We start from the raw sequence: 72089 nt of genomic DNA, 5'->3' as shown, positions 1-72089 counted from the left end.
TCACAACTTTTATTATTTCTATCACTATACTATGTTTATTTGTAAAAACAATAAATGCTCATTAAAATCTACTTCATCATAACACATTTAAGTCTTTTAACACATTTAAGTAATTTAAGATATATGGTAGCACCTTTTCATCACATATGTATCGTCATTATATTATCATCATCCCTATGATAGCTTTTGTAACAAAACACAATCTAAATGCATGGAACATCTAGTATATCTATTACTGTTTATCCGAATACTATACATGTCCGAAATATGTACACTTTAGAATGCCTAACCTGTAGTAGTTTAAATTTAATAATCCAAATTTTCATTCTTGTTTTCTGGTTTAACAAACCTTATCAAATGTTTGTTAAATCTAGTTTATGCTTTCTCCATTATTGAATCACCATTACTTGTAATTTGGATTGCCAGCTTTGAATTAAATGCGAGTTATAATTTAATTTACAATACGTCAGCGATTTACAATGTCGAAATTCATGACGTAGAAATTTAATTCTACTCGGATAATTTATATATAATCGAAGTAATGTGTTTTCTCAATGTTTATGTGTAGTATTATGACTTGTTAGTAAAAAAAAAAATAACTGGTATTCCAGTTTATATAAGATCTATGGGTGTTACTCGTAATTGATTTCGTTGGACTTAAGGGAGGTGTATGTGTCCCTTTACTTTGAGGGAAAACACGGTTAACCTATGGCGTATTTCTAAGGTTAGGAGTTTTGTGAATATGACTTAAGGCATTTCCTCAAATTTAAGGGGAAAACATGAACAAACTTAGGCAAAATTAAAACCTTAGGTTATTTTTCTCCCTTAGGTGGTTGGTGAATACGGGCCCTGGTGTTAAAATTATAAGACATAGTGCATACACCAATTCGAGAAATAACGGAAGCACTCATGTTAATAAAACATTTGGGCACAACGGATAAACGGTTAATGACAAATAGACATTTCAGGCTAGAGATGTTGGGCGTCACGCCATGCGCCCTCGAACGCCATGACTCAACAGGACAGTGACGGAGCCTTTATATAGTAATTTGGGGATTTACTCATATAAAAGTGAGTAAAACATACTCCTTTAACTTCAAAGTGGATCATACCTTTAATTGGTTAAGTCATCATGCGGTGTTTACAATCAAACATTTCATTAAAGAAAATGCCGACAACTACCGCGCGTGTCATTTTAGATGCACGACAAACAAATTGTTTAACAAATCGCCGACGGTCCTGTTGTCATAAAGGTGTTATTAGTCAACATTTTATCAAACAAACCGCCGAAAAACACGTCCTTTATAATTATACACGTGTGAAAAATAATGAACTTGTCAACTTTTGAAAAAAACAGCATTTTGTTTTAAATCTTTATCTATATTCATATAAAAAACATATATAAAAACATATTTCATGTCTTTGATATATATAAATAATTTTTAGGAGGGTACGTGTTGACCAATTCGGGTACGAATTGACATGTGGGGGTTGACCAAAAATCGGGTACGAGTTGACCAAATCGGGTACGAGTTGACCGAAGGTACGAGTTGACTTAGGTACGAGTTGACTAGCTTCGTCACAAAGCCCTATTAAAAGCGAAGTTCATGACGGTATTTACATGTAATTTTAATTTGGATGGGTGTTGTTCAGAGAATGACTTGAAGAATATTACCATACAACTGAAAAACACAACCTCACATGATGCAAATTGAACTGTGTATTCATGTACATTGTAAACTCGTCACTAGTGATCGAGTATGAGTGACAACTATCTAACATTTAACACACACACACAAACACACACAAACACACACAAACACACACACAACATAATATATATACATATGCTATTTGGTTATTTTTTGTTCTTAAAAGAATATTAAGATGACATTATCATGTATATACTCAAGTTTATGTTTCGAATTGCTTTAATAGCACAGTTATGGAGTAGAACCCTCAACTAGGCATTCCATCCCTAGACCCCACCAGGGCTTGCAGTCCCAGGACCCTGGCTAATTTTTAGGATCTGTATCATCTGTTCCATTACTTCCCTGTGTTAAGTGACATGACCAAAAAAGACCAAATGTATGCAAATATAATCTTTGGATTCCGAATAATCACTGGCCTTTTGGCTATTTTCGTTTATTCTGCATTTCTTTATTTTAGATGAGACAACCATTGAAATGTCATCAAGTGGAACATTTCAATTTTACAAAAGAGGCAGTACTCTAGCAAGCCTACCAAGAAAATGTGCAAAACCTAAACATGCATACAAGGTGAGTTTATAATTGTGTTTTAAGCCCATCATATTTATAATTGGACAGTGTATAATATTGGCAACTTAAGCATGCCGCTGAGAAAATCTTGAAATGTATTGATTAAAGCTGCAGTGCAGAAATATTTATGAGAAATCATATTGACATTTTGCAGTAAATTGCAATCAATTGCACAAAACTTGTATGACCAAATGCAGACTATGAACTTTAATGCTTAACATTTTCAGATGCTTCACATGATATGATAAAATGTTTTACTATAGTAGTAAGTACCCGATATACATGTATAACTTGGAGCTTCTTGCTGAATCATGTTGAGTTGCTTGATATAGATTTCAAGCAGTGATCATTTATTGAAGCTTTTTTTATCACATGCTTAGCTATACCCCATTTCCAATGTATTATAACCATTACAAATAAAAAAAATTACCGGCTACTTTTTTTTTTCCTTTTTGTTAATTTTATTCTTGACTTTTTACTGGATCTTTAAGATCCAATGTTTACATGTATCAATATAAAGCATTTAATGACAAACTTCAAAATATGCCAAAAACTGTGAAAAGGCCACTTTAATTTGCTCATTTCATAGCATGTGATAAGAAAGATGATTAGATCTTAGACTCGTCATTTCATACTATATTTTATTAAACTCGTCCAGGAAACTCATAAGTAAGCTTGATTTATGGTTTCTTTCTACCAGAATTCTTGAACCCTTTCATCTAATTAAGTGTGTAATGAAATGACAACTCCTGCTTTATGAACCTCCCTGTAAACTTCTGAATTTTCTTTTTTTTTATTACATTTATTACTAGCAAATAACTACAAGAACAACATGTATGTACTTCTAAGTAAGAACACGGAAAAAATAAATGTACACACCCTAATAAATTATAGGAGAATACAATATTTCCAATTGAACTGTTTCAGGTCCATATGTGGGGTGGAATTAGCTACCAGGGTCCGACAAGATGCTGCTTCTTCACCGGACCCATGGATTCCATATCATATCAGCAGATTTTGAAAGACTGTCTATTACCCTTTACCGCTAGAAGATATCCAAACGGCTTCCGTCTGTACCAGGTAAATAATGAGGATTCTTATGAAAAATGCAAGTTTTGGTGTTACACCACAGGCCTTTTCCCAGAAATTTGCAAAGACACACGGGCAAATATGCCTGATTTGCTTCAAACATGGGTACCCTTTTGTATTTATTTAATTTATAGGAACTAAATTAAATCTGACAGTATTAAGAAAAGTGAATTATTGAATAAATAAACTAGAATTCAACGGCCTTTGATCAGCTACAGAACATTTTAATTTTTGCTATGCCTTTACATGATTTAACATACACGCAAATGCTAAAGCAGCACACACTGGTGAGCAAATTTAATAAACAAAACAATAAAGATGCAGGGGTGACCCAGTTCTTAAAGCTCTTGGAGAAGGCCCGCACCACTAGACATATTTTACATGTTTAATTGAGAATCTTCAGTGTGTTTTAATCAGGTTTTCCGAAGAGAACAACTGGTTATTAGATTGGCGAATGTTGGCGGTCGGGCTGGATGGCGGGCACAACAAGCTTGTCCAGGCCATAATTTTGTCGTTAATTGTGAGATTTTAAAATCATTGGCACATTTGTTCACCATCATGGGACGGTGTGTCGTACAAAAGAAGTATGTCAATATCTCCAAGGTCAAGGTTGTCACGACTAAACACAGTTTATTTTGAAACAAAGGAGGTTATTTTTAAACAACCAGTTCAGTTTGAGTTGTCTCCCTTTATCAGACTTTTTAATGCCCCCGGATCGAATGATCGGGGGTATATTGTTTTTGGCCTGCCTGTCTTTCTTTCTCTTCGTCATTCTGTCCCAAAACTTTAACCTTACATTAAAGTTTTGCAATAACTTTTGAAATATTGAACATAGCGACTTGATATTTGGCATGCATGTGTTTCTCATGGAGCTGCTCATTTTGAGTGGTGAAAGGTCAAGGTCATCATTCATGGTCAAAGGTAATAAAAAAATGTAACCTTACATTAAAGTTTTGCAATAACTTTTTAAATATTGAACATAGCAACTTGATATTTGGCATGCATGAGTATATGATGGAGCTGCACATTTTGAGTGGTGAAAGGTCAAGGTCCTCCTTCAAGGTCAAAGGTAGAAAAAAGCGGCGCATTAGGAGGCATTGTGTTTCTGACAAACACATCTCTTGTTTCAAATTGAAATCCTGGTTTTGTGACAATTTTTGTCCTTTTTTAGCTCGACTATTATATATGAAATATATATAGTGGTACTATCCTACTCATCCCGGCGTCTGCGTTTCCCTACCGTTTCGTTAGCGTGCAAATGTTAGTTTTCGTAATACCCCAATTATTTTCATTGTCCCTTGACATATTGCTTTCATATTTTGCATACTTGTTTACCAACATGACCCCAAACTTTAAACAAAAGCAGACAACTCTATCAAGAATTTTTTTTATAATTATGGCCCCTTTTATACTTAGAATATGCATATTATTGATTAATCTATGTTAAAGTTTGCGTACTACCCCAAATATTTCTTATATTCTTTGACATATTGCTTTTATATGTTGCATACTTGTAACCAACATCACCCCAACCTATAAACAAGAGCAGAAATCTTTATCAGGCATTTTGTTGTATTGTACACGCAGGTGGACTTTGGTACAAATATCATTTGCGTGTAACGGTATCTAGCATTTCACGAAAGCGAGTTTCACAGTGCTTAGTTATGCAATTTAACAACCTAAATTGGATCGTTGCAAAACATTTCTTCAGTTCCTTATATAATCAGCATACTGTTTATTACGACAGTGTACATTTTTGCGATAATGTCCTTTATAACATTAAAATACATGGGTCATAAAGAAAAACATATTAACCCATTTATGCCTAGCTTATAGAAAAAAGGCCTTGGTAAATAGCGTAGACCCAAATGAGACGCCGTATGATGATAAATATACTAGACATCCCTAATTTTGGAAATAAATTGATCCAATTTAGAAGGATGAGAGAGTCCACTAGGCATAATGGGTTGCACCTCTGTCCTACGTCAGTAGTAGTAGTCAGTTTAATCCTTTAAATCTGTATTAAAAACAGTCACCAGATAAGTATTAACGCTGCGCTGCCTCCGTCTCCTTGCTCTATTTTGAGCAAGACGATGCATGGCCGGATTAGCATCCAAAAGGCCAATCTGCGCCTGCACGAGGGTGGCTTGACACTATAATTGAATGCGAGCACGACACTCCATTGCACAGGTCCTTCTCACAAGGCGTACCAAAATGAAATAATACTTCAACCCACAGGCTAATTACTGTTAAATGTATGTGAACAGGTTTGTTCCGCCACACTTCTCGCACTTTTGTATACGTTAGCTGTCCGTTATTATCCGTTGAACATGCGTTAGGGGTCCGGAACGGTGCGGTTAATCCGTTGCAAGTCTGGTATTAGTCCGGTAGTTGTCCGGTGGTGGACCAGGACAACCTGACATTAACGGACATAAACCGGATACGTACAGGAGGTGTAATGCACGAGTTCCGAACAAACAGTAAACTAACGTATGAAGACCGCACATAAAACGGAGGTCTCTGTCCGTTTTATCCGTTGGACAATTTTGAACATGCTCAAAACGTCCCAACGGACGGAACGGATGTCACCGGACATCGCCGAACAAGAGCGGATTCACCGGATATGAAATTGACATTAAACGTATAAGAACGGACACGAACGAATAAAATGATTTTATGTACGTTTCTCATCCGTTACCTCGGTGTGACCGGGCCTTAAAACCTGCACTAGCATGCTTTTTTGCAGTTCTTACATTAAAATGTAAATTAATAAAAGGCGTTCGATATGGAAAATAGTGTGTGCACTTTACGCTGTTTAAATTTAGAATTTACAAGGATACATTGTGGGGTATCATACACGCCAATGTGCTGTATTATGCGTGGTTTACACTTGCCAATATTTAAGTGATCATAGAGAAAACTGGTAAATATATAATCAATTACCAGAATAAGACGAAAGTGTGTTGGGATTATTAATAAAAGTTACTGTATCGCTAAATACACAATAAAGAACAAACGTTCTTTAAATTCATATAATTGTAGTTGCTCACTGAGGACAGTGGCGGATAAAGGCACAGTGCGACAACATCCAATTGAAAAACATCATTAAAATAAAAATTTGTTTTAAAAATGTAAAAACGTTTTAAGATCGGTATTACAGTTTAAATATAATATATCAGTTAAAGGGGCCGTCCAACAGATTTTGGCATGTATTGAAGCTTGTCATTAAATGCTTTATATTGATAAACTTAAGCATTTAAACTAAAAATCTCCAATAAAAAAACAACAAGAATACAATTTAAAAAAAGGAAATAAAGTAACCCTCAACAGGGCTCGAACCACTGACCCCTGGAGTCCTGGAGTCTTCCGCCTAGACCACTCGACCATCCATGCTCATGCTTAGAGCGGATGTATTTTTTCGGCGTAGCTGTCTAAGCCAGCTTTTCACCTTACCTTACATTTGTAAGTGTCCAATAAAATTTAAATAAAATTTCCGGCGGCTAGACACGAATGAATACACTTCATTTATTCCATTGGCTGATTTGAGCATAATCCCCCAGAACATTGGAAACATGACCGCGTCTTTGTAGTATAGCACGTAACATTGTTTTACTGCGTGTTCAGCATGAAACAATTTTATCTCGAATGAAAAGGCTTGATGGATAGAACAGTTTTACACCCAACTCTTGACATCAATACAGTTTGTGTGTGCCCCTTTATATTCAGATGATTGTCAGCGCCAGAGCGTTTGTACTTAAAGGCTATGTTCTCATATTTAGTAATTTAATACTTCCATTTTGCTGTCTGTGTACTAGTATATTTAAGTTCATAAAATTATCGTTTTTCCCTATCCTGATATTCGTTTTGGCCAAACCATTTTAATTGTTTTCAAAATTGAACATTACACATGTAAAAGTATAAAGTTTTAAACAAGCCGTCGTTCCAGCAGTGGAAGCGTGACCTTACTTTAATGCATTGCATTCCAACCCGCAAGGTATCAGGGTCAGTTCTCGGCCTGTAAAGTAATCGTTGTATAATATAGACGCTATCGCGTGAACTAGGTGAACTGGAATTTTCTTTAGACCAGACATATGTTAAAAGTAGATATTCGGCGATATAATTACGGCATGTAAATAATAGATTCTTAATGTGTTTTCAACAATACCATGATAAATATTTTTTTGATTAATTTAACAAGAATTATTCCACCATATTGACCAATCTATTAAGCATGAGCGCGATGATTTTCGATACTGTTAATAATCGGATCAAATAGCAATGCCCGACAAACCACTAAAACAGGTTTGTTCGAAGAACGCGCGTATAACTATTTTAAATATGTCCGGATAATTCGCGTGTGGATGGTTGACTTATATGTTTTAATTTTACTTCCATTCTTCTTTTAGTTTCCTGTATTGTATCTATAGATTTATGATCAGCAATATGTAATAATGTAAATAAGCCGCGACAACTCCGCGTAACATCCCGAACTGCACAGAAAAAGACATTCGCTATATTGATCTCATTCATGGAACGCTTTACCTCTCACCAACTCCAACCACAATCAACGCCGTATTTCTTTTTTAAAGATATTTCTTGTTACCTATATAAGCAACCCTCATAGTATCCCAAAATAAAACGACAACAACAGAACTTTCCAATTTATTCAATCGTTTCGCGTCGCACGACGATTGATAATTTTCAGGTTTTCAAATCATCAAAAGATGCATATAATAGATATTAAAGAGCATGGTAAATAGTCAGTATTACTATTTCCACAAAAATATCATAACTAAAACGAAAATTTGCGAATCTGAAACAATTTTTTTTTTAAATTTTGTCAATTTACAAAAACGTGAAATCTGTTGGACTGCCCCTTTAAGGCCAGCCAAACTAGACGTTCTTTGCATTCTGTTTTCAGTCAAATTTGATTACTTTTGTGAACCCGCCATAAACCAAGTTTACACTCGTACACACTGCCTAATAAACGCTTATTTTTTATATAATCAAAACGGTGCCAGGTGTAAAGTTACAACGCCGACGCTGTGTTAACATATTTAGCAATGTTATTATTAAACTTTGCTAAACTTAAACTAAGCTCTTTTTATCCATGAAATAAGCAGGGTCTTGAAATAACTCAATTAAGGGAAGATTTGGTATGATACAAAAGTTATTCCTTACTCAAACTTCAGTATAATTCGTTTGTCTGTATACCAACAAATGCGATATGGCGTATATGTACTGTAAGTAGGTAAATTTATTACAAAATGCGATAACTTGATCACAGTTTATATAAGTACCATTTAAATTGAAGTAAATACTGTTTTCCGAGTAAATATAGTTTATTCTAATAAAACATGAATTTCTACATGACAATTCATTTTGCTTTACTTAATAATGAAGTCGGGTCAGATGTTTGCGTATTGTATGATAGAATGAGTTGTTTGAATATTTATGCCCCCCTTCGAAGAAGAGGGGGTATACTGTTTTCAACATGTTGGTCCGTCGGTCGGTCCGTCCACCAAATGGTTTCCGGATAATAACTCAAGAACGCTTAGGCCTAGGATCATGAAACTTCATAGGTACATTGGTCAAGACTGGCAGATGACCTCTATAGATTTTCAGGTCACTAGGTCAACGGTCAAGGTCACAGTGACTCGAAACAGTAAAATGGTTTCCGGATGATAACTCAACAATGCTTAGGCCTAGGATCATAAAACTTCATAGGTACATTAAACATGACTGGCAGATGACCCTTTTGATTTTCAGGTCACTAGGTTAAAGTTCAATGTCACAGTGAATCGAAACAGTTAAATGGTTTCCGGATGATAACTCAACAATGCTTAAGCCTAGGATCTTTAAACTTCATAGGTACATTGATCATGACTGGCAGATGACCCATATTTATTTTCAGGTCACTTGGTCAAAGGTCAAGGTCACAGTGACTTGAAAAAGTAAAATGGTTTCCGGATGATAACTCAACAATGCTTTGGCCTAATATCATGAAACTTCATGAAACTTCATAGGTACATTGATCATGACTGGAAGATGACCCCTATTGATTTTCAGGTTACTAGGTCAAAGTTCAATGTCACAGTGACTCAAAACAGTAAAATGGTTTCCGGCTGATAACTCAAGAACGCTTAGGCATAGGATAATGAAACTTCATAGGTACATTGATCATGACTTGCACTAGGTCACTAGGTTAAATGTCAAGATCACAGTGACGCGAAACAGTAAAATGGTTTACGGTTGATAACTCAAGAACGCTTAGGCCTAGTATCATGAAACTTCATAGGTACATCGATTATGACTGGCAGATGACCCCTATTGATTTTCATGTCACTTGATCAAAAGCGAGGGTCACAGTGACTCGAAACAGTAAAATGGTTTCCGGATGATAACTCAATAACCCCTATTGATTTTCAAGTCACTAGGTCAAAGGTCAAGGTTACTGTGACTCCTCAAAACAATGAAATGCTTTCTGGATGATAACTCAACAATGTTAGGCCTAGGATCATGAAACTTCATAGGTACATTGATCATGAATGGCAGATGACCCCTATTAATTTTCAGGTGACTAGGTCAAAGGTCAAGGTCACAGTGGTTATTACCGCAATAATCAACGGTTACCCGTGGATTATTTCGATTCTAACACGATTTCATTAATAAGTTATTGGTAATAACCAACGGTATGTCGTTCCGATGCTTGTTATCAAACCACTCGCCCTCGTGGTTTAATTCCTACGCATCGGAACTCCAGGGCCTAGTATCACGAACGTTCTCAGGTTTTAAACTCAACTCAGCAGATGAGATTTGAGTTTCCACTCAGCTGAGAACTGAGTATAAAGGGGATCTCACAAACAAACTCAAAACTCATCTTAGTTGAGATTGACTCAACTTTCCTCAACTCAAATATTTATTATTTATTAAAGATGTAAGCGACGTTCTTCAAAAGGAGATTGATTTATAACATTTTTACGGGAAATAGTGTCAGTTTCCTTTTCGTCAACGAGAGTGAAAATGCCTTGGTCAGATATTTTTTTCTGAAAGCGAAATGCTTCTGTCTGAAAAATAATAAACCATTACGATGATCTGTACGGTCAACTAGACGGGCTCACACAGCATATATTGATTTGATATTTCAATATTTCTATTTGAAAAACATGGTCTATAAAAAGTGTTAGTAAAAATAACAGTTTCAAAATTAATATTTTTTTATTTTTTTAAATATTTTTTTTAACAAACTGTATTTTCTTCACATATAATAATGTAATATTCACATAACATGATGTAATATTCATATCATATTACGAAAACATAAGTACAATAATTCTAATGTGACGAGACTTGAACATTCATATCATATTACGAAAAACATAAGTACAATAATTCTAATGTGACGAGGCTTCAATAGACATATATTAATGTAATATTCACATAACATGATGTAATATTCATATTATATTACGAAAACATAAGTACAGTAATTCTAAGGTGATGAGACTTGAGTAAACTATTTCATCAATGACCCCGTTATCATCTAAATATGGTGATTATTAGAAAAACGAGTGCAGAAAGGAAAGCTAACTCTTCCAATCATTCTCACAAGGAACAGAAGAGTTTTTTCCCTTTACCAAATGATCTATTCAGTATACCTAAAATTGCTAGTCTTAGTTGATATGGTTTAAGATTCAAGATTCAAAATAAAATATTGAAAATATTAATCACCGATTGTATCCTTTTGTTGCAATATACAATATACTTTACTGAAATAATTGATCTTGTTTCATCCAATAATGGATCTGTCTTTTACATGCATATGATCCTACCCCACTATTATTATACAACATGTATACATCACCATGGGTAAAAAACGATTCTTATTTTATAAGTCCCTGTGTGCAAAGTTTAAAATTTATATGTAGTCATGTAATACACGTATGACGCTTAATACTTTGGCTTTATGATGTCTGATAAGTATTTCTGCATATATTTGCAATGCAGAGACCCCAGTTACACCCACAACGATTGCAATTTTTGATATACGGGCAAGTGAATCAGGACACTGATGGTGAATTATAGTGTATATTATACAATAAACGATATAAATATTACTGCATTGTATTATGTGCTTTTCTCAGTTCGAAGGCTTTGCTTACATATACAGCTAGGTTTCGTAATATTTCACACTTATCATTTGTAATCAGCTCGACAGTTTTAAACATATTTAGTCTATGACAGTAGTAATAATGCTTAAGATATTTTCCTCGTACACTATCATATAACTTACACTCAAAAAGAAAATGAAATTCGTCCTCTAATTCATTACATTTGTTACATAGCCTTTGTTCCCTTGGCGTTCTATTCCATCTACCTGTTTCAATATTTAATATATGTGATGACATTCGTAGCTTTGTAAAAGCATCCCTATAGCATTTAACATTTACAAGTTTAAGATATGGTTTTGTTTGTTTGTTTGTTTTATTTGTGCATATTTGTGTCAAGCAATTTACAATTCAATGCAATCAAGGCAATAAATAACGTTTAGATTGCATTATTATCATATTCAGAAACATGCATTACATGGATGGTGCCATTTATCACAGATCCAAATAAGATTACGACATGATGTATACACAGGATAACCCGTAAAGCTTAGACATGTAAACATGAAAAAGCTTATTTCCAACGGGGTCCCTGGATTTAGTCGAACGGATCTTATAAGTGACTATAAATATATTGTTTTTTTCAGTTCTTAATATAGAATCGACATGATCCTACACATGATTTCTTCTACAAATTAAGTGAATCTTTCAAAAGTTGACATGATAATACACTGACACGAATAAATAACATAAAAAAATAATGAATTACATAAAATAAAACAAATCTAAAAGTAAAAATACATTGAATTCTCGTCTACCTTCATATCATTTAATAGATGTGTCTTAACAAGTTTCTTAAAAGTAAATTTCGATTCGATGGACTTTATATTATCGGGTAATGCATTCCAATCCGTAATACCATTGTAGTAAAATGAAGAACTAGTAAAGCCATCAACTTGAGGTACATAAAAATTTAATCGGGATCTATTCCCATACTGATGGACATCTGTACATTTGACAAAATTGTCTTTCATATAGCTTGGACATTTATTGTAGAAAATCTTATGGATGTGGTTAAGCCGAAGTTGCTTGCATCTTTGCTCAACGTTCAATAAACCAAGTTCTTCAAAATGCGATACAACAAGTGATGTCCTACAATGGGAATTGTTAATAAAACGAACCATTTTATTTTGGACTATTTGTAACTTGTGCTTAAGCTGTTTCGTGAGTCCACAATACCACGAAGAGGATACATAATCTAAATGACATTGTATTAAAGAATTACATAAGCTTTTTTTAAGACTTTTATTTAAAAAATCACGTTGTCTATATAAAAATTTAAGTCGAGAGTTAACCTTCTTGACGATATTATTTACAATTATAGAAGTACCGGACATGTTGACATTGGAAATTGCAGAAAGTGTTATAGAATATCGCTCGAGATGAATGTTCCAATCTACTATGCCAATCCTGTACAAATATGTCCTTAACACGTTGTTTAAAAGCAATAATAAACTGGTTATTATTTCCAACACTCTGTTGCAGCCATACATGATAGAAACCTAAGCTACACAATGTATCTTTAACAAGTGAAGCCCAGTTTTGCTTACGTGGATTATAATCAATATCATTTAACACAGTATTGTAAATACATGACACATATTTTCTATCACTATAACCAGTGATCTTCAACCAATATTTAACAATACAAACAAGCCTCTGGGAATGTAAATCCATTCGGCCAAGATCACCATAAATAAAATCGTTTTGAGTGTTACATTTAACACCTAATAAAGACTTGCAAAACTGTGTATGCACTCTTTCAATCGGCGTTGCTCGAGCAAATCCCCAAACCTCAGCACTATAAAACAGTATTGGTTTAACTATCTTTTCAAAGAGATATAACATATGTTCGACAGTGATATTAACGCAACTGTACAAATATTTTCTGAGTTTAAATATCGCTTTAACAGCCTGACCAGACAATGTCCCATGTGCTTCCGTGAATGAACCTCCTGATGTTAATATTATACCGAGATACGAATACTTATTCACAATTTCTATGTGGTTTCCATCATAATAAAAGTTTAGATTATTTGGAAAAAATAACTAGTTCAATTAAGTTTAATATCGATGGGCGATCGCCGATTTCAATGTTCGCTACTTTAAAAGACATAAATTATACATGGTAAAGACATACATTAAGTATAAAATAGTCTATAAGAAAAACGAGGCATCCTCGGTTTGGGCGTCGGGACGGTACCATAGTAAGGTTCACACTGTGCCACCAATTTTGCCAATCAAGTACAAGCGATCGGGCAGGACAAGAACGATAAGATCTGAAATCACACTATCATAAATGTTTATTAATGAGTCAAACTTCATATAGTAAATAATTTCAATAATAAATGATTATCTAATAAGATTGACAATACATTTAAATTTCACAATACCTTAAGGTTATATGCGAGTAAAAGCAATGTAACATGTTTATAAAATTTCAAGGCGTTTCATTTCGCAAGAATTTTAGTTTAGAAAATCGATGATTTACAATTCCAAACCCAACAAGTTTATTTCTTTTAATGACGTGATCACACTTCAGAGCGACAATGGAATTGCAATATTGCCATTAAGTGCATGTTTTACAATTCAGATGTATCACATAATCTTAGTTTGTCAGCGATCTTATTACCTTTTTTTCAAATATACATTTTATTTGATATACAATTGAAATCAACAAACAAGTTTATTACATTTCAGGGCGTTATTACACTTTAGGGGGTGGGAGGGGGGAGTGAATGTAATAATTAAATACGTTCATACAAACCAGGTTGTTAAACATCATGTGTATTAATTTTTTATCGGTCACATTATCTTATTTATATATATTTTTACATTGTACTTCGCAAAGGTATTTGTTTAGAATTCGATAATATTCAATTTCATAAATCATCGTACGACTTAATTTACGACTTAAATTTAAAAAAAAATTCAAGCTGTTGATAGATAGCTCCGAAAGATATAAGCCATGGGTAAGACAGTGATGAAATAAATTATTTGGCTGAAAATAAGTAATAATATGCTTCTGTCTAAAAAAAATAACGTTTCTTTGAAATTCGTATCAATATTTTAAATTTGTCGTACGATGATTGATGAAACGGCCCCCAGGGCACTTAAAGGGCGACACGCGATTTTAATAATTAAAGAAAGACTATTACATTTCAGATCGCAAGAATTTGTGTAAAAAAGTCGATAAGATATGATTTAAACTAAGAAATAAGTTGATTACATTTTTTAAATTGTATTCTTGTTTTATACTGTCGGGCGGTATAACAATTCAGGGCGACATGCGATAGTAATAAAGTAATGAAATGTATTACAATTCGGGTAAAATCACGGCATGTCGGATAATATTTCATCGGTCAATCTATTAAAGTTATATAAATATATATATTTATAATGTATAGATATTGTATCACAAAATCTGTGTTCGTCATTTATCACGAAAAAATTGTATGCGCATGTAAAGGGGTTGTCTGGATACACATGCATACCAAATATGAAAGCAATATCTGAAGGGACACAGTAGTTATGAGCCTTTTTCGAATCGCGGTCGAAGGAAAATTTCTGACCCGGCTCCACCCAAACCCCATAACTTTTGACCCAGGTGTCAGATCAAAATTCCGTCGCCGTCACCGTCGCACATATGCTCATAGCTACCATGTTTGTAAGTTTCAAGGTCTTAGTGCTAATAGTGTAAGAGGATATAGTGGCCAGGACGGACGGACGGACGTACGGACAGACGGCGGATATAACCACATAATCCCCACTTTTTCTCCGAAAAGCGTTGGGATAATACAACGACGAATGCTTCGGTTATTGTAGGAAATTATGTACGAAAAATCTTCGTCACAAGCCCCGGCTCGGGGCGAAAATTTGTCTTTGCTACATTTTATGAAATTCGTCTTCAATGTGTAATTGTTCTTGCCTACTTTGTGTTAGTGTAACATATTTTTATCAATATATTACAATTTAACACATATCACAATCGTATAATCTCCCTTTAAGATGTATTTTTATATACACGTATGCATTATATTATGCAATCATTTGTATTCGAAAAAAAACGTTCAGATAAAATTTTAAACTAACAAATGAGTTTATTACACTTTCGGGTGTTATCAAAATTCATGGCGACAAGCGATTGTAATAATGTAATAACTTTATTACAATTGAGTTTGTATGAGAACACTTTTTTGTCATTCATAGGTCGTATTACCTTTTATATACATGTATGCGTTATATTTTTCAATAATCTGTGTTTGAAAATGCGATCAGATGCCATGTTTAACCAAGTAATAAGTTTATTACACTTGCGGGCGTTATTACCATTCAGGTTGTTAAGCAATTGTAATAATGTAATAAAGTTTATTACAATTCAGGTCGTCATTGCAATTCAGGTTGTCAGTCAATTGTAATAATGTAATAACTTTATTACAATTGAGTTTGTATGAGAACTCCTTTTATGGCATTCAAAGGTCATATTGCCCTATAAATTAAAATTTTATATACATGTATGCATTATATTTTGCAATTATCTGTGTTTGAAAATGCGATCAGATGCAATTTTAAACCAAGAGATACGTTTATTACACTTTCGGACGTTATTACAATTCAGGTTGTCAAGCAATTGTAATAATGTAATAACTTCATTACAATTTAGGTTGCATGAGAACAGCTTTTTTGTCATGCATAGGTCATATTGCCCTATTAATATAAATTTTATATACATGTATGAATTATATTTTGCAATAATCTGTGTTTGAAAATGCGATCAGATGCAATTTTAAACCAAGTAATAAGTTAATTACACTTTCGGGCGTTATTACAATGCAGGTTGTCACGCAATCGTAATAATGTAATAAAGTTTATTACAATGCAGGTCGTTATTACAATTCACGTTGTAACAGCGCTCTGCAATTCATTACCAACACAACTTATATACATATGCTTATTATACAGCTTCTGTGGGAAGTATGTATAAATAAATTAATAATGCAGACGTATATGATAAAATACTATGTGATAAACACTATCTTCATACATCTTTGTCCTACCTCAGTAGGTCCCGCTGATTTATCCTTAATAACGTATTAAAAACAGTCACCTGATAATTTAATACAGAACAATCGTACTCAATGATACTTTTGTTTATACTAATGCCGGAATGATTGTTTCGCTGTAATTCCCCGTTGTTTTCAGCTCTTTAAAAGTGGTGTCCTAATGTTATACACTGAAGTGTGCCCCGGACGTGACGCTTGTTAACGGAAGCGTTGTTAATCCTTTTATGCCTAGTGGACTCTCCCATCCTTCTAAATTGGATCAATTTATTTCCAAAATAAGGCAAAATAAGGGATGTCTAGTATATGAATTTCCATATTTAGAATATTTCTTACAGAAATTCCTTTAAGCAAACGGCACAGACCCTGATGAGACGCCGCATCATGTGGCGTCTCATCTGGGTCTACGCTGTTTGCCAAGGCCCTTTTTTAGACGCTAGGCATACATGGGTTAAGAGCAGCAAGTAATGACACATATAAGTGGATTGTCATGAAACTGATGACAACATAACTTGTCAGGATTTATGAAATGGACTGTCTGTTTCCATTGATTTTACATACATCAAGTGTCAATATTAAACAACTACACTGTTCACTGCCCCGCACTTAGTTAATCATAATAAAGGCATGTTAGGCTTTTCATAGCATCCTTATAGAACGATCATTTGAAGTATTGTTCCTATGCAACATTACGAAAATACATCGTTCACCGCTGAAGATTTGCACTGTTTATGCCGAGTACTTGTTTATTCAAAATAATGAATTTTATTTCATTGTTTTATTTGCTCATTTAGACCTACACAATTTATTTAGTTTTAACTGTTAAAATGGCCGTCCAACAGATTTCACGTTTTCGTCAATTGACAAAAATTAAAAAAAGTTGTTTCAGATTTGCAAACTTTGTTTTAGTTATTATATTTTTGAGGAAATAGTTATACTGACCATTTACCATGCTCTTAAATATCTATTTAATGCATCGTTTGGTGATTGAAAACCTGAAAATTATAAAGCGTCGTGCGATGCGAAACGATTGAATAATTTGGAAAGTCCTGCAATCGGGAACCCTCGGCCAATTCCGCCATAACGGAGACGGTGTGGTGTAGCCCACTGTCCGAAGCGTTCAGATTGGAAAGTTCTGTTGTGGTCGTATTATTTTGGGAAACTACGAGGATTGCTTATATAGGTAAAAATACATCCGCTCTAACCATGAGCATGGATGGTCGAGTGGTCAAGGCGGGAGACAGTTTTATACTCCAGGACTCCAGGGGTCAGTGGTACGAGCCTTATTGAGGGTTACTTTTTTTCCTTTTTTTAAATTGTATTCTTGTTTTATACTGGAGAGTTTTAGTTCAATTGTTTAAATTTATCCATATAAAGCATTTAATGACAAGCTTCAATACATGCCAAAATCTGTTGGACGGCGCCTTTAATGTGCATATGGTGGCTCAGGTTTCGAATTCATAGTTTATATATTTTAACGCGATTCAAACATAAATACATTTAGTTTAAAACTCTGTTTAGGTGCACAATTTTGACCACATATGCATATCATGATACGATTGTTTTAAAATGTTTGAGAGTCCGTACGAAATAACTGTCAAGAATATTCATTTTATTACAAAACTATTTGCCCTGAACGGTTGTGTCCGAAATTTTACTTAAATAAATCGAACAACAAACGGATATTTGGTATACATAAAAGGACGCTCTCCTCAGTTTGAAATAGGTAACACAGCGCATCAATGCATATTAAGAATAATTCACACTTTTCTTCTGTCTTAAGATCTAGAGCATTGTTCAAATCTTAACAACCGTTTCAGCTGTGATGATGAATACAAACTGTGTAAATGTATTTGATTCACTAATGTATAATTATTAACTTCATATCTGGCACACTCCAGTAAACGTATTTGTACTTTATATGTGATGATTTGATATGTATATATGCTTCAGGAGCGTCATGCCCTGAACATGTGTTTGTGAATCACATGACTTGTCTGGATACAAGTGCATTTGTTTCCTCATATAATCAAAACAGCTTAACCCATGTTTGCCTAGCGTCTAGAAAAAAGGCTTTGGTAAACAGCGTAGACCCAGATGAGACGCCGCATGATGCGGTGTCTCATCTGGGCCTGCGCTGTTTGCTTCAAGAAATTTCTGTAAGACATAATCTAAATATAGAAATCAATATGCTTGACATCCCTAATTTTAGAAATAAATTGATCCAATTTAGAAGGATGGGAGAGTCCACTAGGCATAAATGGGTTAATTTCTCTGAAGGTTTGTCTGAATAACTTTATTGAGCCATGGTTGGTATGTGACATTATGTAGCAAACACTTGTTACACATTTGACGGCAAAAAGTGTTAAAGCGTCTTAATGTGTGTGAATCACGCGGTACGATATATCAAAGTTAACTACTAATATCTTAGCTTTGTGAAGGTCTATTTGTCAAAGATAAACCTTCATTCTGAGATGTCTCGCTATCAGTAAATCAAGAAAGTGGTCACATAAATCGTCATCTGTTCAATTTCGGAATGCGTTTTCTTAGAAAATGTGCATTACAAGAGACTTGTTCGCATTTGGGCAAAATTCATTCCTAAAACAATTGCAAAAATTACTTATACAAATGTAAACATTATATTCAAACAAGCTAATAAACACGCCTAATATAAAAAACATGATACATTTCGGTCTGTTTATGGATATTCCTCAATCAAAATGTGTAAAATAAAACAAAAACGTGTATGATAAAAATAAAGTTTAAAATGAGCGCTGACAAATAAAAGCCTGAATGCTGAAGTGGTAACGAGTAGCATTTTCTCCCATATGTATCTGGTTCGAAACCCGGGAAATGCTCTATAGTTTATTACTTTCGTTATTTAAAAATATTCCTATTAACGACATTTTCAAACATTATATCTTTAATGACATCTTTAAAACAATGTGTTCCTGCCCCGTTAAAAGTTTGTATCATATTATTGCATATAATGTGTTGCTTGCGATAACTGAGCCATTTTAGTCTTGACAATCAGCATTGTTGGCCAACAAAACCGGCTATTACATGAATTGAATACGTAATTGTTTCACAGCTGCCGTTGCGTGTTTCCATCGACAAATTTCGTCTAATGGTCCATTGTAACGTGACCATTATTGCTTCGCGTCAAAATACATTGCATCAGCTGCAATCATTTTGCGGCAAAACAGATGTCGCAAGAGAGATATCGTGCAATATCATTATTTAGTATAAACTGTATCACATAACTAGTGCATGTACATAAATACACGTATAAATAAATTAAGGTATGCAACGATATGCGAATTTTACAGGATACATCATACTTGTACGTACTCGCAACCTATATTAAAATGATAACACGTAAACCCCCTACGTGCTTATCTCGCTATTTGTTCGTCGTTTTTGTCGCTCCACTATGCTAATTCGCTTTCCAACGAAATATGTCAAGGCACTGTGCCGTAGAAATTAATGAGCGTTTCTGGTTCTCGTTCATAAGCGTGCATTATTGAAACCATCGCCAGCGCGAAGATTAGAATAAAACTGTTCCGCCAATGGGATATCACACCCCTTTCTTTCACTCAAAGGTAAACGGCATCTAGAGTGTGCGGAATTAGAAACAGCGACAGCTCCCGAGGTCTGTTGGTTCTCTCAAAAAGCACACCCAGACCGGCGACTATCCCGGCTGCGGCAGGGATCAAGCCCGAAAGTTGCGGCGGCGTATGCCGGAAGTTGCGCATTAGGCAGATGCCATACTTTGCTAGCATGACCATGGTTGCGAGGAAGGCGGTGGAGAAGACGATGTTCTTGAGAAATGCTTTTAGAAGTCGCATTGGTCTGAGAATTATATCGAACAATAATAGACAGAAGAGAGAGAGAGAGAGAGAGAGAGAGAGAGAGAGAGAAGAGAGGCAGATAGAGGGAGAGAGAGAGAGAGAGAGAGAGAGAGAGAGAGAGAGAGAGAGAGAGGAGAGAGAGAGAGAGAGAGAGAGAGAGAGAGAGAGAGAGAGAGAGGAGGAGAGAGAGAGAGAAGAGATAGAGAGAGAGAGAGAGAAAAATAATACAAGGTGAGCGTTGAATAGAGAGAAGTTTATGATGCGAGGCTTAGAACACCGGGATCGCAACCTTTGCTTTCGGTGTTTGAGCAGAGCAACATAAACTTCTCTCAATTCAAAGCTAATCCTAGTATTCTATTTATCGCATTGAATTTTTTCTGAACGTGACATTTAACATAAAAAGATCTTATAACCGTAACAATAATTTTAATTCATTCTTACAAGAGCTTAAAATCTAACGAATGTAACCATGCGTAGTGATATAGAATGTATTTGTTCTGGTACTCAAAATAGTCTTCTTTTTTTTACCAAAACTGTAAAACGAGAAAAATATCACCATATGCCTCGATTGGGCGGCGAACTGACAAAATGATATGTCGATGTCAACATACATGTACATGTAGATTTGCACAAATAGTCGTTCTAAACATAAATTATATAAAAAAAACTATACTCGCCTAATTTGTTCATGGACGCTGTAGATTTTGATGGCATCTAGATCCAACCTTCACATCCTGTAGTTTGTGACCCAAACACAAGATAATCCATAATAATTCTGTAAAGCTTTGAAGCACTTTTTCACCGTCTATCATCACCACCGGATATAGATGACCAGCGAGGCGAAAATAAACATCACGCAAGAGGTAGTGCTTGTGAAAAGAATAATGTGTACCATTTGTATCGCGAACGGTTTCCAAAAACTGTGTGAAAAAATAACAGTGGACATATCAGACTTCTATCGTAAGTAGTTGGAGTTCTTTATAAATACATTCGAGTGTTGAAATATATCAATCATCAGCCACCTGGTACCGAAAGTTAAGTTCATTAGGACAGCTGTTTTCCTTTTGTGCGAGGAAAGTATACTAATTTTGCCGAATTCTTCAATGGTTTGCAAATAGAATTATAAAAACTATCGTTTTGTTGTCAAGCTTCGGCCCACAAATCTAGTTTGTATGCAAATGTTTGGCTAAAATATAAACTTCGTTGTGTACGGCGAATAGAACACGATGTGTACGGCGTATAGCGAAACTAGATTCTTATATTAATTGAATATTCGTAAACAAAATTTTATAATTATCGATACTGTTCCTTTCAAGTGCAATGGTACATGATTTTATTCAGTTGTATTAACTCGAATTAAATAGAATATGCGAGACTATATTCCTAGAGAGCCATAGAGCTGCCAAGCGAATGTTAGCAATTACCAACTCTCCCATTCCTACAATTTGTACAAATTTGTTATTCGGATTACGATTCATTAAACATCATTTGTTGATCTGATAAGGACTGTAGTCAATAATTTAGAAAAATTGTGTTTTTATTTTATTTATTTAGTGTTAAAATGCCAATACGCTGCAATTATTTGCCTTACATGACTTTAACTATTCACAGTACACGACTTTTGCCATAAACAACTATTCGCCGTACACTACAGTTATTTTATTTAAATAGATGTTCACGAACAATAATCAAACCAAGACCAGAAATAGCGTAAAGATGGAATATATTGCCATGATAATAAGAAATCAACTTCATACCTCGATGTCAAACCATGTAATCATAATAGAAAAGCAGTTTCTTCGAGAAGTACAAATTTCAAACCCGTACCAAGCAGTCATAAATTTGTGTAAATAACGCTTCATCAATACGAATTGCAATATAGATACACATTTTCAAACATATTAATCTTTCTGTAAGATAAAGACAAAGTTTATTCATCATAGAAAATACGCTTACGTTTACGTTCATCCACAAGCAAAACAATTCGAATAGACTATTGAACCAAAATACACACCCATCAGTATGTTCTACACACACAAAATTTCACATCCAAATAGGCACGCACAATGGCACATTCTGAAAATAAATAACACGAATAAGCTAGATCTACATGTAGATCTAAATCCTTCGTCTCACCGAATCCATCCGAGGTAGATCTAAGTAGTCCATAGAATATGCACTTTTTCATAATTACATCCATGATACATTAACACGAAACAAATGCGCGTCTTCAATGTTTTATTTTTAGACATCGCATACAAATTTCGTGTACACCAAAAGATGACATCACATATTTTTGGAAAATGACGCAATAAGTATTTCATTTTATGACGCCATCAATCAGCTGATTCATTATACGAATGGCGAAAAATTATGTCCCTTGACTAGATCTAAAGATCTAAAAATTTGCCTATGCAGTCCGCAAGGTCTAATCAGGTACGACACTTTCCGCGTTTATGTTTATGGTATTTTGCGTTCACAGAAAGTCTCTTCTTAGCAAAAATCCAGTTTAGGCGGAAAGTGTCGTCCGTGATAAAACTGTGCGGACTGCACAGGCTAATCTGGGACGACATTTTTTCGAACACACACACAGTGATGATGTTATACTCTTATCTGGAGTGTTTATGAAAACCTTTTTGTTTTCCAGATAATGTCGTATTACATTAAAGAGTTTAGACAAATGCAATGGACAATCATCATTAATTTTTCGGTAAGTTTCTTTGATGAATTTAATTGGTATTAGCTCTTGAGAGTAATACTCCTTTTGAGTAACAAGTTATTGCCAGTGAAATTCAACAGCACACTTAAAAAATGGCAATTAATTTGTTTGTTTTTTTACCTAAGAATTATCTAAGTGATCATTTCTGAGAAAGTACAAATATCATAACAATAGTTGAATAGTTGTAAGAACGTACATCTGCATAGATTTTCTTGTATGGTTTTTGTTACAAAATGGCATAGCATTTGATAGAACTTGAAATAAAGAGTGTTGCTTAAAATATTATTTTTATAATTTGTAAAAAGGTTTATCAAAGACTTTGCCTTACTTGACAGTTTTTGAACCAGAAGACTCAACAAGGTATACATGATATGATTACAACCAAGTTTGATAAGTATCCACCCATCCAACAGGGTGACCTAGTAGGATATCCAACAAGATTAAATAGGTGGTCCACCAATCTAACACTGTAAAAAAAAATCTTGATAAAGATTATGTGTCCAACCACTTTAGTGGTTTGACAGACATTTTATTTACCCCTGTTTGTCTGTCTGCCTGTGTGTCTGTCACACTTGATGTCTGAACACAAGTTCTTGTTTGTTTTACATGCATTTTAATAAAGGAAATGCTGATAAGATAGCAGGAAATTGCATCATTTCAAGGTGCCATTTCAACAAATTTTCGACACCCCTCCATAACCCTCCCCATTTGAGCCCCCCCCCCCCCCCCACACTCTAATAAATTTTTGGATACGCATCTGTACATGTTCAATTTAACGTGATTGCTGTCGAGTTTCGTTTGTTTATTGAAATGCGCCTGTAATTGCATTGTTCCATATGGACTGACCAGACACTTGTTCTTCACGTTGACATACCACTTCATTATCATCGCATTAATTTATATATGCAACCGCATGATCAAGCTCAAATATAAAATTGTTATTTATATCATCCAGCAGACGGTTGCTGCATACAATTTGTGTGCCGGGTTCGTCAGGTCCAACCGCGACATGTATCTGTGCGTTTTCACACTATATCCGTATATAGTAACATTCTGCAATATGCTCATTAATGTATTTCTTGCTGCCGCTTTGGCTGCTTAAGGCAATGAAGTGATGTGCACTTGCATACAAGTCGACCATAGATCCTTTGGCTACCTCTGTAAGACAAAACCGGTATTGTCATGTAAATGAGAACCAAAGAGCTGAACACCGGGTATAGCTCGATAATCCACACGGTGTGTTCGTAAATATTAGGCTTGCGATAGAAAAAGTCGTATTCGTCGTAACAAAACACACAGCACATATATGTGTAAATGACAAGAAATTATATAAAATCGCTGACAGGAATGTTTATTTCGTATAATTAGATTTACGATTTTAACCGTATTTAATAAGAATAGTTGACTTATATAATGCGCGTCAACTTATACTTCATGATTTAATTGCTTCAAACAGGTTAATATTTGTATCAGCTATACCAATTATCTCAGATCATTAAGAATAAAACGCCAATCCAATAATGTACATTGCGTTGAATTCTACTTGTTTGTTTCTAAAGCGAGTTGCAAAGTGTGCTGTCATACTTTATTACGAATGACAGTCGTCGTTGCATACTACATTTTCTTATTCAAAAGATTAAAACGATAATGTCGAATAAAAATATAATTTTATAACCATTGCTTACAACAGAAATGATTAGGGCCCCGTATGTAAGTTCTGCATTATACAACTACTTGATAGCAGCTTCTTTTTATTAACTTTATTTCCGACAAGAATTCCTCTCACAAATAATCATATTAAGTCATATTAGGAATGTGGAACCCATGGACAGATAGCTTCCTTAACTAAATGAAAGTAATATATTCTCTGACGCTTGTAGATGATCTAAAATAGAACATGCTTTAATTTGGCAACTGTTAAAGAAGTTTGCAGTGCATTTCCCAAATGACAATGAAAAGGCAATATCGTAACAAGGACGTAACATTTTATTATAAACGTGGCTTACTCTGCTTTGCCATGGTCAGTTGTCTGTTTGTCAATTTATTCTTATATACTTCTGTTCGTATGTGGGTCTTATTGCAAATACTTATATCACTAGAAAAGTATATAAGGTATTTTCACTTGATATTCATATCGAAATTGATGATAATTTTATATACGAAATCAGTCCAGGGTTCATATGCGATTATGTTACTTTAATACATGATAACGTTTAAACTGGCAATAACACTTCAATAACGTATGATATTTTCATGCAACTATGTATACAAAAGAAAGAAAGTTTTTGTTAACATCACGAAAAGGAATTTAAATTAAATACATAGCTTATGTAATATTATGTTCATGATACATATTACAAACTTCCATTGTTTATGTGACATACGACCTAAATGCACTGCGACACTATATTAAAACTAACTACCGTCTATTACTAAGTTGAAATAAAAACAAAAGTCAACATCAAGTGCACTAAGATTTATACGGTTTTTAATCTGCGATATTACAACGTCGCCCATTAAATTTAACTTGAAAATAAAATCCGTATAAACAATTATGTTGTTTTTGTTTTAAAATAAATGGGAGATGCTTAGAAAAAAGGATTACATGTGAATTAATAATTCCAAACAAGTTCAATATTTTTATAGGGATGGTGGATTAAAATACGTTTACAGTCATTATTTACCCAATGCTGGACTAGTATCATGTTGTATGTGTTAAGCTCTTACACTGATGCAATTGATAGGTGAACGAACGCGTTTGGAACGAATAAATACACATTTTAGTTAAACATTCACCATGAGCTGTCTTGTTTAATTTGCATTTTTTAATTTTCTTTTTAACATGCAAAGTGTGTAATAACAATATAGAGATATGCACATAGCATGCTTGCTCAATGGGAAAATGGACACTCGACGGGTTTTAAAATTGTGCAAGCTAATTATTATACCACAATGTCCACACCCCGTGTCATGAATTTGTATTTACAGGGTTCCTGCACAAAAATGATCAAGACTAACGCATCAGTTATCACCATTAGAAGTGTTAATGCTGGGTGGATGGCTGATTTAGGACAGTGTTGGAAAAGGGAACTGCACCCGTACCTTTACTTTCTCGATCATTTTAAGTTTGATTCATTTAACAAAATACCATCTCCAATAGAGAAAAAATATGTTTATATAGACTCGTTTTGATTTTCAAAAGCAAGTATTATCTTGTATTTTTGTTGGATTCATGATGTTTTCGTTTAAATACATTAGTTTCTTTTAATTGAAGATCTAGGATCACGCATTCCAAAAGGGGACAATACAATATACTGTTAAAAAGGGGCCGTGTACACAGTTAAACCATTCACGTGATGGTAATAATTAATTGGGATGGGAGGAGGCGAATAGACAAGGGAGAAAACATCGGTTACAAAAACATTCAGGTCATGTGCGATCTTGTGAAACACGTTTTTAATAATTTGCAAAAACTTTAGTCTAATGATTGCACGAACAATTATTTGTTTGTAAAATTTGAATATAAAACAGACATATTTACGGCGCATTTTGTTTCTGCCGTTTTCGCTCCGGGACATAAAACAGTGACGTCTCGGTTTATGTTTCCAATTGTTTCCGCAGTAATTAGATCTCCAATGAATGTGAAAGGAAGACATTGATTAATTAAAAGCTGCACCAAACATCCAATGAATTGTCATTTGCTGGAGCTTAAAATAAACAATATCATCCCGATACGCGATTTTTATTTTCCAATCTGAATAGGCGTTTGCTTCTGTCAACAGCATACAAAGGCGCTTTCAGAGAACAGCATCAATTAAAATTACATAGTGTACACATTACGACTTTCTTGTAGAAGTATCGATAAATAATTATTTCAAGTAGTTATTTCTCCGCAGAATAGCGAGTTTTTGTGTAAAACAAAAAAAAAGCTTTTAAATTATAAAAACAATCCAAAACAAAAAGGTTCCCTTAAAATAATAACAATAACAAAATGACAACGGTTACACATTTTATAAAACTGTATTTGTCACCCATAAAACCATATATAATCATTCTAAATTCATGTGCGCCTAAAAAGATATGCATGTAGAAACTACTCAGGGAACAGTTACAGCGTACATGTATTTGAATCAATGTCAGCTAAGCGACTAAGTAACAAATTCACGAAAATAGATTTAAGAATTCGTCTCTCTCTTTGAATGCACCTTACAGATAATAAGCTACAAATTTCACTACAGTTGGATGTTTCAATGAAATAAGAGTAATTAGATCATTGTGTTTAACACAAGTGTTTAACAGTACACACATGTTCTTAATTTTCTTTGAATACTGTAATAGCTTGAGTTGTCAACATTTTGTTTTTGCACAAATATAACCAAACACATGAGAATATAGTGACCCATTGACCATATAGCCCAATTTGTCTGTTCAGTACTATCATTCTATACAACCATTTCATAGCACTCTCGTATGTACCGAGTATGACCTGTTTTAATTAATCGTAACCAATATTTAATTGCGCGCCTAGCAGCTAGTTAAGTTAAATAGAACGGACCGATGTCGCCAAAACCTGCATCGTGACAAGCTTTTTGCTCGACTGTCAAGAATCGTTTGTATGCATATATGTGTGATATCAAATTATATGATCTAAATCCCAAATATCAATATAATAATAAAAAGGACACAATTGAGTCAAAGACTTTGGAGAACTTTTTACAACTGACAGACGATATATTATTGAATGCTTACATCAAGTAAACAATAACTCTTTTACACTTAACAATAACACTAACACTATATTTTCCATATTGTGCACACACGAACCAATTGATAATTGTTATTGTATAACATGTCTACTTTTGCATAAACATTATTTCGCATTGTTTTCTTCTAATTTTATGTTCACATCACTGAAATTGTTGATGTCAACATTTAGATATATAAATACAACTTTCTGTTTCAGTTAAATCACTGAGCTCTCCAATCAGACTAGTAAGTATTTGAAGACCAATATAACACATTAGGTACAGTAGTTTTAATTCACACAGGTTAATTCTTCTGCATATGCTTCGCAGCCGAACTGGCCATATAAAAGTAAAAACATAAAGCTCGCCTAATAAGATGTCGGTAAATTTTGTCTAGCTTTATTTATTACTGTGTCAAGCAATTTGCGTTCTTTATCGATATCAGCATTTAATAGGTCGCCTAAGTCTTAAATACTATCAGACTTAATAATATTTCACCCGTTTCACCACAACGAGTATTAACATCGCCAATAAGTAGCAGTTGATTGTTTCCACTCATATACTGGACAAAAGTCATCTAGAGAATCTATGAAATTAATCACCTTAGTCAGTTTCCAAAGTTTCGTGTAGCCTTTTACTGACATGGTTTATACGTTAAATTAAGACATATGAAATGTTATTCGGTAACCCTTTAATATTCCAAGAAATTCAGTTTATATTAACATCGGAATGTGATGGACCTTGACCGCAATCCTAATCGGCGCTGGTTTGGTTGTATGGTGGACTAATCGGCGGTGGGTATATCACCCATACGAACCTAATTCATAGGACCATGACCAATTAATTTACGAGGCATTTTAATATAATGACTGATATTGATTTGCTGTTTAGGTGCTTAAATATGTTTCCCGCATGTAAATAGCTTATATAAATTTTTATTGAGCTCTTGTACTTGCTGACGTGTTATGTAAAATCATCTAATATGCTGTTTCAGTATCGCCTCAAGCCGTCACGGTATTCGTCGTCAATGGGCATATATTTTACAAGTATCATCTGCCTTTGGTCGATATTAATTTTCATAAGACTTCACTGATTGTTTTGTCGAAATTCCAATTTCCCTTAACAAAATACATTTGCTTGTGAACAACATCTTTACGCGGGTTTTATTTTAGATTTTAATTCAATGAGACCAAGAACTTGCAAGATGCTAGATTTTAAGTAATGTACTTGATGTTCAATGTGTTTATATCAAATATAATATGATTGAAACAATATAGCAAATAATAAAACACATGCCAAATAACAAAACACACAATAAATCAATCTTTCATCAGCTATTTCGCACTCGTCTAATGACTCTGTATATCAAAATGCATAAAAAATTACTCTTAATAGAATGTGTTCATGACAGCTGTGGCTAACGTAACGTTTTCGTTTTTAAGAAATTTACTTTCAAATTCTTGACGTAATGATTTAAACGTACGTAGATCATGAGTATTAACGCTTTTAAGACACAATAAGAATTGTTAAATACTTTACACATACTTAAATTCACACTAATATAAATACTGTTTATGTAACACTAAATGCTTAAATGAAATACACATTGAAAAAGCAATAAATATATTGCAAATACACATCCAAAAATTACGTATTCAGCTAAAATGGAATAAATAAACCACTAAATTGATATCTTTTTCATAAATAGTAATAGCACATAGATTAATACACGTACCTCATTTAAAGCATTCATCTTATACAAATATATACATGCTTTAACTTCTAAATGTAAACATGTGCAATAATTTGACCATATTTTTAAAAAATCGAGAAACACATAAAAAGGCAAACCATCTTCTCAAATATGTATCCACACTTTGCTATTTTTTGTTTTTGTTTATTGGTAAAATAAGCAAACACTTACTGAATTGTTCCTATATTTCTCCAATTTAGTTTTATGAAGCTTTTATAAACACAATATCGGGTAACTAAATAACAATAATTCATATTGCGCCATGCTGTAAAGGCGGTCCATAAATTATTAACTCTACATAGATATATACTACAAATTAAAATATACAAGTATGAAGGGAAATAACAAATATTTGTTAAAATTTAGTCGATAACCATACTTCACTACCCGCTATTAAACTAGAATCAATCTAAAATAGGTATTACAATTTAGTCGATAACCATACTTCACTACCCGATATTAAATTAGAATCAATCTAAAATACGTATTACAATTAAGTCGATAACCATACTTCACTACCCAGTATTAAATTAGAATCAATCTAAAATAGGTAATAAAATTTAGTCGATAATCTTACTTCACTCCCCCCTATTATATTAGAATCATTCTAAAAAACGTATTACAATTTAGTCGATAACCTTACTTCACTACCCGCTATTAAATTAGAATCAATCTAAAATAGGTATTACAATTGAGTCGATAACCATACTTCACTACCCGCTATTAAATTAGAATCAATCTAAAATAGGTATTACAATTGAGTCGATGATCATACTTCACTACCCGCTATTAAATTAGAATCAATCTAAACTATTTCAAAAATGCGCATATAACGTATGTTTACTATTCTGACGATTTTGCGAGCGACGTAAGTTGAGTTCCCGAGGATTTTTGTTTACTGGACAACGCACTTGATATCACCTCAAACTTCTCGTGCACAAGCCTACTAACCTTTCTGGTGCACAGGAAACTAATTGCAATAAACAAGCCTTGCAGAGTGTTGAACAAGATAAAGAGATACCACATTACTGAATTGTTGCTAATATTGGCCAGAAATGCGAACACCCATGTGAGACCCATCACCATGGACAGTTTCAGATTAATCAGTAGGGAACATGCATTTTTCTTAGTCCTTGCTCTGGCACCCTGCCTGTTTGCACGTGCAATATGTACAGCTGTGAATACAAACGATACAATATCAAATAATTTGAAAACTGCAAGTGGCCCAGCGAAAAACACAATTAAACTCACTCGAGAATTAAACCAGCATAAGCCTTTGCCGTATCTTGGTTTAAAATCCGGGTTAATATCCAAATCAGCTTGATCAATAATCAAAGCGATTCCAAGTAAAATCATGGGTATACCCCAAGCGTAAATGCTATACAAACGAAAACGCTTGCCAGCTTTATCTACAGACCCGGATGTAACAAAGCTTTTAGAAAATGTCTTCCAGAGGTCGAAAGCTATAACATTCATCCAGCCGAATGCTGCTAAGAAGAAATAATGTATTAACACCGCAATGGCCGTACACATAAATGACACAGAGTTCATTTTCGATGCAATAATGAAAGTTATCTGCGCAAATAACAATGAAAGAACGAGACATAACATGATCTTTCCAGGGGTGTTCAGTAATCGGGGACATGATATATATACAAGTAATGTCAGAAATAACGCTGCTGTCGAAATGATGACTCCTATCAAAGAAATGTACCCCTCGATTTCTCCTGAAATCATTTTAACTTCGGGCACGCTACAATCAACTGAACAGACCGGTAGCAGATGTTGGCATATAAACACTTCTGAGTCATTCTGTAAATATTCAGTGTGAGTGATTGTTCTACCGATTGGTATAATAAACAATCGTGAATCGTTTGAATGTGTGTATTCCTCCTTGTCTAGTTGAACTAACGTACAGTTCATGTCAATTCCAGATGTATTCACACGAATCCCCGCATGTATGTCATCGCTGTCATTTTTCGAGCGAATAATGCATCGTCCCTGCATTGGCAATCTTCCGCGCGGACAGACTATCGTTCTACATTTTCCATACACTACGTCGAATAAAGCATTATCCTCGCATTTTGATGTATTAGTAAAAACTTGAGTATTGTCAGATATTTTATTGTTATTTATATCAACCAACAAACGATAGCTGTATACAGGATTTGGATCAGGATCGAAGTACATGTATTCATATTCATATGATTGAACCTTTTCACAGTAAATGTTATCGACCTGTATGCCATTACATTGTGCACAATACTCATTCCGATATGTCTGTGTGGCCCATGCATCATCATAGACGACATAATAGGGTTTTCGTGCACACATTTCAACCAGAGACCTATTTGATTCCTCTGGACATGTCGATAGTGGTTGAGTCAAAAGACACAGACGGTATTTGACGTGGTGCTCCGGTCGCGAAAATGACAAACGACAGAGCGGATTACCAGGTATAGCTCGGACTTCTAAAGGTTCTTTGCATTCATATTGGGCTTTCCAATACAAAAAGTCGTATTCCTCGTTGCAAAACGCGCAGTACATATTCCTGTACATCACCTGAAATTCTGTTTGGTCACTGACAGGAATTTTACAATTCAAATCGTCTGTAAAATGGTTGTTTTCTTCACATAATTTTCTTATTTCCTGGTCAGCCCATATATCTGGACATTTTGTGACAAATAAAACTCCATATGTTTTTGCGGATTCAATCATCCCAGAAATTCGTTCACATGAAAACAGTGCAGGTCGTGGAACAGAGACAATGTTTTCAGCTGAAAAATTATGGTTAATGTGTCTGCAACAATCCCCCATCGCACGACACATTGCATCACAATGGCAACTTTTGTCCGGGAAGGTAAGTTCCAGCCCACATACTTGTCTCGATAAACACTCAGGGGAGTCGTACCAAAGAACACTTTTGATCCGAATCGTAATTTTGATCGTAATCCGAAGACTGGGCCCTTACGGGGATGACATACAGGAGAAAGAGCATGACTTGCATCTGCGCGTACTTCGGAGATGTAGCCATACTCTGGAATGCGGAAAGAGAACAATGTTCAGGGATTAATTTGACGTATTTACTCGGACGATAAAGTCACAATAAATAACCTGTAAGCATGGAATTCATATTGCGACAACATATTTTGTAATTAAAACCTAAGTTCTAGCTGCATATTGCATCACTTATTGTATTGAAATATGAACATTTAAGGTGGTATTCCGTTCAAAATGCATTAATTTCATGTTGTTAAGTCCAAATATTGGCACGTATACATAACTATGTACCTTTGACATGGGTTAAATAAATATTTTCCAATTAATACTTGTAAACTCTTGGGAATTTAAAAACAACAACTTGTTTTACACTCGAATCACATTTTTCATTCGTAATTGAAATCTAACTTGAACATGCGCCTAAACGCCACAAGTGGTCGTATGCCAACTGAATAGCGCTTCATATACCACAGCCAGATATCTTATTTCCCATCCTATCGGAAATGCGTAACAACTGTTCGGTATTAAATAGACCATTTGCATGTTGGGAAATTTGTCGTCTGCTAAAATATATTCTGCTGAATTTCTAAAATAAGCATTTTCTTCATTTTTTTTACAAAGAATACTATCAGAATAGCAAACAGTTTGGATCCTGATGAGACGCCACGTGGATCAAAACTGTTTGCAAAGGCCTTCAAAATTCGGTTCCATCACTGAAAGAGTTAACGGGCATCAGTTGTATTGTACACGCAGGTGGACTTTGGTACAAATATCATTTGCGTGTAACGGTATCTAGCATTTCACGAAAGCGAGTTGCACAGTGCTTAGTCATGCAATTTAACAACCTAAATTGGATCGTTGCAAAACATGTCTTCAGTTCCTTATTAAATCAGCATATTGTGTATTACGACAGTGTACATTTTGCGAGTTTGTCCTTCATAACATTAAAATACATGGGTCGTAAAGAAAAACATATTAACCCATTTATGCATAGCTTCTAGAAAAAAGGCCTTGGCAAACAGCGTAGACACAAATGAGACGCCGTATGATGATAAATATACTAGACATCCCTAATTTTGGAAATAAATTCATCCAATTTCGAAGGATGAGAGAGTCCACTAGGCATAATGGGTTGCACCTCTGTCCTACGTCAGTAGTAGTAGTCAGTTTAATCCTTTAAATCTGTATTAAAAACAGTCACCAGAGAAGTATTAACGCTGCGCTGCCTCCGTCTCCTTGCTCTCTTTTGAGCAAGACGATGCATGGCCAGATTAGCATCCAAAAGGCCAATCTGCGCCTGCACGAGGGTGACTTGACATTATAATTGAATGCGAGCACGACACTCCATTGCACATGTCCTTCTCACAAGGCGTACCAAAATGAGATAATACTTCGACCCACAGGCTAATTACGGTTAAATGTATGTCAACATATTTGTTCCGCCACACTTCTCGCACTTTTGTATACGTTAGCTGTCCGTTATCAAATGTTGAACATGTATTTGGTGTCCGGAACGGTGCGGTTTATCCGTTGCAAGTCTGGTATTAGTCAGGTAGTTGTCCGGTGGTGGACCAGGACAACCGGACATTAACAGACATAAACCGGATACGTACAGGAGATGTAATGCACGAGTTCCGAACAAACAGTAAACTAACGTATGAAGACTGCACACACAACGGAGGTCTCTGTCCGTTTTATCCTTTGGAAAATTTTGAACATGCTCAAAACGTCCCAACGGAACGGAACGGATATCACCGGACATCGCCGAACAAGGAGCGGATTCACCGGATATGAAATTGACATTAAACGGATAAGGACGGACACGAACGAATAAAATGATTTTATGTACGTTTCTCATCCGATACTTTGGCGTGACCGGGCCTTAAAACCTGCACTAGCATGCTTTTTTGCAGTTCTTACATTGAAATGTCAATTAATAAAAGGCGTTCGATATGGAAAATAGTGTCTGCTCTTTACGCTGTTGAAATTTAAAATTTACAAGGATACATTGTGGGGTATCATACATGCCAATGTGCTGTATTATGCGTGGTTTACACTTGTCAATATTTAAGTGATCATAGAGAAAACTGGTAAATATATAATCAATTACCAGAATAAGACGAAAGTGTGTTGGGATTATTAATAAAAGTTACTGTATCGCTTAATACACAATAAAGAACAAACGTCCTTTAAATTCATATAATTGTAGTTGCTCACTGAGGACAGTGGCGGATAAAGGCACAGTGCGACAACATCCAATTTAAAACATCATTAAAATAAAAATTTGTTTTAAAAAATGTAAAAACGTTTTTAGATCGGTATTACAGTTTAAACATAATATATCAGTTAAAGGGGCCGTCCAAAAGATTTGGCATGTATTGAAGCTTGTCATTAAATGCTTTATATTGATAAATTTAAACATTTAAACTAAACATCTCCAGTAAAAAAAAAACAAGAATACAATTTAAAAAAAGGAAATAAAGTAACCCTCAACAGGGCTCGAACCACTGACCCCTTGAGTCCTGGAGTAAAAGTCTCCCGCCTAGACCACTCGACCATCCATGCTCATGCTTAGAGCGGATGTATTTTTCGGCGTAGCTGTCTAAGCCAGCTTTTCACCTTACCTTACATTTGTAAGTGTCCAATACAATTTAAATAAAATTTCCCGCGGCTAGACACGAATGAATACACTTCATTTATTCCATTGGCTGATTTGAGCATAATCCCCCAGAACATTGGAAACATGACCGCGTCTTTGAAGTAAAGCATGTAACATTGTTTTACTTCGTGTTCAGCATGAAACAATTTTATCTCGAATGAAAAGGCTTGATGGATAGAACAGTTTTACACCCAACTCTTGACATCAATACAGTTTGTATATGCCCCTTTATATTCAGAGGATTGTCAGCGCCAGAGCGTTTGTACTTAAAGGCTATGTTCTCATATTTAGTAATTTAATACTTCCATATTGCTGTCTGTGTACTAGTATATTTAAGTTCATAAAATTATCGTTTTTCCCTATCCTGATATTCGTTTTGGCCAAACCATTTTAATTGTTTTCGAAATTGAACATTAAACATGTAAAAGTATAAAGTTTTAAACAAGCCGTCGTACCAGCAGTGGAAGCGTGACCTCACTTTAATGCATTGCATTCCAACCCGCAAGGTATCAGGGTCAGTTCTCGGCCAGTAAAATAATCGTTGTATAATAAAGACGCTATCGCGTTAACTATTTTCTTTAGACAAGACATATGTTAAAAGTAGATATTCGGCGATATAATTACGGCATGTAAATAAAATATTCTTAATGTGTTTTCAAAAATACCATGATAAATATTATTTTTGATTAATTTAACAAGAATTATTCCACCATATTGACCAATTAATTAAGCATGAGCGCGATAATTTTAGATACTGTTAATTATCGGATCAAATAGCAATGCCCGACAAACCACTAAAACAGGTTTGTTCGAAGAACGCGCGTATAACTATTTTAAATATGTCCGGATACTTCGCGTGTGGACGGTTGACTTATATGTTTTATATGTTTTATATGTTTTAATTTCACTTCCATTCTTCTTTTGGTTTCCTGTATTGTATCCATATATTTATGCATATTTAATAATCGGATCAAATAGCAATGCCCGACAAACCACTAAAACAGGTTTGTTCGAAGAACGCGCGTATAACTATTTTAAATATGTCCGGATAATTCGCGTGTGGATGGTTGACTTATATGTTTTAATTTTACTTCCATTCTTCTTTTAGTTTCCTGTATTGTATCTATAGATTTATGATCAGCAATATGTAATAATGTAAATAAGCCGCGACAACTCCGCGTAACATCCCGAACTGCACAGAAAAAGACATTCGCTATATTTGATCTCATTCATGGAACGCTTTACCTCTCACCAACTCCAACAACAATCAACGCCGTTTTTCTTTTTAAAAGATATTTCTTGTTACCTATATAAGCAACCCTCGTAGTACCCCAAAATAAAACGACAACAACAGAACTTTCCAAATTATTCAATCGTTTCGCGTCGCACGACGATTGTTAATTTTCAGGTTTTCAAATCATCAAAAGATGCATATAATAGATATTAAAGAGCATGCTAAATGGTCAGTATTACTATTTCCTAAAAAATATCATAACTAAAACGAAAATTTGCGAATCTGAAACAATTTTTTTTATATTTTGTCAATTTACAAAAACGTGAAATCTGTTGGACTGCCCCTTTAAGGCCAGCCGAACTAGACGTTCTTTGCATTCTGTTTTCAGTCAAATTTGATTACTTTTGTGAACCCGCTATAAACCAAGTTTACACTCGTACACACTTCTAAAAAACGCTTATTTTTTATATTATCAAAACGGTACCAGGTGTAAAGTTTCAACGCCGACGCTGGGTTAACATATTAAGCAATGTAATTATTAAACTTTGCTTAACTTAAACTAAGCTCTTTTTATCCATGAAATAAGCATGTGCTTGAAATAACTCAACCGAGGGAAGATTTGGTATGATACAAAAGTTATTCCTTGCTCAAACTTCTGTATAATTAGTTTTTCTGTATACCAACATATGCGATATGCGTATATGTACTGTAAGTAGGTAAATTTATTACAAAATGCGATAACTTGATCACAGTTTATATAAGTACCATTTAAATTGAAGTCAATACTGTTTTCCGAGTAAATATAGTTTATTCTAATAAAACATGAATTTCTACATGACAATTCATTTTGCTTTACTTAATAATGAAGTCGGGTCAGATGTTTGCGTATTGTATGATAGAATGAGTTGTTTGAATATTTATGCCCCCCTTCGAAGAAGAGGGGGTATACTGTTTTGAAAATGTTGGTCCGTCGGTCGGTCCGTCCACCAAATGGTTTCCGGATAATAACTCAAGAACGCTTAGGCCTAGGATCATGAAACTTCATAGGTACATTGGTCAAGACTGGCAGATGACCCCTATTGATTTTCAGGTCACTAGATCAACGGTCAAGGTCACAGTGACTCGAAACAGTAAAATGGTTTCCGGATGATAACTCGACAATGCTTAGGCCTAGGATCATAAAACTTCATAGGTACATTGATCATGACTGGCAGATGACCCATATTTATTTTCAGGTCACTAGGTCAAAGGTCAAGGTCACAGTGACTTAAAAAAGTAAAATGGTTTCCGGATGATAACTCAACAATGCTTTGGCCTAATATCATGAAACTTCATGAAACTTCATAGGTACATTGATCATGACTGGCAGATGACCCCTATTGATTTTCAGGTTACTAGGTCAAAGTTCAATGTCACAGTGACTCAAAACAGTAAAATGGTTTCCGGCTGATAACTCAAGAACGCTTAGGCATAGGATAATGAAACTTCATAGGTACATTGATCATGCCTTGAACTAGGTCACTAGGTTAAATGTCAAGATCACAGTGACTCGAAACAGTAAAATGGTTTACGGTTGATAACTCAAGAACGCTTAGGCCTAGTATCATGAAACTTCATAGGTACATCGATTATGACTGGCAGATGACCCCTATTGATTGTCTGGTCACTTGATCAAAGGTCAGGGTCACAGTGTCTCGAAACAGTAAAATGGTTTCCGGATGATAACTCAATAACCCCTATTGATTTTCAAGTCACTAGGTCAAAGGTCAAGGTCACTTTTACTCAAAACAATGAAATGCTTTCTGGATGATAACTCAACAATGTTAGGCCTAGGATCATGAAACTTCATAGGTACATTGATCATGAATGGCAGATGACCCCTATTTATTTTCAGGTCACTAGGTCAAAGGTCAAGGTCACAGTGACCTGAAGCACTTAAATGGTTTCTAACGTATTCACACAATGGCTGCCACTACAACTGACAGTCCATTTGGGGGGCATGCGTGTTTTACAAACAGCCTTTGTTGAGAAGTAGTCTCCCTAAACGTTTGGATTTTCAAATACATAACCGAATCCATAATTATTTAACATGTTCAAAAAAATTGAAACCCAATTTTTATTACCTTTATTACAAATAGCTAAAGCTTGTTGTAGACAATCTGTATTATAATATTTTCATTTTTTAGTATTTTAAACCAATACTTCAGAATTGTATCATACCTGTTTACATACAATGGATATCTACCTAACTCACCATAAACAGCAACATTACATGTATTTATTTTAACCTGTAACAATCGTTTACAAAATTGTAAATGTATACGTTCAATATCATCAGACTTTGTGAAACCCCAAACTTCTGAAGCATAATTCAATATACAACCCACAAATGAGTCAAACAACTGACAAAGTCTTTTTGGTTTTATGTCAATGTTATTGCATTTAAACAATAATGTATTCATAGCCTTAAGGGCTTTACCAATATCAGTTCCATTGTATTTCCATTTTGTGTTGTCTTTTAGTAACCCCCCCTCTTCCGAAATACAATTATTTTTGTTTTTGCAGTGTTTACATTAAGCCCCCAAGAATTACAATATAAATATAAGTTATCTAGATGTGATTGAACTTCAGCAGCTGACTTGCCTAAATAGCCATGTCTGCAAATAATAATAGCATCAAAACAATATCATCTATATTCAAACCAGAGTTAATATTATCTTGTAAGTAAAGTTCAAGTTCTTCAACAAATAGCGAAAATAAAATCGGCGACATTACCTCCCCTTGCCTCAGTCAAACCGCATAACTAAAATAATCTGAATAAGATTAGCACGATTTAACACGTGACTTAACATTTGCATACATATCTTTCACTATTCTGAGCAATTTACCTTTTATACCAGACTTAAAATTTTTCAACCATAATGCATTACGGTATATACCATCAAACATTTTAACATATCGACGTAAATAACATACAAACGTTTATTTTAATTTAACTAATTTTGCACAATAAACATCAATGCATATTTAGCATCTACAACCTTTCTTAAATCCGAATTGGGCATCCGAAATAATATTGTTTTTATTGCAAAAAGTTTCAATTCGCTTGTTTAAAATCGTGGTAAATATTTTTGAAAAGCAACTAACTAAAGTAATCCCTCTATAGTTATTAACATCGTTAACAACACCTTTTTTATGCAAAGGGATTATAACACCCTCTGTCCAACTATCGGGAAAAAAGCCCGATACAAAAATACCGTTAAACACGTCACATAAATGTGAAGACAAAATATCACTGCATTCAATAAAATATTCGTTCAAAATACAATCGCTACCACATGATTTATTTCGTATTTAATGTTGTATTGCATTGTAAACTTCTTCTACAGATATGGGTGCGTCAAGTTCTGGAAATGCAGAATTTTCCAAATTAAAATCATAATTGAAACAGAAATCTTCAGCATCAGTATTAGACAAATCAGACGCAATGTTACTTTGTAAATTCTTCTAATGATAATCGATTTTTAATGACGCTATTTTTGGATTTGAAAAATCGCCAAAAGTCCCTTGATTTGTGATTTCTTAAGTTTTCAATAGCAATCATTTTCTTCCTATAACTACAAGCTTCTTCTTGCGAATTAAGTCCTTATAAAATATTTTACTTGTAAATAAATGTTCTCTGTGTGTATCAGGTTTACTCGAAATAAAAGTACTTCAAGCGGCGTAGTAAAGATTTCGTGCAACATCGCACTCGTTATCAAACCATTCTGCATGCTTTATACAGCTATCTACATTGAAACTAGGGTTTGTTTTAAAACAACATGATTTAGAAAATAACGGGTCTGCAATATTGCGAATGGTTTCAGTAAAACTATTCAACATATCATTAATTGACGATCTACATGAGATATCTATATTTTGTACAATATTATTAAATACAGGTAGCATGGAAATAATCCCTGAACGAAATTGCCCTCGTAACGCATCGTTCCATTTATACTTGACATCGGTGTAAGACAGATACTCTGCCCAGACATTTTTACATAACAATGATAAATTTAACGGGCCGTTAAACTCGTTAAAATCATGCACGGTAAAGTCCGATATATTTGAAAAGCTTCATTCCTTTGTCAACAAATAGTCAATTACAGACGTACTGTTATTAGAATAAAAAGTTTGCTTACAGCTATTTCCAATTCTACTATTAACAATACGTAAACTAGTAGATTTGCATAAATCAAGTAATCTAACGCCATGACTATTAAGTAAACTGTTCACTGAGGCCCTAAATGAGGTGTTATCGGGGCAGTAGTCAGAGTCATCATATACACTATTTATTTTATCTTGAAGAATATAATCACATTTATGAATTATAGAAACTACTATCAGGGAACAGTTACAGCGTATTTGAATCAATGTCAACTAAACAACTAAGTAACAAATTCACGAAAATAGATTTAATAATTCGTATCTCTCTTTGAATGCACCTTATAGATTATAAGCTACATTTTTCACTACAGCTGGATGTTTCAATGAAATACGAGTATTTAAATCATTGTGTTTGACACAAGTGTTTAACAGTACACGCATTTTCTTAATTTTCTTTCAATACTGTAATAGCTTGAGTTGTCAACACATACCCGTAGCCAGTGGGGTTTGTTGGATGCTTTCGCACCCAATGTTTTTTGACAAGTAAAAAATGTGAACTTTAAGTTGAAGTTTTGACAGCAACATGTGAGAAGATATATGCTGTTATAATGAATATAAACCGTTATAACATTTGATCAGGTGGACGTTAATGTTTATTGCTCATTAATTGTGACGGCTCTTGAGCATAATGGGCAAATACGTCCTTTTTTCAATGTCCTGGTATACACTGTTAAGGACTTTGAGACCAAAGGGCCAGTAGTTTGCGGATATAGGGTCTTTATGAAGCCTTAAGTTGTATATGTTTCTGAAATTCGTTTAGAAAACAGATAACTATTTTGTTTATAATAGTTGACAAAAGTAAAAGTAACCAGTTATACCATTTTGTTTCTGTTTAGTATTCAGGGTGCAGAATCAGTTTGGTTTTCAGGTATTTTCACACGGGCTGGACAGAATGTAAACACACCGTTCAGAACTTTATTTTTACAAATATGGCACGTTATTGTACTACATTTGCAACAATATCTAGAGAATAAAAGACCTCTTTTCTTGCTGTTTGTGCCGATCCTTGAGAATACGTCTGAAATCGGTGACAAAAATTCAATTTGCGTGAAGGATATTTGTGCAGTATAAATACAAAATTTGAAAAAGAACACATGCTTATAATATAAAGTAATTCTGATGTATTTCACATTGACATACGCAGCTTAAAAATCTATCTTTAATGCACTAGTTGAAAGTCTTAAGAAAAATTGTTTTACAAAGTTATTTATAAAAAGTAGCACTTACCGGTGTGTTTACTTCCATTAACAAAGTCACGTGATCCTGCACCCTGGTATTGATGCAAATTAAAGATGACCCTGTTTTGTTAAACAGTGTTTGTTGTACAATACACTATTAACACGTTTAGAGCAATGCTAGGCCTCTGGTACTATCCATAGAAGCAGACAATTGTTTTGAAAAAAGTCCAATATTTCCTTTTAATTTGCTTGACTTATGAATGGTACACTTTTTGAATGGTAAAATACACTAATTTTATCAAGATTCCAATAAATAATGATATTTTACATTGTTCTTTAGTTAATTTTCCTTTTTTGTGACCCGCCGAAAAAACGGCCTATTCCCCTCGGATTTTTTCCTCTCAGCTGATTAATTTTCCCCTAGATTTCACCCCTCCCCCCCAAAAAAAAAAATATTTTTTTTTAAACCTTTAAATATATAAGTTAACCTGATCCAGTAAAGAAAATAGAAAAATAGAAAAATATTGCATAATTAAAATTATCTGCTGCCTTGAATTTGTTTTAAAAACAGCAAAATATGTTAAATTGATTATTTAAGACTTTCCTTATTTTCCCCAAAATCCGGCGTTTTGCACGATTTTTTCCCCAAAATCCGGCGTTTCGCGCGATTTTCTTCCCTCAAAAAAAGGCAAGGCCCTTTCCCCTAAATCAGATAAAAAATGTTCTTATTGTGGATTTTACTTTCTATAAATGTATTGTTGCATATGTAAACAAAGAATGTGCGCGCATACTAGTGTCGGGTTAAACGCCGTATAATATAATGTATCTCCATGACTGGTCGATAATAAAGACGAAAAAGGTGGAAAATGAAAAACAGTAATGGGAAATACATATATGTTATATCATATACATGTCGATTAGTCACTAAGTATGGTCAATGAAAGGAATATTTCATATAAAAATGCTCTATAACTTATGTCTCTAAATACAGATAAAAAGACACCAGAATGCAGTGTTTTACGTTTCATTTTCAAGATGTTTCTAGTGGGAAGGACCTTCAAACACCCGATTTTAGGAGGGGAACATAACAATATGTTATGTAACATTCGTTGATGGGAAAATTCGCACCCCCCTTTTCAAAACTCTGGCTACGGGCCTGCAACATTTTGTTTTTGCACAAATATACCCAAAAACATTAAAAAATAGTGATCCCTTGACCATATCGCCCAATTTGTCTGTTCAGTACTATCAGTCTATACAACCATTTCATAACAATCTCGTTTGTACCGAGTACTGCCTGTTTTAACTCATCGTAACCAATATTTAATAGCACGCCTAGGTGCTAGTTAAGTTAAATAGAATGGACCGATGTCGCCAAAACCTGCATCATGACAAGCTTTTTGCTCGACTGTCAAGAATTGTTTGTATGCATATATGTGTTTATCAAATATTATGATCTAAATCCCAAATATCAATATAATAATAAAAAGGACACAATTGAGTCAAATACTTTGGAGAACTTTTTACAACGGGCAGAGGATATGTTACTGAGTGCGTACATCAATATTTAGTCAATAACCATATTGCAGTACCCGCTATTAAATTAGAATCAATCTAAAAGAAGTATTAAAATTTAGTCGATAATCATACTTCACTTCCCGCTATTTTATTAGAATCAAACTAAACTATTGCTAAAAGGCGCATATAACGTATGTTTACTATTCTGACGACTTTGCGAGCTACGTAAGTTGAGTTCCCGAAGATTCTCGTTTACTTGACAACGCACTTGATATCACCTCAAATTTCTCGTGCACAAAGCTTCTGACCTTTGTGGTGCACAGGAAACTAATTGCAATAAACAAGCCTTGCAGGGTATTGAACAAGATAAAGAGATACCACATTACTGAATTGTTGCTGATATTGGCCAGAAATGCGAAAACCCATGTGAGACCCATCACTATGGACAGTTTCAGATTAATCAGTAGAGAACATGCATTTTTCTTAGTCCTTGCTCTGGCACCCTGTCTGGTTGCACGTGAAATATGAATGGCTGTGAACACAAACGATACAATATCAACTAGTTTGAAAACTGCAAGTGGCCCAGCAAAAAACACAATCAAACTCACTCGAGAATTAAACCAGCATACGCCTTTGCCGTATCTTGGTTTAAAATCCGAGTTAATATCAAAATCAGCTTGATCAATAATCAAAGCGATTCCAATTAAAATCATGGGTATACCCCAAGCGTAAATGCTATATAAACAAAACCGCTTGCCTGCTTTATCTACAGACCCGGATGTAACATAGCTTTTAGAAAATGTCTTCCAGAGGTCGAAAGCTATAACATTCATCCAGCCGAATGCTGCTAAAAAGAAATAATGGATTAACACCGCAATGGCCGTACACATAAATGGCACAGGGTTCATTTTCGATGCAATAATAAAAGTTATCTGCGCAAATAGCAATGAAAGAACGAGACATAACATGATCTGTCCAGGTGTGTTCAGTAATTGGGGACATGATACATATACAATAAATGTCAGAAATAACGCTGCTGTCGAAATGATGACTCCTATCAAAGAAATGTACCCCTCGATTTCTCCTGAAATCATTTTAACTTCGGGCACGCTACAATCAACTGAACAGACCGGTAGCAGATGTTAGCATATAAACACTTCTGAGCCATTCTGTAAATATTCAGTGTGATTGAGTGTTCTTCCGATTGGTATAATAAACAATCGTGAATCGTGTGTATGTATGTATGTTTTCTTGTCTAGTTGCACTAACGTACAGTTCATGTCAATTCCAGATGTAATCTCATGAATCCCCGCATTTAAGGAATCGCTGTCATTTTTAGAGCGGATAATGCATCGTCCCTGCATTGGAAATCTTCCGTGCGGACAGACTATCGTTCAACACATTCCATACACTATGTCGAATATAGTATTATCCTCGCATTTTAATGTATTAGTACAAACTTGAGTCGTGTCAGATATTTCATTGTTATTTATATCAACCAACTGTATACAGTTATAATTTTATCTGATTGAACTTCAAGCTTTTCACAGTCAATGTTATCTACCTGTATGCCGTTACATTGTGCACAATACTCATTCCGATATGTCTGTGTGGCCCTTGCATCATTATAGACGACATAATAGGGGTTTTGTGCACACATTTCAACCAGAGAACTATTTGATCCCTCTGGACATCTCGATAGTGGTTGAGTCATAAGGCACAGACGGTATTTGACGTTTTGCTCCGGTTGCGAAAATGACAAACGACAGAGCGGATTACCAGGTATAGCTCGAACATCTAAAGGTTCTTTGCATTCATATTGGGCTTTCCAATACAAAAAGTTGTATTCCTCGTTGCAAAATGCGCAGTACATATTCCTGTACATCACTTGAAATTCTGTTCGGTCACTGACAGGAATTTTACAATTCAAATCATCTGTAAAATGGTTGGTTTCTTCACATAATTTTCTTATTTCCTGGTCGGCCCATATATCTGGACATTTTGTGACTTATAAAACCCCATATGTGTTTGCGAATTCAATCATCCCACCAATCCGTTCACATGAAAACCGTTCAGGTCGTGGAATAGAGCAATATTTTCAGCAGAAAAATTATGGTTAATCTGTTTGCAACAATCCCCCATCACTTGACACATTGCATCACAATGGCAATTTTTGTCCGGGAAGGTACGTTCCAGCCCACATTCTTGTCTCGATTAACACTTAGGGGAATCGTACCGATGAACACTTTTGATAAAGTAATCCAAAGGTTGGGCCCTTATGAGGATGGCACACAGGAGAAAGAGCACCACTTGCATCTGCACGTACTTTGGAGATGTAGCCATATTCTGGAGTGCGGAAAGAGAACAATGTTCAGTGATTAATTTGACGTATTTACTCGGACTATAAAATCACAGTAAATAATCTGTAAGCATGGAATTCATATTGCGACAACATATTTTGTAATTAAAACCTAAGTTCTAGCTGCATATTGCATCACTCATTGTATTTAAATATGAACATTTAAGGTGGAAGTCATTTAAAAATGCATTAATTTCATGTTGTTAAGTCCAAATATTGGCACGTATACATAAGTTAACTATGTACCTCTGACACGGGCTTAATAAATATTTTCCAATTAGTACTTGTAAACTATTTGAAATATAAAAACAACAACTTGTTTTACACTCGAATCACATTTTTAGTTCGTAATTGAAATATAACTTGAACATGCGTCTAAACGCCACAAGTGGTCAGATGCCAACTAAACCTATTTCTCAGCTCAGATATCTAATTTCCCATCCTCTCGGAAATGCGTAGCAACAGTTCGGTATAAATTAACGGTCATCAGTTGTATTGTACACGAGTTTCACAGTGCTTACTCATGCAATTTAACAACCTTAATTGAATCGTTGGAAAACAATTTCTGAAGTTCCTTATATAATCAGCATATTGTTTATTACATCATATAAATCTATTACAATTTCATCCCCAATACTAAATTAGCATATGATGACATTGTCGTATGGAAGATTTGCAATCACATAATTTCATCAAAAAGACAGTAAGCCGTTTATAATGTATTCAATCTGAGTAAATAAACAATAACACGACACGGGAACACGCCATATATATTACTCGTTATTACTGCTTCGTAGTTCTAGTTGCGCTCTGTTACAACCTGAATTGTATTAACGACCTGAATTGTAATAAACGTTATTGCATTATTACAATTGCGTGACAACCTGAATTGTAATAACGCCCGAAAGTGTAATTAATTTATTACTTGGTTTAAAATTGCATCTGATTGCATTTTCAAACACAAATTATTGAAAAATATAATGCATACGTGTATATACAATTTATATTTATACGGCAATATGACCTATGAATGACAAAAAAGGTGGTCTCATACAACCTCAATTGTAATAAAGTTTTTACATTATTACAATTGCGTGACAACTTGAATTGTAATAACACGCGAAAGTGTAATAAACTTATAACTTGGTTTAAAATTGCATTTGATCGCATTTTCAAACACAGATTATTGCAAATTCTACCACGACACGTGACTTGTTTTCTATATACAAAGAAGAAAAGCTACTGTTGGTTATTACCCCGATATACCAACGGTTGTTTAAAATGACGTCACTTTGATTTTCCGCGCACATTTTATTAATGAAGACGACGTCATTTGATTGTAATTGTTGTGGTGACGTCACGTTTTCGCGGAAAAGTGGAGGAAGTTCGGTTAATATAATTCTCATTAATAACCTTTAAATCGCGGATAACTTATTAATGAAATCGTGTTAGAATCGAAATAATCCACGGGTAACCGTTGATTATTGCGGTAATAACCAACGGTATGTCGTTCCGATGCTTGTTATCAAACCACTCGGGCTACGCCCTCGTGGTTTAATTCCTACGCATCGGAACTCCATACCGTTGGTTATTACCGCAAAAACCAACGGTTACCCGTGGATTATTTCTTAAATATAGTGCATACATGTATCTAAAATTTATATTAACATGGCAATATGACCTATACAAGACAAAAAAGGTGTTCTCATACAACCTCAATTGCAATAAAAATATTACATTATTACACTTGCTTGACAATCTGAATTGTAATAACACCCGAAAGTGTTTTACATTTATTTCTTGGTTAACATTGCATCTGATCGCATTTTCAAACACAGATTATTGCAAAATATTATGAATACATGTATATAAAAGTGTATCTTAATAAGATAATACGACATATGAATGCCAAAAAAGGTGTTTTCATACAAACTCAATTGTAATAAAGTTCTTACATTATTACAATCGCTTGTCGCCCTGAATTTTGATAGCACCCAAACGTGTAATAAACTCATTTCTTGGTTTAACATTGCATCTGATCGCATTTCCAAACACTTAATAGGGAAATATGACCTATGGATGACAAAAAAGGTGTTCACATACAAACTAAATTGTAATAAAGTTATTACATTATTACAATTGCTTGACAACCTGTTTTGTAATAACGCCCGAAAGTGTAATAAACTTATTTCTTGGTTTAAAATTGCATCTTATCGCATTATCAAATACACTCTTTTACATCATTTTTCACGTTGCGCATTAGTGCCCTGTTTTACAATCACCAGTGTTTTATCAACTTCAATATTTCATTTCAGTTGTTTAACAAAAGGTTAACAGGGTCAATCTGGTTTTTATGATGTATGTCAATGAAACATGTACTTGTAAAAAAGGCAATAGTTTTAATCGTAATATTACACACTTAAAATGTCTATTACAAATCTATAAGATTGGCCATGCATGTTTGTAAATTGTGTTATTTTATGTATTTTTTGTACATGTCATGGATTAGACAATAAACTTTGAAACTCTATTATTGCACAATATAGTTCATACATGTATATAAAAATGTATCTGCATAAGGTAATACGACCTATGAATGACACAAAAGGTGATCTCATACAAACTCAATTGTAATAAAGTTATAACATGAGTCGCGTTCTGAGAAAACTGGGCATAATGCATGTGCATTAAGTGTCGTCCTAGATTCGCCTGTGCAGTCCGCATAGGCTAATAAGGGACGACACTTACCGCCTAAATTGGATTTTTGCTTAGAAGAGACTTCATTTAAAAGAAAAATGTCATGAAAAAGGAAAGTGTCGTGACCACTTTACCTCTGTCATTTTTACCTCTGGCATTTTTACCTATGGCTTTTTTACCTCTGGCATTTGTACCGTACACCCTTTTTATAGTATGTGTAATTTGAAGTTCACCCATAGCTAGATTCAGCCAGCGTCACGCATCAATGATAAATCAATGCCTAAAAATAAAATCAAAAACACACATTCTATTATCAAAACCTTCAAAATAACAGTTTAAATTAAAGTAAATTGAAGATAATGTGAAAATAAAAAGTGATCCTTAGCACATTTTGAGTAGTATATAATGACTTTAAAAAACGATGAGCAAAGCCATTTTTCTTAGTCATTACATAATCTGAATGTCCATGGGCGAGAAGGGTCATCGATATTCGTAGTACTAGTTGAATGTTGATAGGCAATCGCCATCTCGACGTTCCTTTCTTTAAAAGACACGAATGTCGAAGAGCGAGCTCGCCTTTCGTTTTTCAAAGACATTGCATCATCTGAATGTCGATGAGCGAGCTTGGCCATCGATATTCATAGTACAATTAAGTTTAATGTCGATGGGCGATCGCCGATTTCAATGTTCGCTACTTTAAAAGACATAAATTATACATGGTAAAGACATACATTATTAAGACAATATATATTTTATATTTATATCGTATATTTTCGTTTACAAAGTATAAAATAGTCTATAAGAAAAACGAGGCATCCTCGGTTTGGGCGTCGGGACGGTACCAGAGTAAGGTTCACACTGTGCCACCAATTTTGCCAATCAAGTACAAGCGATCGGGCAGGACAAGAACGATAAGATCTGAAATCACACTATCATAAATGTGTATTAATGAGTCAAACTTCATATAGTAAATAATTTCAATTATCAATGATTATCAAATAAGAGTGACAATACATTTAAATTTCACAATACTTTAAGGTTATATGCGAGTTAAAGCAATGTAACATTTATAAAATTTCAGGGCGTTTCATTTCGCAAGAATTTTAGTTAAGAAAATCGATGATTTACAATTCCAAACCCAACAAGTTTATTTCTTTTCATGACGTGATCACACTTCAGAGCGACAATGGAATTGCAATATTGCCATTAAGTGCATGTTTTACCATTCAGATGTATCACATAACCTTAGTTTGTCAGCGATCTTACTACCTTATTTTTCAAATATACATTTTATTTGATATACAATTGAAATCAACAAACAAGTTTATTACATTTCAGGGCGTTATTACACTTTAGGGGGTGGGAGGGGGGAGTGAATGTAATAATTAAATACGTTCATACAAACCAGGTTGTTAAACATCATGTGTATTAATTTTGTATCGGTCACATTATCTTATTTATATATATTTTTACATTGTACTTCGCAAAGGTATTTGTTTAGAATTCGATAATGTTCAATTTCATAAATCATCGTACGACTTAATTTACGACTTAAATTTAAAAAAAAAATTAAGCTGTTGATAAATAGCTCCGAAAGATATAAGCCATGGGTAAGACAATGATGAAATAAATTATTTGGCTGAAAATAAGTAATAATATGCTTCTGTCTAAAAAAATAACGTTTCTTTGAAATTTGTATCAATATTTTAAATTTATCGTACGATGATTGATGAAACGGCCCCCAGGGCACTTAAAGGGCGACACGCGATTTTAATAATTAAAGAAAGACTATTACATTTCAGATCGCAAGAATTTGTGTAAAAAATTCGATAAGATACGATTTAAACGAGGAAATAAGTTGATTACACTGTCTACACTGTCAGGCGGTATAACAATTCAGGGCGACATGCGATAGTAATAAAGTAATGAAATGTATTACAATGCAGGTAAAATCACGGCATGTCGGATAATATTTCATCGGTCAATCTATTTAAGTTATATAAATATATATATATATATTTATAATGTATAGATATTGTATCACAAAATCTGTGTTCGTCATTTATCAGTCGTAGAAAACTTTTTCATTTAAAGTTATCCATTATGTTCCCCAGGAATTTATTAGCAGAATTTGATGATATACAATTTCATACCAAGAAAAATATCATGACATTTCGTGACCATATTACATTTCATTGTCACAACTCAGGTTTTATAAAACAACTTTTGTCATTAATAGGTCAAATACTTTATTAGTAAAGGGAGATTATACGATTTTGTCAAAAAATTATGCATTTATATAAAATGTGTAAACAACTTATTATACATATATTTCAATATAAATTAAAGTAAAAGTAAAAATAACATGTGACGCAAAAATGCGGAATAAGCCAGATATTTAATTCTGAAATCGAAAATGTATGTACAGTCGAATTCGCCAGCATGTATATCATGCATGTACGTTGTGAATCTAAATTTAGTTTTACGGATCATTATAATTTCCTGCAACGATATCTATTCATACGACACACGAACACTAACTCCGATCCTAACGACTCATATCCCCACGCCGCATGTTTGACCCAGGGGCGCCCCAGTGTTGGTAATGGGGCCATGCATAGTTGATCTTGACCGTTTTTTCATAAGAGATGTTCAGTATCAATTTGAAGTAAATCGGTGTAGAAATGAAAAAGTTTATGTAAAATAACCTAACAAAATGTGTGCAAATCTCTGACCCGGTCCCACCCCAACCCCCATAACTTTTGACCCAGGGGTCCGATCGAAATTCCAAATAGTGCACTGTCGCACATGTGCTTTAAGCTACCATGTGTGTCAGTTTTAAGGCTCTAGTGCTTTTACTGTAGGAGGAGAAAGTTGCCAGGACGGACGGACGAACAAACGGCCGAGATAACCACATACTAATAATAGAATTCAAAATCTAAATGCGGACCCTCAGTTTAAAGCGGGTATATACGATCTTGTCAAATATTTATTAATTAATATAAAATGTGTAAAAAAACTTATTATACATATATTTCAATATGAACTAAAATAAAAGTTAAGAAGAACATGTGTCGAAAAATGCTAAATAAGCCAGATATTTAATTCTGAAATCGAAAACGTCTGTACAGTCGAATTCGCCAGCATGTATATCAAGCATGTACGATGTGAATCTAAATTGAGTTTAACGGTTCATTTGAAATTCCTGCAGCTATATCGATTCATACGACACACGAACACTTACTAAAAAGACGAATGCATCGGTTATTGTAGGAAAATATGTACGAATTATCTTCGTCACAATCGGCTCGGGGCGCTAATTTGTATTTGCTGCATTTTATGAAATTCGTCTTAAATGTATCATTTTTCTTGCATAGTGTGTGTTATTAAAACATATTTGTATCAATATATTACAATTCAACACATATAAAAATCGTAAAATCTCGCTTTAAGATCAAGGTCACAGGGTAAAATATTTTATGCGCATGGAAATGTCTTACACATGCGTTCCGAATATGAAAGCAATATCTGAAGGGACACAGTAGGTATACGCCTTTTTCAAATCGCGGTCGCAAATTTTGAAACCCGAACGCTGACCTCAAGTTAAATGTCAAGGTAACATGGGTCATTAATTTTATGCACATAGAAAGGTGTAGTCAAGATACACATGCATACCAATTATGAAAGCAATATCGGAAGGGACAAGGTAGTTATAAGCCTTTTTTCGAATCGCGGTCGCAGAATTCGAAACCTGAACGCCGACCTTAAGTTCAAGGTCAAGGTCACAGTGGTAAAAAATTGTATGCGCATGTAAATGGGTTGTCTGGATACACATGCATACCAAATATGAAAGCAATATCTGAAGGGACACAGTAGTTATGAGCCTTTTTCGAATCGCGGTCGAAGGAAAATCTCTGACCCGGCCCCACCCCAACCCCCATAACTTTTGACCCAGGTGTCAGATCAAAATTCCGTCGCCGTCACCGTCGCACATATGCTCATAGCTACCATGTTTGTAAGTTTCAAGGTCTTAGTGCTAATAGTGTAAGAGGATATAGTTGCCAGGACGGACGGACGGACGTACGGATGGACGGCGGAGATAACCACATAATCCCCACTTTTTTCCGAAAAGCGTTGGGATAATACAACGACGAATGCTTCGGTTATTGTAGGAAAATATGTACGAAAAATATTCGTCACAAGCCCCGACTCGGGGCGAAAATATGTCTTTGCTACATTTTATGCAATTCGTCTTCAACGTGTAATTTTTCTTGCCTATTTTGTGTTAGTGTAACACATTTTTATCAATATATTACAATTTAAAACATATCACAATCGTATAATCTCCCTTTAAGATGTATTTTTATATACACGTATGCATTATATTATGCAATCATTTGTATTCGAAAAAAACGTTCAGATAAAATTTTAAACTTACAAATGAGTTTATTACACTTGCGGGTGTTATCAAAATTCAGGGCGACAAGTGATAGTAATAATGTAATAACTTTATTACAATTGAGTTTGTATGAGAACACCTTTTTTGTCATTCATAGGTCGTATTACATTTTATATACATGTATGCGTTATATTTTTCAATAATCTGTGTTTGAAAATGCGATCAGATGCAATGTTAAACCAAGTTATAAGTTTATTACACTTTCGGGCGTTATTACAATTCAGGTTGTTAAGCAATTGTAATTATGTAATAAAGTTTATTACAATTCAGGTCGTCATTGCAATTCAGGTTGTCAAGCAATTGTAATAATGTAATAACTTTATTACAACTGAGTTTGTATAAGAACTCCTTTTATGGCATTCATAGGTCATATTGCCCTATAAATTAAAATTTTATATACATGTATGCATTATATTTTGCAATAATCTGTGTTTGAAAATGCGATCAGATGCAATTTTAAACCAAGAAATAAGTTTATTATACTTTCGGACGTTATTACAATTCAGGTTGTCAAGCAATTGCAATAATGTAATAACTTTATTACAATTTAGGTTGCATGAGAACAGCTGTTTAGTCATGCATAGGTCATATTGCCCTATTAATATAAATTTTATATACATGTATGAATTATATTTTGAAATAATCTGTGTTTGAAAATGCGATCAGATGCAATGTTAAACCAAGTCATAGGTTAATTACACTTTCGGGCGTTATTACAACTCAGGTTGTCACGCAATCGTAATAATGTTATACATTTTATTACAATGCAGATCGTTATTACAATTCACGTTGTAACAGCGCTCTTCAATTCATTACCAACACAACTTATATACATATGCTTATTATACAGCTTCTGTGGGAAGTATATATAAATAAATCTGTTGGGCTTGACCTACCTTGGGCAATTGCTCTCAAAGCTCACGTAGGAGCATTTGGGCTTGATCTACCTTGGGCACATTGCTCTCAAAGCTCACGTAGGAGCAGTTGGGTTCCGGGGTCACATGAATGGTGAAGTACTGACCGTGGGGCAGCAGTCCGTTTATGGAGTAACCACATGGCTCAAACAGGAACTCGTCAATCTTTGCATCGGGGAGGATCTTGTCGATGCCAGATTTCTGGAATTTATTAATTATTTTCATATTTAAGTTTTGAAGTATTGGGTGTGAAAAACTTGTGTTGACTTTCAATTTCTTTAATTTAATACTTCTTAATTCAACAATTTCTGAAAATCATGATAGACAGTTCCTCAAACATTTATTTTGTTGTGAATTATGGTAAATGTTAACATTTGCAGGCATGTAAAATGCCCATAGACAAGCAGGGCAAAACTGTTAATTTGTTCCAATGTTTTCAACATGCATCATAGCAAGTTTTTAAAGTAGCCATTATTATAATATGTCATCAGTTCAGACCAATATTAATGCCAGAGCAAAATTTAAGATAAACTTTATGCCTTGGTCACACTGTCACGAATCAGAGCTACGAACGAGCTACGAATACTTTTCGGCACAGTTCGTAGCTATCCTTACTGGACCGTGGCTCTTCGTACTTGATCCGTGATCAGTCGTAGAAGTTTTTGGATGTCCGAAGCGACTCTTGACAAATTTTGAACATGTTCAAAAAATTGCTACGAATTTATCGACCGTAGCATATCCGTAGCAGTCCGTACTAAACCGTACTAGTTCGTAACGACACCGTAGTCGTCCGTACTTTTTCTTAAGCCCAAAGATTTTCAAGGACTTCTACGGATTGATACGAAGAACTACTGAGCGGTACAGTTATGCTACGTATTAGCTACGATTATTCCACGGATATACTACGGAAAGCTAGTAGGTTGTACTACGGATAGGCAGGAATTTGAACGATCGTGTACGATGTACTACATTTCAGCACGAAACAGTACGGACATGTACAGTGCACTACAATAAATTTCTACTGAAATGTATCATTGAAATTACAAAGCAACCGTGCTTGCATTTGTTGAGTTCACAATCATGAACCGCTAGCAAATTGCGTTTGCGGTAAATGTGTTACACTTGGATATTGCACAAAATGCAGAGGCCGTAGTCGAGCTGCTTGACAATATCCACAGATGTAATAATGATTCAATATCGTATAAACAGTATAACGTTGTGCTAAAGGTTACGTATTTTGAAAATATTAGAATTTGATCATACTAGTAATACATTTTTTTTATTTGCAGGTAAGTGTCTGCCTCATATGCCTTATGAATCTTGCTCTTACTTTTACGTGATTTAATAATTGTTTAATTAATAGCCGACATAATAAAATACAAAATTCATCATACTTTCCTTTGCATAATCTATATTTGTACATCAATCATTACATACTTTATTAGGTCAGAGAAGAAAAAGGAGGTGGTGGATAAGAGACTGGCTTTTAAGACGACCTCGATCTTGGTTTAGGATGGAGGAGGTAGACTCTTCTCCAGACACTGCTGATTCCATTATTTCTGTTACGCGCTGTTGCTGCCGCTTGCATGTTCTCTTTTTGGGAGGAAATCTGTGTATGACAATACAAGATGCTGGGGGTCCAATGTTCAATCGTAGTTCTTTCCGTCCTGTCCGTACCAGTCCGTCGCAATTTCCACTGCTTCGTAGCGGACCGTTCTAGTTCGTACTTACCCGTACAAGACCGTAGCGGATCCATGGTTAGATCGTACTGATTCGAGTAGCAGCGTACTTAATCGTACCAGACCATAGCGGATTCGTAGTTTGATTGTACCGATTCGTGGCGCTCCATTCTAAATCGCGTCGATCAGTAGCAGTCCGTACATTTCCTTGTTCGTTTTCCAACATTTTGATGGTAGATTTGTTGTGCTCCGTACTGAAATCGTAGCGGCCTACGAATTTTGCCAATTTCGTAGTCATTCGTAGCCGATTGAATCGTAGCTCCATCTTAGCTCTGATTTGTGACAGTGTGACCGAGGCATTAAAGATCACCACCTTTTTAATATTAGAATATTAATGCCAAAATATCACACATTTACTGGTTATAATGCACTACAGCCAGTTCGTTTATAGAATATACAAAATTGTTGAAGCATTTGTCAATAAGTTATGGCTTATTCCTGCCAACATGACACACACAGCTCTATAATAATGCACCAATATTTGTGATTGCCATGGCACCCCTACAATTCTTGGTTGTTATGACAACAATACAGTCCTCTTGCACTCACCCTGGTGGCATCAGGCCCGTCAGCGCTCACTTCCCGTGTGAAGATATTCATGATGTTGGGGCACAGGCCCCACATGAGCAGCTAGCAAGGAGTCAATGACATAAATAGGAGCTACTACTGATTGGGCCTTGCTCAAGAACCCATCGAATTCAACATGGTTAATGTTTGAAGACGAATTGAGCCATGTTCTGGGAAACTGGGCTTAATAAATGGCTGAATACACAGAGCTAAAGATAAGGTGCGTATTTGCGTAAATATCCAATGTAAAATTGCCGATTACCCATAGGAAAATAAAACACTGCGTACCAAAACCCAATTAAAATTGCCGATTACGCATATCGTATTTTCCTTTGCGTAACGAGTAAATCTGTCCCGGAAATACCCGTGTCCAAAATACCCGGATTCTTTCCAATTCGTCCAAGAACTTTATTCAGCACAATAGTATGTACTGAAGAAAGCGTCTATGTAACAACGTGTTATTGTTGTAAAAATGTCGAAACCGCGAGGCCGTAAAAAGGGAAATAACGTATCCCAGGCACAAAAAAAAATCAATTTTAAGTTAATAAACCGCGAGCAACACAAAATCAGACGCGGAAAATAAAGTGAAATTAATTTTGACGATATTGTGTCGGAGGCAAGCGCTGACAGTGCTTATATTGTTAGAAAACTTTTGGAAAAAATCGTCGAACTTTTTTTTAAAATCAAGACTTTATTTTATGCATTCCGGTGGTTAATAGAGAAATATCAGTGAAATAAAATTGGTATTTCACTGTTTTAAACAGTGAAAAATAACAGTGACAAATATCGATATTTTTCACTGTTTTGCTGTGAAATGACGTCATTTTTTCGACGAAATGACGTCATTAATCCAGCGAAATTATCCAGTTAAACTCATTTACGATGTAAATAAACGGTCAAAAAAGCATAAAAGAAAAATAAAATTTGTTGGATTCGATGGAATATCGATTTTATTTCACTCGTGATCATAGAAAATATATATTTTCACTCGTGGCTTCGCCACTCGTGAAAATATTGTTTTCTATGATCACTCGTGAAATAAATTCGATATTCCATCGAATCCAACAAATATCCTCTATGTATTTTATGGATTCATATACATAATAACACAAGATCTCAGAAACTAATCAATTGAGAGTGAAACTTGAACTAGCTCATTCAGGTAAGCATTTGAGAATTTAAGAAAATGAAAACACCCAATTTTATACAAAAATAAATACCCCATTGTCAATTAAAGTAGTGGGTACTTTTTTGTACCCAATTGGAAAATACCCAATTGGAAAATACCCAATTGAACTCAAAAGTAGTGGGTATTTACCCAATTACTCTGAAAAGTTATCTGGAGCTCTGAATACATGTACGTAAAGTGTCATCCCAGATTAGCCTGTGCAGACTTTGTGCCTAGAATGGACTTTTGTTTAGAACAGACAGTTTTTAAATAAACACTTCCATACAAACTGAAGGTATCAATCTTAAAACTGCACAGAATAATCTGAGATGACACTTTATGCTCAGGCATTAAGCCCAGTTTTCATAGAATATGGTACAATTTTCATTATTTTATTTACTGCCTTAAACTAAGCTCAAGGGGCTTAAATCTTTCAAACTATGAGACACTTTGAGCCGATATTGGACTGTAAAAAAAAATTAAATCTATTTGCATTCGAAAACTTAAATTAACCGTGCTTATTATAGTATGTTTGACCAGTCATTAACTATTAAACCATCTGGGTCCAGAACACCTACCACATTTGTGATTATTTAAGTAAGCATCAGAATATTTATTTACAACAAATAATTGTTCAAAATCTGCCTGGTTGGGTCCAAACAACTACCATGACAATGCAAATAACGCTGGCATCTTCAATGCTTGACATTAATTCAGGATTCAAATGTTTGAGGGGTGTGATTATAAGTTCTTTTTTACATGTCAGGGTTTAATTAATATGCGTAAAGTGTCATCTCAGCTTAGCCTCTACAATCATCAAAGGCTTATCTGGGTCAACACTTTCCGCCTAAACTGAATTTTCACTAAGAAGAAACTTTCTTCCAATATAAAACACAGAAAAGCGGAAAAGTTGCCCCTGATTAGCCTCTGCATACTCCACAGGCACATGCATGAAGCCCCATTTTCCCACAGTGCAATCCATGTACAAGTATATATTTCACTACACCACGTTTTGCAAGGATACTTCCACTGTCTGATCAGGCTGGCTGACGCCCACTTCATAGAGCGTGTTCAGATACCAGCAGTCACGGTTGATGCGCCCCAGTGTGTAGGCGGCGCCATCTATAAACAAAAATATAGCAAACGGGGTCACTAGAACGTTGATGTTGAGTTTTCATACTTAGTCACGGGTATCGGTACATGTGCAGGTATTAGGGATTTGCTCACAAATTTTCATATTCTTTACAAACGTCATTATATCGTATATACATTAATTACATTAATTAACAAGCCTATAATATTTGCAATGTTCTTAACATATCAAGACAACAGGGCTAGATTCAAACACAGCGTAGAAAATGTCACGATACAATTTCTGAAAAAGGTTATCAAGTGATAGAGTGATAACAAGGTTGACAGGTGATCTAGTTGTCGGACATATGTGACCCAGATTCTGAAAGGCCTTGGAATCTTCATACACATTCTTACCAAGCTTCATAAACCCTTTCCCACTCAGAAGCAGAAGTGAAAATGACTATGTGCAAACAGTATAAAACCAGAACAGCCTGCGAGTAACTCACAGTCTGTTCAGGTTTTATGCTGTTTGCTGCGTATCAGTATTTATGAAGCTTTTAAAATTGAATCTAGTTAGAAAGGTCTTTAATTAAATTAAACTTTCTGAGGGACTACAAATGCGGCAAAATATGTATCTAAGTGATAAAGGGTTAAGACAAATTTTAAAATGTGGCTTCTTCAGTGTTAACTTAACTGTCCTAAGACTTAACCTTATGACTTAGTTTTTAGGAAGCATGTGACCCAGATTCGAACTCGGTCTTGATATTGTCTACATGAACATTCTGAACAAGTTTCATCAAGATTAAGTCCTAAATGTGGCTTCAAGAGTAGTTACAAGGTTTTTCTAAGATTCGACCAGGTGAACTAGTTTAGGGACCAGATTTTAAATTGTCATAGATTTTGTCCAGATAAACACTCTGACCCAGTCAAGATTGAGTCATAATGTGGTCTGTAGTGGTTACGAGCTAAAAGTTGACGACCCACACAGAACAAAGCATCATGACCAACGCTGGACATAGGGAAATCACATTTACTCACCTATCATATTTACAACTATCTTTTTACAAAAGTCTTTCCTTTTAACTTACTAAAACACTTAAATAACTGTATTTAATATGCAACTCTTTACTAAATGTACACATGATTTAGTGCAGTATTTAGGAACAGGCCAATGCAAAGTAAATGTACATTTTAAAAAGCAATATTATGTGAAGACTTACAACAAATATTTTGCTTCTCTGTGGTTACAAAGCATAATAACCATTGACTTTTAATACCTCGAAATGATATAATGTGAATTGAATTGTTGACAGCATGGATAAATAAAACTGCACACAAAAAAAGCATTTTTTCAAGATAAAAAGGGCCATAACTCAGTTATTAACGGATGGTGTACAATGCCATTTGCATCATCCTGTTATTCCTATATATACTCATACCAAGTTTCAATGAAATACGACAAAGCACTTTCAAGATATGGCTCCGGACAGACGGACGGAAGGACGAACGGAAAGACGGACTGATGGACGGACAATGCCAAAACAATATCCCTCCGCCTATGGCGGAGGATAATAAATATGTTGTTTGAAGTTTCAACAAGAACAATCAGTCATGTTGAAATGATTGTCAATCCAAGAATAGTTTTCACATGTATAATTATATGTTTGACTACAAGTGTTGAAAGATGAAGATAACTAAAGATGAACATAGTTATGAGCTTAATTGGTCACAAATTGCTAACATCTCAGCATCTCTTGTGTTGTATTGAAACCACTGAGTTAAATTAAATTCAATAATCTATTGAAACGAAATCATTATATGTGTACAAAAATTGCGTTTTAATATCATGACTATGAAATATTGAATTATTCAATAAAACACTTCTAAACAGTCTATCTTTGGATATGTCAGACTGGAGATATCTGGATGCCATATGTGAAAAACAAGCAACTTGTAGCTAACAAAGTTCAGCCACAGTTGTTAGTGACATACCTACGAGTTTCTTACTCACAGATGTGGTCTGCCTAAGTTAAACATGTGCATAAATGTCAAATTTTTGGGATATTGGTCGGCAGTGATCCTACTGGATTATGACATAGGCTCAAGTATCAAGACAAATAGGCCAGTACTCACCAACCCATTCTTAGACGTGATAATGAAGAAATTGAATATACTCAGAAATATGACAAATATGTTCACTGTTTGTATACATATAGGCTACCACTGGTGATAATGTCCTTAACAGAATGTTCTTCATGAAGAATGGTGTATACAGAGGTGTTTAATGCAAAGTTTGACTCAAAATTAAAGCAATTCTTGAATATTCCAAAAGAATTTTCTTTATTCTTAAACTTAAGTCTAAGAATTGTTAGGTGAATACAGGCACAGACCTACTTTTAAAAATGATGTCCGGCTTTAACATGGTAAGACAGCTGACCTACTTTTGAAAATGGTACAAAGACAGCTGGCCTACTTCAGAACATGATACAAAGACAAATGGCCCATTTTTAAACATGGTACAAAGACAGATGCCCTACTTTTGATCATGCTACAAAGACAGCTGGCCTATTTTTGAACATGATATTAAGAAAGCTAGCCTACTTTTGAACATCGTTAAACAGCTGACCTACTTTTGAACATGGGAAGACAGCTGACCTATTTTTGAACATGGTGTCAAGGGACTTTCTTTTGAAAATGATGTCTAGCGACCTTCTCTTGAACATGGTGTCCAGGGACCTACGTTTTATAAAATGGTGTCAGGGAACTACTTTTGAACATGGTGTAAAGACACCTTCCTTTAAACATGGCGTCCAGGGACCTACCTTTGAAAATGGTGTCCACGATTTCCTTCTATTGAACATGGTGTCTAGGGACCTACTTTTAAACATGGTGTCCAGAGCCCTACTTTTGAACATGGTGTCCAGGAAACTACTTTGTAACTTGGTGTCCATGCATCTACTTTTGAACACGGTGTCCAAGAACTACTTTTGAACATAATGTCCTACTTTTGAACATGGTGTCAGTGAACTACTTTTGATCATGGTGTCCAGGAACCTACTTTTTAACTTGGTGTCCAGGGACCTACTTTTTAACATGGTGTCCAAGAACTTCTTTAGAACATGGTGCCCAAGAACTACTTTTGAACATGGTGTCCAGGGACCTACTTTTTAACTTGGTGTCCAGGGACCTACTTTTTAACATGTTGCCCATTAACTACTTTTGAACATGGTGTCCAGGGACCTACTTTTTCTCTTGGTGTCCAGGGACCTACTTTATAACAAGGTGTCCAAAAACTACTTTTGAACATGGGGCCCTGGTACTTCTTTTGAACATGGTGTAAAGGGACCTATTTTGCAATATGGTGTCCAAGGACCTTCTTTAAACATGGTGTTCAGGGTCTTTTTTAACATGGTGTAAAGGGACCTACTCTTAAACATGGTGTTCAGGGCCTTTATTAACATGGTGTCCCGGGACCTAATTTTGAACATGGTGTCCAGGATTTTTTCAACATGGTGTCCAGGGACCTACTTTTGAACATGATGTTAAGGGACTCATTTTGAACATGGTGTCCAGGGGCCTACTTTTGAACATGATGTCCAGCGACTTATTTTGAACATGGTGTCAAAGGACCTACTCTTGAACATAGTGTCCAGGATATCCGCCTCCTTCTCAAAGGCCCTGTGAATGTATGGCTGCTTATCAGGCTGCAGGAAATTCTTCCTTGAGTAGAAAATGTCCTGAAATATTTCAATTTTCAACAAAATGAGCCTCGTTCTTTGGAAACTGGGCATAATGCAAGTGTGTCAAGGTGTTGTTCCAGTTTAGCCTGTGTAGTCTGCAGAGGCTAATCAGGGACAACACTTTCCGATTTTAATGAATATTTTGTTTGAAGGAGGTCTCTCCTAAAGAGTTATTCAGTATGTATGTTGTCCATTATTAGCCTGTGCACAGGCTTTTTGGGATTACACTTCAAGCATTTTCCCAAAATGTGTCTTAAATATATCACTAAAATATAATTAACCTTATTTTTTCAGAAGATATTTTATTATTAGTGGAACAAAAAAGGCAACAATAAGCTAAACTGGTAACCTTATTTATTGCAAATAGATTTTTGTAAAATGATTTGGCAACTGTTCCATACTGGGACATCCATGTCAGAATTCGAAACAACAGACTACTCTCATTCCAGCCTTAAGATTGTTTCATAGTTTTTTGCAAAAATGTCTGAACCATTAAACACTGTCATAGTGTGCAAGAATAAAGAAAAAATGAAGAAAAACTTGTAACATATCAAATTAAGTCCGACAAACATTCAATATTTACAACTTCTTGCATTGTCATGCATAAATGAAAAAACTTTGTTTTTATGTCCTCATGAACCCACAAGGTGTGCAATTTTATTCTTAAATTTATTCTTACAACTGTGTAAGAATTACGCATGACATGATTGGAACAAACTTCAGTGCATTTTGACTGTACTGAAATGTCTTACAGCAGCAGTGTCAAAGCCACACTTTTCCTTGACTAGTTTCAGCAGGGGCTGGATGGCGTTCAGCAGTGTAGTGGTGCCGCACGTCTTCAAGATGAACCAACGCTCTGTGACAAACATCCTGCTCTCACTGAAATAGAAACACTGACAGTGTTAAACATTAAATCAATTTTATATTGAAACCTTCTATTGGGAATGTTAAGATCCCATTTGGAAAACAATATATAATTTTTCAACTATGGTAACAGACCTGAATTTGAACAAAAACAAATACTGCTTTACAAACCTAACAAGAGATGTGTTTGTCAGAAACACAATGCCCCCTACTGCGCCACATTGAAATAAACATTATATTCATCATTTCGCAGGTATAGAAATCATCTCCCTTTAAAGGTTGTTACTTTCCTTGAATTTAGTCCAATCCAACCGGGGGGGGGTCTCACAGTCAATTATGATCATGTCAGACATCACTGACAAACAAGGCCTGTGGTTTAAAAGAGATCATAGCCAGAGTTTTTTCTTTTTCCAGAGTTGATCATGTATCTATGGACATAAGTCCACAGGTAAGTAATGAACATCAAAGAAATTATAATTATATCATTTTAAAAAAAACTTTGAAAAATCAATCATTTGGGTTATAAATAATCAAAATAATAAATATGTACAGTAACTGTAAAAAGAACTTAATTTCTTGGTAAGGAAATATATAATATGAGATTTATAATTATATAAATTACTTCCCTTGAAAATAATTGTCTGTAACAAATCTCTATTTTTTTTAGCAAATAATTAAAAGCCACTACCGTGACTGTAGATTCACAACTCAAAATGTGCAGCTCCATGAGATACACATGCATGGCTATGTTCAAATTTGAATAATTTTCTCCCTTTTTAAAGCGTATGTCTTCCCTTAAATCTGTATTGTTTTACCGTAGACCGTAAAGGATGACCTTGACCTTGACCTTTTACCACAATGTGTTTGTCAGAAACACAATGCCGCCTACTGTGCCGCTTTGATTTATTTAACAAAAATATATACGTGGGCAGGTCAGATAACTATGTCCATTTAAAGCTTATGACTTCCCTTGACTTTGTTTTTTTGACCCTAGACCTTAGAGAATGATGTTCACCTTGAAAGTTTACCACTCAAAATGTGCAGCTCCATGAGATACATATGCATGCCAAATATCAAGGTGCTATCTTCAATATTTAAAAAGTTATGGCCAATGTTAAAGTTTGTTCGGACGGACGGACAGACTGACATACTGACTGACGGACCGTTCAACTGCAAAATGCCACCCTACCGGGGGCATAAAAAGTAATTACAACTGCTAAATACAATGGATAAAAACAATTTATCCTAATAATTATAATATTATTCATTTTTAAAACTTTATGAGAAAATCAATATAAAGTTATATCATGTCAGTGATTTTTTTAGCTTAAAGTTACAGCCTCTTACAGGCTGTTTCCCAATGGAAAAGAGTGACATTTTTTCAAAAAAATCGTTCCAAAATTTCCCAACAAAGATGCCAAACTTTTATGATGAACTCAATTAATGGTGAATTTAGTGTATTATACAGCCATAAAATTATGTAGCATTTAACAATATAAATTTACAAATGCTGTTAATCATGTACCAAAACAAATGGTAAACTGATTTTAATAATCATATTTATAATGTTTCATTTTTGCCAATTTTGTGGTTTATCGCGCCCTTGTTTACAATTAAAGAAATCACTACAAGTTGGCAGGTATGACTCAAGATTGTTATGCAATTCAATACTTTGTTAATATCTTTACCCCTAGACAGATTTCTAGAAGCAAAGCCTGTCACATTGAAACCACCTATCAAATATTGAGCAAATATCCAACAATTTAATGGAGTCATATATTTAAATTCCAGTCTAGGTGTAGAGTGTAAAGAGTGATAATCCTGTGCAGACGATACTTAAACACATGCATAACGCCCTGTTTTCCATGAGGCCATCTAAAAAACATGAGCAATAGAACCCATGTGCCATATGCAACCAGCATAGCTCAAAACCAGCATATGCAGAATAGCTAAAGAGCATCCTACACAGGCTTATTTGGAGCTATGCTTGCCCCATATGGCATAAGACCTATTTTGGCATGAGGCTGGTCTAATATACCCCTTTAATCCATAAGAAGCAAAGTGAGAATGGCTTTTGCAACCAGCATAAAACCAGAACAGCCTGCGAGTAACTTGCAGTCTGCTCAGGTTTTATGCTGTTTGCTGTTCATCAGTATCTACGGGTTTGAAATGAAGCCTTGAAACTTTAATTGTGTAATGCGTCAAAATACGTATCTAAGTGGTAAAGGGATACTTGCAGTTGGCATAATGCTAGTAACCTATCAAGGAGCAAAAAAGCAGGCCACCGTGTATGATGGGTCTCCTATGTATACAATGTGGTAAAACAGAGCTATAGGCTTGATGCATAAGAATGTGTCAAACATGGTGACAACAAAAATTATCTCTGAAAATTTGTTTATGTGGAATTAATTATTTTGGAGGTAGTATGTATTTAAACAGGCTGTATATAATGCTAGATAGCAGACTTAATTATTATACAATTTAAAATATCAAAAATGAAAACACAAAGTTAAAATTAGTGGAAAGAGAAATCACTAATAAGCTGGTTATCATTACCCATATTCATTATTAGAAAAATCAATTACCCTAGGTATGTCTAGCAATAAACAAATATATAAAATAATATCAATAAACATATAAAATAAATAAACATTCAATTTTGATAAGGTTTTCTTTAATTTATTCATGATCAATTATTGTCTCAAAATACAGAATCATTGTTCGATATTTCATCAATATTTAAAATCAATATCCAACGTTTAATTATTCCTGCCAGTAATAATATAATGTGAACCAAAATATTTAAATATTTAATTTGTTTTACATTGCTATCAGTTTTGAGTGCTCATTTGTGTGTGTTTAATTAAAGGTTATATATGCATTGTGTTTTATTTAAGTTTATAAATTCTCTGTGTGCTCAATATAGGGATAATACATATTTTCGAGGGCATGACCATCTGCGGGCGCTCGAAAAATCCGTTCCTTTTTCGAGCGTCCGCAGATTATCATGTCCGAGAAAATGTGTAGTTTCGCTATTATTGCATAAACAAACCACACATACCAAAATAATTTTAAATAAACTTAAAACAATATGTTTTGTTCATTCGACATCGAAAAAATAATTTGATTATTTCAATACAGTTCAAGGTTGTGTTTTACATATGCCTCACTCGGTCATCATCCGAAATGACGAGGCTTTACCTTAGAATAGGCAGTTTTCGATTTAAAATGTGTTTAAACAGTGGATTTATGCAAAGTTGAAATGCAGCCGCGCAAAGTAAGAAATGGTGAATTATTTTGGAATTTACAGCAGGAACGTTGAAGGTACATTAACACTTACATTTACAGCATAGTCTTTTGAAAGTGTTGAGTAAATAACCTGAACTTCATTGACGTTGCCAATAAAACAAGCAAATTCGTTGAATTGATATCCCCCGCCAATACGCTTCTGGACACAAAAGTGTTATATTTGACACTCAAAAAAGCATTTTTTCAAGATACAAAGGGCCATAACTCCTTTATTATCCAATGGTGTACAATGCCATTTGGCAAGCATCATCCTCTTATCCATATATATACTCACACCAAGTTTCAATGAAATCCGCCAAAGCACTTCCAAGATATGGCTCCGGACACAAAAAAGCATTTTTCCAGGATGCAAAGGGCCATAACTCTATTATTAACAGATGGTGTACAATGCCATTAGGCGTGCATCATCCTCTTATCCATATATTTACTCATACCAAGTTTCATTGAAATCCGCCAAAGCACTTCCAAGATATGGCTCCGGACACGAAAGTGCCGGACGGACGGACGGAAGGAAGGACGGACGGAAAGGTGGACGGAAAGACGGACGGACGGACAACGCCAAAACAATATCCCTCCGCTTTTGGCGGAGGATAATAAAGCTGTTGTCAAGAGAGTGCAGATGGTATAACTTGAAAAGTGGATTGAAATAGGCATAATCCCTGCATGCATGAGGAAACTGGTGCTTATTCAGTTCCCCATTTATGCTTGGAAAGTCGTCGAAGGCTGGAGAAGGGAAGTAACTGCGCGTGGACCAGATTATGGATATGAAAAACACATAACAGGGCTTGAACGGCACGTGAATCGCATTGTTAATACACGATTTCTCCCGTTCAAGCCCTCCTTTAGCCAAGTTTCTGCACCCCGCCAGAGGGCATTATAGATAGAGTTTATGCAATCATTTAAGTTTATGAATGCAAAGAACTTTTGTCAGTCAAATTTTGAGTCAAGATCAGAGTGAGTACATCATGCGATAATAACCGCTTCAAATATGAAAAAATAAACGCAAATGAGACCCTATAAAATAATAATTCAGAAACATCTTATTATAATATTTTGATCTTAGCAAATTATTTAAAGGGCAAGTCACAAATAATATATATAAAGCTATGGATAACTCATTTTCCAATAGCATAGTCAATTTCTAAGGACTAGTCAGGCATTGACAACTATCATTGAACATGTATTACTAGGTATTGGTATGATGACGCTGCTTTTCGAATATATGTCATGTGAACCAAATTTTATCAAATTAAATGTCAAATGCAGTGATTTGAATGACATTTTTCTTGTATTTACGTAAAAAAGCACATTAGCGACTTTTATAAATTAAATAGTTTATCTAACTATCGGTTATTAATCCTGTACACATGAATTTTAATGACGGAACTAATACAAAACTCGCTTATCTGGATGTTCAACCAAGCTTAAGATTCATTTAAGTAATGCAGAAATATGCTTCTGAGTTAAGTTTTATTATACATTTTGTTCATGCAAAACTGTTATATGTGGCCATACAAATGGAAATTTCTAGATGTGTATAAAGTTTGGCTCAAATTGTTTCCAATAGCTAGGGGCATTCATACGCTACATTTCCTATATTGTTCATGAAATGCAAGTTGTCCTACATAAACATTACTATCCTAAAATATAGTGTCCAGTAATATGTGCCATTAAAGAAATAAGCAGTGACAGTTTAAACATATTTGCATCTTTAAAATATATATATACTTATAAGAAGTATAAGAAGCCAGCTTATAGTACAAAGTCAATTAATTGTTAATTTATTGTCTATAATATTTCTTTTGTCATTTGTAAAGAACATACTGCTCAGGGAAATATACACATATAACAAGAGGGCCAAGATGGACCCTAGTTCGCTCACCTGAGAAGAGTGTGTTCATTGAAATTTTACCAAATGTATTGGGCTGTGTGTAAAACATGCATGCCTACATATGGGCTGTCAGTTGTAATGGCAGCTATTGTGTGAATATGAATATATTAGTCATTGTGACTTTGACTTTTGACCTTGGTTTCTTGAGTTGTCATCTAGACACCATTTTACAGTGTTGAGTAATTGTTATTCAGACGTTTGACCTAGGGACTTGAACATTATGTTGGTCATCTGCCGTTCATGATCAATGTAACTATGAAGATCATGAATCTAGGCGTAAGCATTGTCAGTAAATATCAAGAAACAATTTTATTGTTTGAGTCACTGTGATGTTGATCTTTGATTTACTGATTTGAAATTGAAAAGGGTTGTTTTTATAATCATGATCGATGTACCTATAAAGTCTTTATCCTAGGTGAAAGTGTTTTTGAGTTATCATTTGAAAACCAATTTTTGTATTTTGAATCACTGTGACTGTCACCTTTGACCTAGTGAGGAGAAGATCATTAGGGGTCATTGGTGAGTCATGATCAATGTAGCCAACAGTTAGCAATTTACATTCCAAACCTAAATTTGGTACATGTAGCTGTATATTTTAGAACCCTTTATCAGCAGTAGCATATATCCATTGTTAATGTCTTCTTTAAACACAGCCTGTTGACCAGAGCTCACACACCAACAAATTACAGCAAAATGTAATTCCTGATCCCATACATTAACTTCATAAACAATCAATGTGTGTATCATTCGACATGACTCATTCCTTCCTCTCTCTCTCATAATCAATGTTAGTCATCAATGGGTTAATATCAAATTGAGTTGTGTGTGTTTGTTCTTGTGTACTTGTAGATTTTAGAGCACATATGAACTGCAGTGTCCTAGTCTGATAACAAAATAATAATTGTATAGTGTTTTCATAGTTGACTTGTTAAAGGGGCCTTTTCACAGATTTCGGCATTGTTTAACTTATTCATTAAATGCTTTATATCGATAAATGTAAACATTGGATCGTAAAAGCTCCAGTAAAAAATCAAGAATAAAATTAAAAAAAGGAAAAGAACATTGCCCGGACCAGGTTTCGAACCAGTGACCCCTGGAGTCCTGCCAGAGTTCTGAAGTAAAAACGCTTTAGCCTACTGAGCTATTCCGCCGAGTACATATACTTGAAGTATTTTATACCTTATATAAGCAATCTTCGTAGTTTCACAAAACTTAACGACAAAAACAGAACTCTTCAAATTATTCAATCGTTTCGCGTTGCAACGCTTTATAATTTTTAGGTTTTAAAATCGTCAAAAGATGCATATAATGGCTATATTAGACCATGGTAAATGTTCAGTATTACTGTTTCCTCACAAATATCATAACTAAAACGAAAATTTGCGAATCTGAAACAACTTTTTTCAATTTTGTCAATTTACCAAAGCGTGAAAAGATCCCTTTAAGATTTATCATTACAAAACAAACAAATGAATTACATCCCATCTTGCATCGTTTCAAGGTCAGCCAACTGTTAGTCTGTCTGGAAATTGTCAATTTAGTGCTTTGTGTTTAATTACCAAAACAAAAAAAAACCTTTAAACCACAAACATCTTTAAAAAAGATGCAATGATTATAATGCACACATGTCAGATGGATAACAAAGTTATGAGATGTTCAAAACATCTACATGATAAATTCTATTTGTGATTGATTTAATAAGAAAATTCTATCAACTTGACCATTATATTGTTTCATGATCCTAGGCGTAAGCTTTCTTGAGTTATTATCCAAAAACCATTTAACTGTGTCAAGTAACCGTGACCTTGACCTAGTGACCTGAAAGTCAATACGGGTCATCTGCAAGTCATGATCAATGTACCTATGAAGTTTCATGATCCTAGACATAGGCCTTCTTGAGTTATCATCTGAAACCATTTTTCTAAGTTAGAACACCGTGACCTTGACCTTTGACCTAGTGATCTGAAAATCAATAGGGCTCATCTGCGAGTCATGATCAATGTACCTATGAAGTTTCATCATCCTAGGCATAAGCGTTCTTGAGTAAAACAATTTTACTATTTTGGGTCACCTCAAAGTACCAATGAAGTTTCATGATCCTAGGCGTAAGCGTTCTTGAGTTATCATCCGGAAACCATTTTTCTAAGTTAAGTCACCGTGACCTTGACCTTTGACCTATAAGATGTTCAAAACATCTACATGATAAATTCCATTTTTGATTGATTTAATTAGAAAATTCTATCAACTTGACCATTATATTGTTTCATGATCCTAGGCGTAAGCTTTCTTGAGTTATCATCCAAAAACCATTTTACTGTGTCAAGTTACCGTGACCTTGACCTAGTGACCTGAAATTTAATACGGGTCATTTGCAAGTCATGACCAATGTAACTATGAAGTTTCATGATCCTAGGAATAGTCCTTCTTGAGTTATTATCTGGAAACCATTTTTCTAAGTTGAAACACCGTGACCTTGACCTTTGACCTAGTGACCTGAAAATCAATAGGGGTCATCTGTGATTCATGATCAGTGTACCTATGAAGTTTCATCATCCTAGGCATAAGCGTTATTGAGTAAAACAATTTGACTATTTTGGGTCACATCAATGTACCAATGAATTTTTATGATCCTAGGCGTAAGCGTTCTTGAGCTTTCATCCGGAAACCATTTTACTGTTTCGGGTCACCGTGACCTTGACCTTTGACCTAGTGAACTCAAAATCAATACGGGTGATCTGCGAGTCATGGTCAATTTTCCTATAAAGTTTCATGATCCAAGTCCTAAGCGTTCTTGACTGATCATTCGGAAACCATCTGGTGGACAGCCATATGGACCGACATGAGCAAACAAATATACCACCTCTTCTTCGAAGGGGGGCATAAAAATGTGACTTCCATAGTGTTCGATCACAAGGTTTGACCGAACCCATTTATGAACTCAACTCTTGTATCAAAGAAACAAATGTTCTGACCAAATTTCATGAAAATTGGGCCAAAAATGTGACTTCTTAGAGTGTTAACGTTTTCACTTTATACATATAGAGAAAAATGCCCCGCCCACTGGCAGCCATGTTTTTTCACCGATCGGAACTATTGTCGAACTCGTCCAAAATATAAAAAAACAACAATGTTTTGACCAACTTTCATGATGATTGGGCAAAAATTGTGACTTCTAGAGTGTTTACAAGGTTTCTCTATAGCCAAATACTGGAAAAACTGCCACTATATACATATAAAGAAAAATGCCCCGCCCACTGGCGGCCATGTTTTTTCACCGATCTGAACCATTTTCGAACTCGTCCGAGATATCAATAAAACCAATGTTTTGACCAACTTTCATAATGATTGGACGAACATTTTGACTTCTATAGTGTTTACAAGGTTTCTCTATAGCCAAATAAGGTCAACTGCCCCGCCCACTGGCGGTCATGTTTTTCAACAGACCGAAACCACTTTTGAACTCAATCAAGATATCAATAAGACAAACATTTTGACAAATTTACATGAAGATTGAACATAAAATGTGACTTCTACAGTGTTAACCAAGTTTTTCTTTTTTTGACCTAGTGACCTAGTTTTTGACCCGGCACAACCAAGTTTCTAACTCGGCCGAGATTTTATTGGGGCAAAGCTTCTGACCAAGTTTCATGAAGATGGGACAAGAAATGTGGCCTCTAGAGTGTCTACGAGCAAATGTTAACGGACAGACGGACGTACGACTGATAAAGACCGGTCAGAAAAGCTTACCTAAGCAATCACGTGAGCTAAAAAGTCACTATGTTGATAAATCAACTTAACCACATATTTCTAAAATAAATTAAAAAGTAGAATTATAAAAGAATCTTT

The 72089-nt window shown here is 34.7% G+C and overlaps 2 protein-coding genes across 2 annotated transcripts; both read right to left on the bottom strand.

Moving 5' to 3' along the window:
* Positions 1-29737: 29737 nt before the first annotated feature.
* On the bottom strand, positions 29738-33090 carry LOC127853787 (probable G-protein coupled receptor Mth-like 3). The gene is made up of 2 exons (XM_052388554.1): positions 32956-33090; positions 29738-32701 (listed from the first exon to the last, which is right to left on the bottom strand). Exon 2 carries the CDS (start codon positions 32491-32493, stop codon positions 30508-30510), a length of 1986 nt encoding a protein of 661 aa, XP_052244514.1. The 5' UTR covers positions 32494-32701; positions 32956-33090; the 3' UTR covers positions 29738-30507.
* Positions 33091-53888: 20798 nt separating this feature from the next.
* Positions 53889-63054, bottom strand: LOC127852409 (S-adenosylmethionine decarboxylase proenzyme-like). The gene is made up of 5 exons (XM_052386363.1): positions 62932-63054; positions 62074-62176; positions 58390-58487; positions 56180-56260; positions 53889-54092 (listed from the first exon to the last, which is right to left on the bottom strand). Exons 1-5 carry the CDS (start codon positions 63046-63048, stop codon positions 53889-53891), a joined length of 603 nt encoding a protein of 200 aa, XP_052242323.1. The 5' UTR covers positions 63049-63054.
* Between the last annotated feature and the right edge of the window lie 9035 nt (positions 63055-72089).

This window comes from Dreissena polymorpha, chromosome 12, assembly GCF_020536995.1.
Source record: "Dreissena polymorpha isolate Duluth1 chromosome 12, UMN_Dpol_1.0, whole genome shotgun sequence".
Lineage (NCBI taxonomy): Eukaryota > Metazoa > Mollusca > Bivalvia > Myida > Dreissenidae > Dreissena > Dreissena polymorpha.
Note: the sequence above shows the minus strand (reverse complement) of the source record. Positions and strands in the feature narration are given on the sequence as shown.

What these genes read in the sequence shown, in the direction of transcription:
- LOC127853787 (XM_052388554.1), bottom strand. Translation starts at nt 32,493, where the DNA reads ATGTGTCGTGCGATGGGGGATTGTTGCAGACACATTAACCATAATTTT.
- LOC127852409 (XM_052386363.1), bottom strand. Translation starts at nt 63,048, where the DNA reads ATGTTTGTCACAGAGCGTTGGTTCATCTTGAAGACGTGCGGCACCACT. An exon ending in GTGGCTTTGACACTGCTGCT is followed by an intron (nt 62,177 to 62,931) that starts GTAAGACATTTC and finishes GAAATATTTCAG; the next exon opens with GACATTTTCTACTCAAGGAA. An exon ending in CCTGGACACTATGTTCAAGA is followed by an intron (nt 58,488 to 62,073) that starts GTAGGTCCTTTG and finishes TTTTGTTTATAG; the next exon opens with ATGGCGCCGCCTACACACTG.